Source organism: Sarcophilus harrisii, chromosome 6, assembly GCF_902635505.1.
Source record: "Sarcophilus harrisii chromosome 6, mSarHar1.11, whole genome shotgun sequence".
Classification (NCBI taxonomy): domain Eukaryota; kingdom Metazoa; phylum Chordata; class Mammalia; order Dasyuromorphia; family Dasyuridae; genus Sarcophilus; species Sarcophilus harrisii.
Genome location: NC_045431.1, coordinates 245,836,644 through 245,908,732, shown reverse-complemented (window position 1 = coordinate 245,908,732; position 72,089 = coordinate 245,836,644). Strand labels below are relative to the sequence as shown.

Below are 72,089 nucleotides of genomic sequence, written 5' to 3'. Positions count from 1 at the left end.
TGGATTCTTATAAGTATATAAATAGTTTAATCTGAGTTTGTATTAATAAAGATAAATTACTTTTTAGAGATTTTTAATTTAAATACTATGGTTATATATTCTCTGCTGATGTCAAATATATGTATCTATACAATTTCATCTGTCTATGCATTTGAATCAATTCCATCCCACTCTTCACAATAGTCTCAAGAAGAAACTCCAAGGGTAGGCCCAAGAATAAGTTCAGCAAATCTTACTTATATTCTGACCTGTGTAATTAATATATTATGATGAATAGTGTCTACAGTGTTGATTCTCTGAAACATTCTGAGTACTTTATGAAAACACAAAAAAACCCACTACTTTGGTGGGGAGAATTAACAAAATGTCCCCACTTATGTGGTCAATGAATTGTTTCAATAGAAGCAAATAAAAATGGAATGAAGTTTAGAGTTCAAATGGTACTTTTGGGGAAAAAATAAGGCAGCAAGTTATTAGAATTAAAAATTATCAAGGTGCTTGATTGTGCCTAGTAGAATAGAAGTTCAAACTTTTGAATCTGTGAAGGTTCACTGGGGATAAAATGATATGGATTGTAAGAAGAAAATATAAATTCTTCAGTGAAATTAGATCATTCTTGTCCTGCAGAATAGAAAATATGTTTTTCTAACTGCCTTCTATAAGAGAGCTTAGAAACCATCATTTCCTCAATAAATTTATCTTTCAGCAGTCCTTCTTTCAATGATATTTTTTCTCTTTCTCCGGTGGAAATACAGACTCCAACTTCCATGTGCAGTGTGAAATGTGGCCCTGGATTCAAGAAAACATCTCTTAAAAACCAACCCATCTGCTGCTTTGATTGCACCCCGTGTCCTGAAGAGAAGATTTCCAACCAGACTGGTGGGTTCCTGAAGATAAAGTGTCCTCCCAAAGTACTAGACATTCTATTTGGTTAATCTTAAACTGAAATGACATTTCCTTGGCAAAATAATAATTTCTGAGTTGAAATAACACAGCAATTAATCAGTCCCTTGCATTCCATGTGCTTTGTGGTCATTCCTATAACTATCAAGAGCAAGCCCTGGTTCAAGATGCCAAAAATCTATCTGAGCAGAATCCACCAGGATTTTACTACCATGGGAATTCCTAATACTTCCCTGACCTTGTGGCCTAATTGTAATCTTCCTTGTTCCTGTAGGAAAGCTTAATCTAAAACTTATTTCTAAACTTTCTTGCTCCTAAAAGAAATACTAATAGGACAAAACTTAAAATCTAAAAAAAATATCTAAGCACAGATGCATTTGGTTTGAGAGTAGGAGTTTTGACTCTGGAGTTAATCTTCATGAAAAATTTTAAAAATTATCACCTGGTAACTAAGTCCTGGAGATTTGCGGAGTATTTTTAGAATTTCAGGTTGGAGTCCTGACTCTAGGAAATCAGATCCCCTGCAAAATCAATAAAAATTGGCCATACCTCATCCCAATCCACTGCATGTGAAGGTCATTTTTCAGGCTTGATTTGCTTTGTAATTGGTGTTGCCTCATAAAATGGTATGTTCAAAAGTTTAAAATTTTGCTTTTTTGGTAGCTTATCTTTTCCTTTTCTCTCCATTTAAATCTCTCTCCCTCTCTGTCTGGCTGTCTCTCTCTGTCTCTGTCTCTGTCTCTCTCTTTCTCTGTCTCAATCTGTCTTTGTCTCTGTCTCCTCTGTATCTCTCTCTCTCTCTCTCTCTCTCTCTCTCTCTCTCTCTCTCTGCAGTTACTATTTATGTCTGCCCTTTGGAATTCTTGGACTTTTATTTTCATTTTGCTTATGTCACTATAGTCAATCCAGAAAAATAGACCATTTCTTCTTTTAATTTAATTGTAATTTATTTCTTTAAGGACCTCTTTGTAATTGAAGCAACATAAGGATTTTGAATAGTTCCAAAGATATTTTTATACTGTATGCACTTTTCCAGTTATTTCAAGTAGTATTTCTTTTTCTTTTCATTATGTAAAATTTTAGAGGTTCCAAAAGATTTATTTTATTGTTTGCCTGAATGATTTATTAATTTTCTGTTAGTTCCTTAAATAATTTCCTATTATTTTTTAAATAAAACTTTGTCATTAGAAATAGAAACATTTGGACATCTTTTTTTCTTTCTTTATGTTTTAATTTCTCTCATTTAAATGTTTTTAATTCCCTTTCAGTTCTGTAGTAATTAAGGAGAACATTAGCCATCTGAATTTTATTCCTATATTCACTAGGAAAGATACTGATATACATTTTTTCATAATTTGGTAGTTTTTAAAAGATATTATTGCACTATAAAAATTCTTCTGTACATTTTTGTAGTGTTTTCAGAATAAGCATTTCTTTTCCTTTCTTAAAATTTTTTTCTTTGTTATAATTTTTGTCTTGAATTGATGTCATTTTCACCCCTAAATTTGAACTATTTTTGTATCTCTAATTTAAATAGAAATTGCAGAGAATGAATTGTATGGTACATGAATCAAGGGAAATCACTTGTCAGGAGTTTATTTAAAAATTTTGAATAGATATTAGTAATTTAAAAAGATATCACCTTTGTTTTATGCTTCTTTAATTTGGATTGTGGACTTTATTTGCCTCATAAAATATATCTTATAATATCCTTTCTTAATTCTTGAGGAAAATGATGGTGATATTGTACCATTAAAAAAAAGGTTTATATAATTCTCCAGTGAATCAAATATTTCTCCTCCTTGGGTGGTTCCTTACAATTAATTCAGTGTTTTCTTTTTTTTAATAATAGCTTTTTGTTTTCAAGATATATGCAAAGTTAGTTTTCAATATTCACCTTTGCAAAACCTTATGTTCAGAATTTTTCTCCCTCCCTTCTTCCCACCCCTCCCCTAGACAACAAATAATCTAATAAATGTTAACTATGTGCAGTTAGTTCTATTATACATATTTCCATATTTATCATGCTACACAAGAAAAATCAGATCAAAAGGAAAAAAATGAGAAAAAGGAAAAAATCAAGCAAATAACAACAAAATAGTGAAAATATTATATTCTGATTTACATCCAGTACCCATAGTTTTCTGTCTGGATGCAGATGGCTCTCTCCATCACAAGTCTATTAGAATTAGCCTGAATCACCATGTACATCAGAGTTGATCATCACATTATCTTGGTGTTGTTATGTACAATGTTCTCTTATTCTACTCACTTCATTTAGCATCAGTTCATATAGTTTTCTCCAGATCTTTTTGAAGTCATCCTGCTCATCATTTCTTACAATAATATTCCATAACATTCATTTACTATGACTTCAGCCATTCTCCAGTTGCTCAGGATCCACTCAGTTTCCTGTTCCGTACCAATAGAAAAAGAGTTGTTACAAACTTAATTCCATATTATCAATTGATATTGGATTACTTAAAATCTTGGTCTCCTGGTAGTTTGAGTATTTAATATTTTTAAAGAATATTTCAGAATTCATAGGCTGTCTGAATTTCCCGAAAGAAGGGAATCTTTTATTTTTATTTTTTGAGGCAATTAGGATTGTATGATTTGTCCAGGGTCACACAAGTTAATAAATTTCTGAAATTATATGTGAAATCAGGTCTTTCTGACATTCACGGCTCTTACTATATCAACATGCTATCTCGCTGCCTTAACAAAGGTGTTTTTCCCTTAATATTTCCATAGCAATTACTAAATTTGACACTTCCCTCTTATTGAAAAATGACTCATCTGGAAGCCAATTTGCCATTGCCTTTTGTCAAATTGCCATTTATCAAATAATTCTGAGAATCAATGTTTTACATAATTTTTCACCAATTGTCTCTTTGACTTTCTCTCTTTGGCGCAATCTCATAAATGTAAATAAATTTCAAAGTAAATAATGGTACAATTCATTAACAGTTAAGCAAACAATAAAAGAAATATATATGTAAGTACAATATAAAAGAAACAGACGCCATGAGAGTAATGGTACTAGAAGCTGGAGTAGTAATGCACATATAGCCAATAACAGCATAACACTGAAAACTTGGAGACATGAAGAAGACAAGTTTGAAATCCTCATTTCCTATAGGAGGTAATCTAGGGAAACATTATATTTTCTGCTTTATAAACTTCAAAATTGTTATGGAAAGTACTGTATTTGGGCAAGGTTTGATTTGCATAATCAAAATCATGTTCCACAAGAACCCAGAAGATTTGGAATTATGACTGTACTTTCAAAAAACACATCAAGTCTTTTTAGTCTAATTTTTTAAACTTATTCATGGCCTTCATTCTTGACAAAATTGACGGAAATATTAGTCTGACAGTGTCTCATTTCTGTTCTGAAAATATTGGATTATTCATAAAGGGACCATTTAGGACTCATTGTAGGTGATTTCAAATTGAAATGGATTGTCGAGAGTTTAATTTGTTGTTTAGTAAAGCTATGTTATGGAACAAATACATTCAGCATATTATTTAATCTATATGTGAAGAAATGATACTGACATGTTTCTTTACCTTATTCAGCTTCTAAAATTCTTGTCCTTCTGACTTAGAAGTCCAAAAATGAGATGGAGCTCAATGTAAAATTAATGACACCGTGCTTTATAGGAGATGAAAAACTGATCAGTCTGGGATATACCATGATTTTATTGTTGTTCATAGATACAGAGGAGTGCCTGCAGTGCCCTGAAGATCAGTATCCTACTAAGGAAAGAGATCGTTGCCTCCCCAGGACTGTGACCTTCCTGGCCTACAAGGAACCTCTGGGAATGACTCTGGCCTGTGTTGCCGTCTGCTTCTCCCTTCTCACTGTGCTGGTCCTGGGTATCTTTGTGAAGCACAGGGACACCCCCATAGTCAAAGCCAATAACCACAGTCTCAGCTACACTCTGCTGGTCTCCCTCAGCCTCTGCTTCCTCTGTTCTTTGCTCTTCATTGGCCATCCTACCACAGCCACCTGCCTGTTGCGCCAAACCACATTCGCAGTTGTCTTCACAGTGGCCGTTTCCTCTATTTTGGCTAAAACCATCACAGTGGTTCTGGCCTTCAGGACAACCAAACCAGGGAGCAGGCTCCGCAGGTGGCTGGGATCCACAGCATCTTACTCCCTCATTTTTGCCTGCAGCCTCATCCAAATGTGTCTCTGTGGCATCTGGCTTGGGACATCCCCCCCGTTCCTGGAGATGGACGTCCACTCTGAGCCTGGCTCCATTATCATCCAGTGCAATGAGGGTTCCCTCCTCATCTTCTACTGTGTCCTGGGCTACATGGCCTTGCTGGCCTTGGCGAGCTTCACTGTGGCTTTCCTGGCCAGGAACCTGCCGGACACTTTCAATGAAGCCAAGTTCCTGACCTTCAGCATGCTTGTGTTCTGCAGCGTCTGGATCTCCTTCCTGCCCTCGTACCAGAGTTCCAAGGGCAGGGCCACTGTGGCCTTGGAAGTCTTTGCCATCTTGACCTCCAGTGCCGGGATTCTCACTTGCATATTTGCTCCCAAGTGCTTTGTGATCCTTCTAAGAGCTGAACAAAATACTCTGCAGATACTTAAAAGGAAAGCTACTTTCTGAGAAGCCAGGTCTTCTCATATGCATCAGTCATAGTCAAGGAACTCCTCTGATCCAAAGTCATAATAAAATGTGAAATGTATCTCATTCATTTGCTTCTGTTTTCTCTAATATTCATCTTTGTTTTTTATTTAAATATAATAGTATTTTGCAAGCATTCTATTGCCTGATTTGAGAATAAAGATAAAATGGCATCACTTCTTATTTTGAATTAGTTTATAGATCCAGACCATATGTGATTGACATTTTTAAATATTGTGGAAAACAAATGTGGAATTTAAGTAAATGACTGTTGGTTTCCAAGCCTAAACTTTAATAAGTCCACCCAGCATTCTTAATCCTTGATTTGTTTCTTGGAAAATTAGAACTTTAATTTCCTCCCAGTTTGCTTGAATTATATCGTTAACAAATATTTTTGAGTGAATTGAACATATCTATGATAGAAGATTTATGGGAGAATGGCAATTAATTTGCTGAGTAGAATGGTTTCTAACCAGTAAATATGTACTCGAAATTATTTAGCCTATCACTTTTCCATCAATTACGAAATTGTATAATGTTTATTGGATCTAGAAATCTGTTCCAAAGCCTTATTATTTCCATCAAATACAGCTTGTAACAATAGCTTGGGCATATACATAGTTGATTGTCATGGAATAATAAAAATGAGACAATAATAATGCAGGAGTAATAATATTCTTTTCTTTCTTCAAGAAATTGACTTCAACTAGAATATTTTAATGGTCATATTGTTTATTCATTGCATCATCTATTATTATAACGTATCACCTCTTTTGTTTTTCTGAGATCTTTTAATATATCTCTGGGTTTAGATCCTTCTAAGGAAAATTGATGGCTGAAGTTCTGTGACTTTTTCTCAAAAACAAAACAACACTGTGACTACCAACAACAGAGTATAGGAAGTGGTTTTTATTATAATGCACTAATATTTCTTCAATAAAGAAAAGATTTCCAAAAATTCCCCTGCCCAGATCTCAGTTCTTTCTTTTCTATTTTTTTTAAAATGAATATTCCATTCAAAAGCAATAGGAGATTCCCCAGGTTTATAATGATATTTACAGATCAGCGCTCTTCCAGAAATAATATAACAGAGAAGTAAAAATTTGAAGAGAAGATGCACAAAAATTCAAGAACTGATTCCTGGGTAATTTTAGAAGCTGTGTCTGAACCTACTGTTTCCAACCTGACACTGCAGACATTCTCAGAGCTCCTGCATTTCCTCTCCTCTCATTGCCAAATATGCCACAAACCTATAATTCTTTGACTACAAAATGAAGTACTAGCTCAGAGGAATATATTAAAGACACAATAGACATATTGTGTGTATTACACAATACACAATAAGGACCTCGGTAATCCAGACTTTGATAAACTTAAAGACCCTAGCTTTCAGAATAAAATGCACCATTTGAGAAAATTTGTAGGAAACACTGGAAGGCAGTTTAGCAGAAGTAGCTACAGACCACCATAATATACCAAATATTAAAATACCATTAGAAAAGATAAATTATTTAGATATAAAGGGTGTTCATATACTTAAATTGAAGGAGCATGGAACAATAGACCCATCAGATCTATGGCTAAGGGAAGAATTTGTTACCAAATAAGAGATAAAAATGATCACAGGAAAACTAATGAAAACATTTACTGGAAATTAGAAAGGATTTGCATAAAAATATAATTATAATAGGAGGAAAAGCAACAAAGAGTAATTAATATATATAACATATATTTATGTGTATGTATATTTGCACCAAATGTCTTTGATGAACATTTCATTTCATAAATAAATAGGGAACTTAACCAAATGTAGGAATATACAAAGTATTCTCCCGTTAATAAATTGACAGAAGATATAAATAGGCAAATTTCAGGAAAAATAAATTAAAGTTACTACTATTTACCTGAAAAAATTCTGTAAATTATTATTAATTAGTGAAATAAATATTAAAATAACTCAGAGAAATCATATTCCACATCCCCACCCAACACATACAAACTATATTTTCGTGTGTATGTGTATGTATGTGTGTAGAAATGTATTCAAAAAAAAAGCAAAGGTGATTTTTCCCACCTCCATATAATATTTTTCTTTACTATCTTCAAGAATTAGATCAATTTTCTTTTTTTTTATTTTATTTAATAGCCTTGTATTTACAGGTTATATATATGGGTAACTTTACAGCATTAACAATTGCCAAATCTCTTGTTCCAATTTTTCCTCTTATCCCCCACCCCCTCTCCCAGATGGCAGGATGACCAGTAGATGTTAAATATATTTAAATATAAATTAGATAACAATAAGTAACATTGGACAAACCTTATTTTGCTTGACAAAAGTCAGACTCTGAAATATTGTCAATTAGCTTGGAAGAAATCAAAAATCAGGTGACAAATATGGGGATTGGAATTCAATGTAATGATTTTAGTCATCTCTAGAGTTCTTTCTCTGGCTAGCTGGTTAGTTATTACTCTCCATTGGAAATGTTTGGTTGATCTCGTTTGAGGATGGCCTGGTCCATCAGAACTGGTCATCATATAGTATTGTTGTTGAAGTATTAATGATCTCCTGGTCCTGCTCATTTCACTAGCATCAGTTCGTGTAAGTCTCCAGGCCTTTCTGAAATCATCCTTTGGTCATTTCAGAACAGTAATATTCCATAATTTCTATACCACAATTTGTTAATTCTCCAACTGATGGGCATCACTCGTTTCCAGTTTCTAGCCACTACAAAAGGGCTGCCAACATTCGTGCACATACAGGTCCCTTTCTTCTAGTATCTCTTTGGGATATAAACCCAGTAAGTAACACTGCTGGATCAAAGGAACACAGTTTGATAACTTTTGAGCATAATTCCAAACTACTCTCCAGAATGGTTGGATTCGTTCACAACTCCACCAACAATGCATCAATGTCCCAGTTTTCCTGCATCCCCTCCAACAATCATCATTATTTTTTCCTGTCACCTTAGCCAATCTAACAGGTGTGTAGTGGTATCTTAGAGTTGTCTTAATTTGCATTTCTCTGATTGATAATGACTTGGAGCATCTTTCTTATGACTGAATAGTGTCATTTCTTCATCTGAAATTGTCTGTCCATAGCCTTTGACCATTTTTCAATTGGAGAATGGCTTGATTTTTTATAAATTAGAGTCAATTCTCTATATATTTTGGAAATGAGGCCTTTATCAGAACCTTTGACTGTAAAAATATTTTCCCAATTTATTGCTTCCCTTCTAATCTTGTCTGCATTAGTTTTGTTTGTACAAAAACTTTTCAGTTTGGGATAATCAAAATTTTCTATTTTGTGATCAGTAATGATCTATGTAGTTCTTCTTTGGTCATAAAGTCCTTCCCCTTCCACAGGTCTGAGAGGTAAACTATCCTGTGTTCCTCTAATTTATTAATAATTTAATTCTTTATGCCTAGGTCATGAACCCATTTTGTCCTTATCTTGGTGTACAGTGTTAAGGTGTGGATCAATACCTAGTTTTTGCCATATTAGTTTACAATTTTCCCAGCAATTTTATCAAAGTGGTTCTTTCCAAAAGCTGGGGTCTTTGGGTTTGTCAAAGACTAGGTTGCTATATTTGTTGTTTTATCCAGACCTAACCTATTCCACTGATCACTAATCCTATTCCTTAGTCAAATATTTTTGGTAACTGCTGCTCTATAATATAATTTTAGATCTTTAGCTAAGCCACCTTCATTTGATTTTTTTTTCATTAATTCCTTGAAATTCTTGACCTTTTTGTTTCCATATGAATTTTGTTGTTATTTTCTAGGTCATTAAAATAGTTTTTGAGGTCTGATTGTATGCTAATAAATAGATTAGTTTAGGTAACATTGTCATCTTTATTAATTTGCTCGCTATCCAAGAGCATTTAATATTTTTCCAATTGGTTAGATCAGACTTAATTTGTGTGAAAAGTGGTCTGTAATTTTACTCATAAAGTTTCTGATTTTCCTTGGCAGATAGAGTCCTAAATATTTTTATATTATCAGTAGTTACTTTAAATGGAATTTCTCTTTGTAACTCGACTGTTGGATTTATTGGTGATATATAAGAATGCTGATGACTTATGTGGGTTTATTTTATAACCAAAATTTCTAAAGTTGTGGATTATTTCTAATAACTTTTTATAGAATCTCTGGGTTCTCTAAGTATACCATCATATCGTCACAAAGAGTGATAATTTGGTTTCCTCATTGCTATTCTTATTCCTTTAATCTCTTTCTCAGCTCTTATTGCCAAAGCTAGTGTTTCTAATTACAATATTAAATAGTAACAGTGACAGTGGGCATTGTTTCCTCCAGATCTTATGGGAATGGTTGCGGTTGTCTCCATTACATATGATGCTTACTGATGATTTTAAATGATGCTGATTATTTTAAGGGAAAAGTCATTTGTTTTCATACTCTCAAGTGTTTTAATAGGAATGCATGTTGGTTTTGTCAATTCTTTTCTGCATCATTGAGGATGATCTGGTTTGTGAATTTGGTTATTAATGGCCAATTATTTGATAATTTTCTAATATTGAACCAGCCTGCATTCCTGGTATAAATCCTATTGATCATAGTGTATTATCCTGGGATGATTTTCTGTAGTCTTTTACTAATATCTTATTTAAGATTTGCATCAATATTCATTAGGGATATTGGTCTGTTTTCTTTCTCTGTTTCAACCTGCCTGGTTCGGTATCAGTACCACGTCTGTGTCTAGAGAATTGGTGGTTCTTCATTTCCTATTTTATCAAATAATTTATATAACATTGGATAATTGTTCTTTTAAATGTTTGGTAAATTCACATGTAAATCCATCTGGTCTGGGTTTTTCTTAGGAGTTGTTTAATTGCCTCTTTATTTTTTTCTGAAATGGGACTATTCAAACAATTTACTTCCTCCTCTGTTAGTCTGGGAAGTCTATATTTTTGGTAGTCACCATTTCACTTAGGTTTCAAGTTATTGGCATAAGTTGACAAAATAACTCTTATTATTTCTCTAATTTCCTCTTCATTGGTGGAAAGTTCTCCTTTTCATTTTAAGACTACTAATTTCATTTTCTCCTCTTTTTCTAATCAGATTTCCAAAGGCTTATCTATTTTATTGGCTTTTCATTAGAACTACCTCTTAGTTTTCTAATTGTTCAATAGTTTTTACTTTCAATATTTTAATTTCTCCTTTTAATTTAGAATTTCCAAATTTAGTATTTGATTGGGTGTTTTTAAGGTTTTTTTAGTTTTTTTTAGTTGTAAAGCCCAATTATTAATCTTTCTTTCTTTTTTATTCAAGTAAGCCTCTAGGATATATTCCCTCTTACCGCTTTGGCTGCATCCCACAAATTTTTATAATTGTCTCATATTGTCATTATCTTGAGTGAAAATTATTAATTGTATCTTATTTGCTGCTTACTAATATTCTTTAAGAAGTTGTTTAGTTCCAATACTTTTGGTCTTTACCCTAACATTTTGTTGAATGTAGTTTTTATTGCATCATGATCTGAAAAGAAAGCATTTACTATTTCTGCTTTCTTGCATTTAATTTAGGTCTTTATGTCCTAATATATGGTAATTTTGAAGGGTTCATGAACTGCTGAGAGAAAGTATATTTCCTTTCTATCTCCATTTCAATTTCCTAGATCTAACATACTAATTTTCAATATTCTATTTACTTCTTTTTTCTTTCTTATTTGTTTTTGGTTTGATTTTGTCTAATTCGAGTTGCAAGGTTGAGATCTCCTTAACAATTTGTTGTCTATTCTTCTTGAAATCTAACTTCTCCTTGAGTTGGAGCCACCACTTGTGCCCATTTATTGATATTGCTTCGTGTTTTTCTGCAGAGGATGAGTTTCCTTCTTATCTCTTTTAATTAGATCAATTTTGCTTTCTTGATCGAGATAAGGATGGCTCCCTCTTTTGACTTCACCTGAAGCATAATAGATTTCTCCAGCCTTTTCTTTACTCTATTGTATCTCCCTCTTAAATATTGTTTCTTTAAACAACATATTGCAGGGGTTCATCTGATCAGTCTGCATCTGCTCCTCTTTAGGGAGTTGTCCATTCAATTTACGTTAGAATCTAATCTGTATTTCCTGCCATCCTAATAACCTCAGATTATGCTTTTTTTGCCTCCCCAACCCTTTCCCTTTTGAACTTATGCTGCCCTTATATTACAATGTTTTCTTTGAATCCTCCTCCCACTTTGAATCTTTTCCTGCTTTTTTTCTTTTCCTTTTCCTCTCCCCTTTTTAATGAGGCAGAGGTTTCTCTAAAACAAATGTCAATTATTTTTCTTTAGAACTCTGATCAGGTAAGATTCACACAATGTTCCTCCCCTCTCTCCTCAGTATGATGTTTCCTTTGCCTCTTTGTGGAATGTGGTTTCCTCTTTATCCTCCTTCCACCTTTTCTGCTCATCCCTTTTCCATATCTACTTCCCTTTTTTGTAATATCGTACAATCAATTACATATTTCTTTTGTATATCAACAAATACAATTCTCAAGGTTATTTTACTTTTCTGCATCTCTTGGTTCCATTTTGGAATCAAATTTTTTGTTTAGTTCTGGTTTTCTTCAGAAACAAATGGAATTCATTTGTTTCATTAAATTATCTTCTTCCCTGAAAATTACACTGGGTGATTCTTGGCTGCATCCAAGTTCTTGGCTTTCAAGAATATCATGTTCAGGCCTTCTTTCCTTTATTAGAAACGGCCAGATCTTGGTGATCCTATTGTGGCACTCAGTTTTAAATGGTTTTTTGGCTGCTTGTAATTTTTCTAATCGTGTTCTGAAATTTGTACAATATTCCTTGGGGTTTTTATTTTGGTTTCTTTCAGAGGTGTTCGATGAATTCTTTCAGACCTATTTTATTCTGATTCTATTACATCTGGGCAGTTCTCTTTGATTTTCTTGTAAATAGTATCTAGGCTCTTTTTTTCATCAAGGTTTTCGGAGGTCAATAATCATCAGTTATCTCTCTGATCTATTTTCCAAGTCTGTCGTTTTAATAGATAATTCATGGTTTTCAGTTTGTCATTTTTGTTTTGCTTGACTGATTCTTGCTGTCTCAATGAATCATTAATTTCTATTGTTAGTTCAATTTTAAATTATTTTCTTCTAGCTTTTACTTCTTTCTTATATGTCAATTGGTTTTAAATGTATTGTTTGCTCTGTGGATTTTTCCATTTACTAATTTTTTTAGTTTATTTTTTCTTTTAATTCACAGATCCTACTTCTAATTCTTTATTTTTCAATCATTCTTACTTTCCTGAGATTTTTTTACTTTTCAATTCAATTTTTCCTTGCATTCCTGGGAATTTTATCTTTTCAATTCGTATTTCAAGTTGTTCTCTTTAGCTTCTCTTTCCTTTCCCATTATCTTCTTCTCTTTTGAGACTTTATGGTCTCTTCTATAGGCATCATGTAAGGGCGAATTTTCTGGTGCTGTTTGTATTAGGTCTCTTTGGTTTGCTGACCTGTTCTTTTTCTGCATGAAGCTGTCAAGCGTTCTTTTATCTTTTATTCATGTTTTAAACCTTTGGGTTGCCTCCTAGGCAGGGGTTCACTTCTCTTAGAACAGGAGATGTAACCGTTTCACTCGGTATGAGGGTGCTCTGGTGGGTCTTCCTTCCCCCAGGAGTTGGATTCAGCACTGGCGAGCTATCAAACTGTAGTAGGGCTGGTGGGTTTTGTTCCTGGGCTGAGACAAGGGTTTAATGTCACTGCCCGGCCAGAGCTCTTTGTTGGGGCTGTGGGGATTAGCAGCTGACAGCAAACTACCGATTGCACTGGAACTCTGCCCCAATGACTCTGCCTGATGCAAATCGGCCCTGCAAAAGCTCTATGGCCCCAAGCCGAGCCCACTGTGCAGATTAGAGCCTAACCTGGGCTGTGCCCTCCTGACAAGCAGGTTCGCAACTGCCCCAAGGAAAGCCAGTAGTGAGGTTGGGCTGAGCTTGTGCTGAGATCTGTCCCTCACTTACTTGAGGCTCTTCTTGAACTATTTTCTCAGTCTATGCTGTCTCCCCTATCCGGAACAACCTTTTTGGGGGACTGAATTTTCTTCGGCTGATGAGTTGTTATACTTTTTATCTTTATGAATTATGCAGTCAAGACTATTTTTAAGGCTCGATATAATATTGAAAAAGAGGATAAGAGAAGAGCTTAGAAAGTCGCATGTGCCTTCTCCGCCATCTTGGCCGGATTAAGTGTTTTTTAACAAATTAAAATGATTTTAAAAATTGAATGAAAATGATAGTGGAAAACTGCAGAAGTAAATGTGGCCTACAGAGCAAAGTAATGGAAGGAAAATCTTCAGCTTAGATACAAAGGTCATCAACCTTTTTAAATAGGGCGTTCTGTCCTCAGACATTGGAGGCCGGACTATCAAACAAACTTTGTTTTAGGGTTATAAAGCTTCATAGCCCTAGTGAGGATAAACGTCCTCAGTGCCATCGGCCCATGGGCCATGTTGGAACTGGAAAACAATATGGAAAAATTCTTTGTGAATTAAAATGCAAAAACAAAATAATATCTCAAGTGAGACTAATATATTGAAAAAAGCCTAATAATATAAATTGAAAATATATATTTCAAAACAACTAACCATTAAGACATTGATGAAATAAGGCTTATGCGTTATTAGCATACCAGAAAACTGCAACTAAAATGGGTTCTGGACATTATATTTCAAGGAATTGCAAATAAGCCAAAATTGCGGAAAAAGGAGAGCAGTACGGCAAAGTTCTTCTAGTATTTCCCTTCAGATACCATTAGAATAACTTCTCAAATTAAATTATGGATTAATCTGGTCAATAAAAGCAGTTTGAAATTTCCACCTAGACCAGTTAAGACCCTGGGTTGAGACTGACCAGAAAGGCATCACCAACTGTGGGTCTATGATGCACCTGCGACTGAGCCTGTAGCAGGTATAGGATCTCAGAACTCAGGTCTGTAAGAATATTTTGCCTTTTCTCTTTGTGAAGTGCAATCAAATTTCTGCCCAGGTTTATGTTTCTTTGAAGATTTTTTGAAGATGTTTTCAAATCATATTCTGTGTCTGAAATTTTGTCTTGAATAATCCTTTCAAAATAATTGTTCGTTTTTTCTTTTGCATTTTTTTATTCTTTTTTATCATTCCTTCTTACTGTCTAAGAATCACTTTTGATTTTAAGATGTCTCAAGGAGGTAATTTCTGGGTTGAACTAGCATGTAAAAGATCAGAGAGTCTTTTGGGCATTTCAGATCCCATCAAAACCATGAAGGCTCCAGAGACAGAAAAAAAGCAAGGAGGTTCACAAACTTTTTTTCCTTAAGTTTGGAATTTTTTAAGATGAAGGACACAGGTGCAGAATTGCTGGGCTAGCTGGTCCTTGGAGAAACTCACTCTCAAACTCTGGTCAAAATATTTGTTTGTCTTGTACCAAGGATGGAAAAACCTTTTTCATCTGCAGGGAACTAGATGAATAATATCCAGGAGGCAAAAATGTGAAATAAATATATCCTGCTCATTCAAACTTTTGCCTTTATCCCAAATAGAGGCTCATTTCATGTCTCACATTCTGCTTTTCCAAGGAGAAGAGACTGTACAAAGCTTGAGCATCTATTAAAAAAGATAAATGCTTAGCAACAGAGCATGTGCCTATAGATGCAAGAACTAATATCTTCTGTCACCTTATCCTCCCCCATTTCTTGGCTCTTTAGAGATCTGGGATATTGACAGCTTGGGAAACTGATTTCTCATCCACTCTATTATTTGTATTTCTGATTTTTGCCCAGATTTTTCTTATCACTACCAGAGTCAGAGTCCTTGTCACATAGAAAAGTTTCAAAATCCCACATATCAAAAAAATTTTAATCATTTTCCCAAATTCCTCTTCCTTTTTGAAGTTACAGTTTCAGTAGAAATTTCCTTCAAGATCCTTCTGGATTATGCACTACCAATGCAAGTAGTTCTTTCAACCCTCCTAATTTTGCAATTTAATCCATATTTTAATGACTGTTTGTTGGTGAGGCTGTTTTTCTTTGTTCTCTGAACTTTGGTTAAAGCAAGGATGTGGGTTCAAAAATGTCTAGAAATCTAATATTCAAGAAGTTGATAAAATAAGTGTTAAAATATGTTAATGTACAGTGCAGGAAGCATAGAGAGACTATTCATCCCTACTCTATATGGTATTATAAAGAATCACAGATTCTTCTCCACTGATGACAAACATTCACCTAGTACAAGGAGGGGAGAAACACATTAGGGGAGGACCTACACTCAAAATTGGGAATTAGGTGTCAAAATTATATTTTCTAAGAATGGACATGGCTAAGACCTCATTACTTGTTCTAAATGGGGGAGGAAATATTCACAATTGTGCTCATACATGATGAAATTCTCAAGGTCATTTATGAATGCTTGGATTGGCTGAGATTTGAATAAAGAGTGTTTCTGAATCATAACAACATAAAAAGTGGGGGTGTGATCAAACATTCATTATCTTAGGCATCAGAAAACAGAACAAATTCAGAATACTCCACTTGGTCCAGTTTTATCTAATCTAAAGTTTCAATCCTTATCTTCCCACCAGAGAGCTGTTAGAGAAAAGGAACAACATGTCTTATCTTTACTTAAAAACTTTGATGGTTGTTAGGACCATTTGAGCTAAATGATTCCATATTGGTGTTTTACCAATATCAGAATAATATGACAATACATCAAAAATACCAAACAATAGGGACTTTACAATGTCAAGAGGTGCCATGTATATCAAACTACTGACAAGATCCAATACTTGCACTGAGGTTTTTCATCATTTTATGTCTAGGAAATATAAGGTATAGGACAATTTTTGACATTTGTTATCCCTTGTCATTTTTGTGACATTTTAAATAAAGCCAAACAGACTTTCAAACCACTTTCTATGTTCCACACCCCATCTCATTTTCATGCTCTTTTCAATGCTGTTCCCCATTGTAGGAATGGAATCTCTCCTAAGTTCCTTATCTCAGAATTCCTATTTTCATTGAAAATTCAACTCATGTGATATGAAGATGTTACTGCTCCCCCTGAACCATTGATGACTTTCTCCAAGATTTTATCATCTTTGTCCCAAATATCTGTTTCAGATAGGGACACATTTTCTGTTCTGGCCAAAAGAAGAGAGCTATTTTGTCTTCTCTCTTTTGTCTTTCTATCCTGATGACTAAGGTAGCTATTTCAGCTAGAGTAAAATTAGTACTGAACCTTGAATCTTTTGGTATTACCCATTACATGTCATGACAATCTTTTGAAATATATCTGTTCCATTTAATTTCCAGTGTATAATGTTAAAAATCATTATAAGGCCTTTAGAGGCTATTTTACCAATATAATCATCTATTCCTAGCTAATATGCTTTGCATGGTAATCTCCTCATTGTAATTTGAGAACTAGAAGCCTATCTTTTTATTTTTATTGAATATAATCAGTCTGCATGATCTGTTTAATTCCTTTTCAAAATGAGACATATTCTAATGTCTAAAGTATATCATCATTTCTGTGCATGTTAGTGTTTGTGAATGTGTTTGTGTCTTATTGTGTGTGCTCTTGAAAGAATCTTACAGGATATAGTTCAAGTCTCTGATATTACAATTGTGGACATTGACACTCATGGTGGGTGAAATGAGTGAATTGCTCAGGACAACAATTTTAGTCAATTTTAGGGGCGGGATTTAGGATAGGAATATCTAACTTCATGTCTGACATCCTAACTACTATGAAAATTTGCTGTTTCTTTGCATATAGAGTTTTGGCTTCTTTTATTTAATTTTTCCTTTCACTTTAGGTCAATGTTCAAACAATATCACCATTTCCTTGGTTTTCAATATGCTGTTGATGAGATCAACAATAACCTCAATTTGCTTCCCAACACAACCTTGGGATATCATTAATCAATAACTTCTATCTGGAGAAACTAGCTGTGGAGAGCTCCTTAATATGGCTATCAGGGAGAGGTCCCATTATCCCCAATTATAGCTATGATAAACAGTCCAATTCTGTGGCTATCATTGGAGGGATGTCAGCTACACTTTCCATGGCCGTGACCACCATTCTCAAACTGTATAAAGTTCCACAGGTAAAAGAGTCCAATAAAGTCACTCATTTTCATCCAATATCTTGTTTATATTTAAAGAAGCAAATTCTTTATGATATGTTGTGATGTATCATCAATAAGTCAATAACCAATTATTAAGAAGTCCTCCAACATGTTCTAACAAAGGTGATAAAAAAAAGGAGAAAATTGCCCTTTCCATCTGGGAAATCATTCTGTATGCTAGGTAAGGTGTTGCTCTCATGATTTTGAACCAAGGAAAAATCTAAAGATGACTGTACTTCTAATTTACCTTTTTATACATGTATAGAACTCTTCAAATAGACTTTAGATAGAAGAAAGATTTCTTTTTCCTCACCTCCAAAAATTCCCATGGAGAGGTCTCTCTTCCTTTTCATTTTGAAATTGATTTCTTTAATTTCCCTAAAAGCATGAAGCTCTAGTACTTTTCTCCTTCAGGATGCTCTAACAAAGAGCATCAAATTCTGGGTTTACTAAGACCTTTTAATCAGACAATTCCCTGAGAAATAAACCTAATAGTGATGTTAATGTATCAAATGGTAATGATAGCTTTGTACTATTTTTTGGTGTAATTAAAATTGCTCTTCAAACTGCTTGGGTCATTTCACAATTCCACCAAAAGTCTTAGTATCCCAATTTTTCTTCATCCCCTCTTTTTTTGTCCTTTGTTCCTTCTCTCCTTTTAGACAATTTAGTACCTTTATGATTGTATTTCATAGTTTAGGTAACATTTCTTTAATTAATGCGAGGATACTTGCCTAGCATATTGTAGTTAGAACCATAGCTAACTTATTTAAAATTGTATTTGCTTTCTCACTGCGGATATAAGAGAGAGTATTTTCATAATTTCTCTACTGAAGGAAAAAAATTGCCATGATTGTGGTTCATATTTTATACATTTTAATGCACACCAAACCTGTTATATTATATGTTATAGGATGATAAAGTACTATTGTCCTACCTTCCCACTTTATGATATAAAGCATGTTGGAATTAGACAATATTCTGTCTCTCTTTTTTTGTTAGTTTATTTGTTTTTAATACACATTATTTCTGAATAATGTTGGGAGAGAAAAATCAGAGAAAAGGGTGAAAAAATGGAAGAGATTTAACAATAGAAAAAAGAAGTGAACATAGCATGTGTTGATTTACATTAATCTCCTTAGATGTTTTTTCTGGATGCAGATGGCATTTTATGTCCAAGTCTATTGGTGTATTGTTGTTGTTTTGGTTTTCTGGAGGTCTTTGGGCAACCTTCCTTTCAGAAGAGTAATCACCACAAGAATAGCCAGATGTTAAAGTCCAAAAGTCTTTACTGTCTCCTTCAAAGTCCTAATTTGGTCTCTTGGGGCTCTGCTAGTTTTCTGGAGGGCCTGCAGATGGGACTTGGTCTCAGTGGAAGAAATGCAGGAGGCCAGGCCAGCCACCATGAGGCTGATGAAGATCTAATTGAATTTTGGTCCAGTCCTTGCTGGCTGTTATATACTCCATTATCATAGGTGTGAATCTTGTGGGACTATATTAAGTACTAAATACATGTACTGAACTAGAGAACTACTAAGCACATTGTTAAACTGGATAACAATTGTCTTTATCAATTCCACTGACTTACCACCTCGTAAGAATCCTTGTTTCAAGTTCAGAGTTCTGGCCCATAACATATTGGGACTGCTTTAGATCTCTGAACTGCTGAGAACCAAGCCTTTCAGAGATGATCTTCTCACATTCTTGCTGTTATTGTGAACAATGTATTCCTTGTTCTGCTTGTTTTGCTCAGCATCAGTTCATGTAAATCTTTCCAGGTCTTTCTATAGTCAGCTAGTTCATCATTTTTTATAGAAAAATAATAATCCATTAACTTCCTGTACCAAAGTTTATTCAACCATTTCCCAGTTGATGGGAATCCACTCTTTTTCCAATTCTTTGTTACCACAAACAGACCGGCTGCCAACATTTTTTTGCAGATGTAGGTCCTTTTCCCTCCTTTGTGATTTCTTTCATACAGACCCAGTAATGGTACTGCTGGGTCAAAGGACATGGACAGTTTTATAGCCCATTGGGCATAGTACAGATTACGCTCCAGAATGGTTGGATAAGTTTGCAACTCCACAAATAAAGCATTAATAATCCACTTTTGCCACATCCCTCCAACATTTATCATTATCTTTTCCTATCACCTTAGCCAATCTGAGAGGTGTGAGATGGTACTGTAGAACTGTTTTAATTTTCAATTCTCTTATCAATAGTGACTTAGAGCAATTTTTCATATAATTATAAATGGCTTTAATTTTGTCATCTGAAAATTGTTTTCAAGGGTAGCATTGCCTGCTCTATTCAGGAAAGGGTCTGGTTTCCAAGAGTTTGTCTTCAGAACTAGGACTGGAAATTGCTCTACTGATTTGCTTCTCTACTGAGTCATGACTCAGTTTCTTAATTGCTGATTTGCTGGGATTGTCCTCCTCTCATTGGCTCTCCCAGAGTCTTTCTAATCTGAACTGGATGCTCCTTTCACCCCAGTAAGACTGACCTTTCTTGAAGTTTGTTTAGTCTATCTTGAACTGGAGAGTTGTTTCATTCCATTGGATTCTGTTCAGACACTTTTTTTTTGGTTTTTGAGGAAATGGGAGAGCTTGAACAGCTTCTTTACACCTCCCTCTTGGCTCCTCCATCTGGTACAAAAATAAACACAATATTTTCTGAAACACTTGCCCTTGGGGGTTTCATCTCAAAAAGCCAAGTGTTTGGAAATCTGAATGAGGATATCTGTTATGAGCCAGAACTTGAAACAAGGTGTTAAGTCGGTGGAATCGATAGAGAAAATAATTATCTAATTTAGAATGGTGCTTAACTGTTCTCTAATTCAGTACATGTACTTAGTACTTACTATAATTCTCCAAGATTCATATCTTCGATAAGAGAGCTTATATACTCTAGGAGCCTCAGCCAAGATTCAGTCAGGGAGATTCAGAAGCCAGAGAAGGCAGGTGTGAGCTCAAGCTCTTGGAACCAAGGCCAGACTGAAAGGCTCTCCAGAAAGGTGCCCAAGCCCAGGAAGGGGATAATAAAGGACCTGGACTATAAGAAAGCCAACCAGGCCACAGGAAAGGAGACAAGACTTAGAAAGAGACAATAAAGGATTTGGACTTCAGCCCTTGGCTGTACTCATGTGGTGATTACTGAACTGAAACAAAGGCTGCCTCCAGAGACCCCAAGAAAACCTCAACAGAGAATATTACATTTTGGCACCAGAATGTGGGACCAAAAACTTTCATCTGTGACCCAGAAATTAGAATGAGTACAAAAATAGACAAGGAAACTTTGTTAAGGGCTAAAGTAGTATTTCAACTAAAACGGGACAGATGTTTAGAAAACAGCATTCTTTTCCTCTTCAAGGAAAATGTGTCAAAAGCTTGGTAAGACTGATAAAAAATCAAGGTTTAATTGTAACTTGGGAGCAGATCAGTGAACTTTTAGAAACTGTACAGTACACATCTCCTTAGTTCTCTAAGGAAAAAGAATTGAATCTAGACGAGTGGAAATTACTAGAAGAGCAACTATGTCAATTCTACAATGAATATGTACCTGATTCAATTTCCAAAGAAACACTTTATACATATAATTTAATACAAATGGCTTTAGGAAATTATGTAAGTTATAGAATAAGGAAAAAGAAGAAAGAGCAGGAGTGGGAGGATCCAAATAAACTACCTGAAAAGGATGAAGAATCAGATAAGAATGGATAAGTACAATTCTGAGTGTAGTACTTCACAGCAGAAGCCATTAGGGCAGTCCCCATCCCCTGACCTACTTGCCTCAATTAACTCTTTATGGGTGGAGGTAGAAGGAGGAGGGGGAGAGGCAGTAACACAATCAGCATCACCTATGAACCAGCCTATGACAAGATTACAAAAAGCAAAGGTTAAGGCAAAAAATGAAGGACAGGATGTATCTGATTTAATAAATGCATACCCTGTGATTGAAGAGCTTGACTCTTCAGGTCAACAAAGGAGAAGATACATTTCTTTTGATCTGAAAAAATTAAGGATTTGAAAAATGGTTGCACTCTTTATGGGGCGACATTGTCTTATGTTAAGATGTGACTAGAGAGTTTGGCGTGTGAAATTTTAACCCCCAGTAATTGGAAATCCATAGCAGGGACATGTATAGAACCTGGACAAAACTTGTTGTGGCTTTCAAAGTATCATGAATTATGTAGGATTCAAGCCCAACACAATAAGCAAACTGGAATTAATGCCCAAATCACCTTTGATCAACTAGCAGGTGAAGGTCAGTATGCAGAGAATTCAGCACAGATTAATTACCCCATAGGAGTGTATGAACAAATTGCCACTGCTGCTATAAAAGATTGGGTTCCATCCCAGGGAAAGATCAAGAAGAAACCTTCACAAAAATAGAGCAATGTCCCAATGAACCCTTTGCAGATTTTGTAGGACATTTGCAAACAGCTATCACAAGAACCATTGGAGAAAATGCAGCTATAAGAATTATGATCAGACAACTGGCTAAGGAAAATGCTAATGAGGTTTGTAGAAGAATTATATGGGGACTACACAAAGATGCTCTTTAGAGGAGATATAAGATGCTGTGCCACAGTGGGCACAAGTGCTTATTATACCCAGACTATGATAAAAATGGGAAGACAGGGTCCCACTTGGCAAGGGACTTCTAGAGAAAGTTGTCAGTGTTTTCAGTGTGGAAAAATAGAACATCTCAGAGCCCAATGTAGGCAAAGAGATTGAGTGAGAGGACAGAGTGAGAGAAGACCTGAAACCCTATGTCCAAAATGCCACAAAGGCTTCCACTGGGCCTCAGAATGTAGATTGACCCAGGGAAATGAGAGGCAGGTCCAGCTCCAAAATATCATACAAAACTCAGGTGGGGCATAATGACAACCAAAGTTACACCTTTAGAAGTTCAGGGCTCTGATGTGATCAATCAGCCAAACAGCAATCAGATGGCAGAAAGGGATTATAATTAGGGAGAATTCAGAACTTTTTAACCAAAAAGAAGGGCAGTGTTCAGTGAGAGCAGGTCCAATATAATGAGCAGCTCCAATGTAATTGCTAGGTGATAAGGAGAGATTTAGAAAGTAGTAAATAGAAGGGACTAGATAGGTTAACTGCTTGGAAGAAAGGGTTTGTTTGTATTTATACAGATGGAGAAGGAATCAGATGGGTGCCAATGAGCACCTGGACAGAGACAACAAAAGAAAAAAAACCCAAAACAAAGGAAAGACTTAAGAACAAAAAAATATGCAAGAATCATTGGATTCCCTAAGAGAAGATAAGACTATTGCAGGACTTTGAAACTTGCAGAAATTATTGGATTCCTGGCACATGAAGTAATGGACAATAGATTCCTTTTGGACTATTTCTAGGACTTATGAAGATGTATAATTCCTCTTGTTGATTCATGTTATTTTTTACATCATTACTAGACTATGTGCTTATGTAATTTATGATTCTGCTTCAATATTTGACCCTCTAGGGAATAATCTCAATTGATTTCTGGAACAATTGACATATTTACCATTTACTGTCCCAGGGATGGTCAAAAGTCTTTCCTGACCCATAATTCCAAAGTGTCAATTCTGGAGGGCTCAGAATTTTTTACATTCAATCCTCAAAAGCTGAGTTTTACGAAGTTTAATTGAATTTGGGTCTCCCTTTCCCTATGTCATTGATTTACATTGTTATTTATTTTAACAAATTTCAAATTATTTCAATGGCTGCAGTTGATAATATGGTTTGAGGTTTGTGAATTTCATATTTCCCCTTTTCTCTTGATATTTTCTTCTACATTTCCCTTTATATTCCAGATCAAACATTTCTTCAGATGAATTGAGTTTAAATAGTATTAGGTATTTCAATATTTGGTAATCTCTACACTAACTTTCCTAGTGTGGCCTTTACTTATTTGCTACCACATCAATCAAGCTACCAAAGTTTACTTCATCCACTGGTAATTTCACAGAATAAGTAAATTAATTGAAGTATTCTCTTCACTGAATTATATTGGTTAGTCTAATCTTGAACAATTAAAATTTATCCAGTTACTTAATTCTTTCTGTATTTACGGGAAGAGATTTCTCAGATTCTCAAATGTTTTATACTGTGTATAATGTTATTAACAAAAATTTGTCTTTTTCTGGCTTCCTACATCATTTGGTGATTAACAAACAGAAATGTTCATGATTTCAATAGATTTATCTCCTGTCCTGCCATTTTGCTGAAATGACTCATTATTTCAACTTGTTTATAAGTTGACTTTGTAGAATTTCCTAGGTACAAAATCACATCATCTGCAAAAAGTGATCGACACATTTTGTCCTCTTCTTGAGCCTCAGGAAGACCTTGATTTGTTATACTTAACTCATTGACACAGGGATGGGAAATTGTATGGGCCTACTTCTGAAAGAAGGGCAATTAAGGTTTTCCCAGGCTAATGGGGAGGGAGAAATTTCTGGCCTACACAAGAGATTTGGAACTGGAGAAAGCAGGAGATTATGACAAGGCATATCTTCCACTTGGTATGGGAGTAAGATGACACTCATTTCCTGTCAAGAAAAGCACAAAGGACTGAATTCCAAAGTTTGTAAATGTGTAGAAGACAAGGGAATTGTAGGTTTGTGGCATATTTGGGAATGAGAGGAGAGGAGAGCCAGAAACTCTGAGAATGTCTGGAGTGCCAGGTTGGGGACACTAGGTTCAGACACAGTTTCTAAAATTACCTAGGAATCAGTTCTTGAATTTTTGTCCTTCCTTTGTTCAGATTTTTACTTGTCTTTTATTTTATTTCTGGAAGAGCACTGACTTGTAAATTTCTCTATTATGAATCTCCTATTGCTTTTGAATGGAATATTCATTTTAAAAAAGAAAGAAAAGAAAGAACAGAGATCTGGGCAGGGGAATTTTTGGAAATCTTTTCTTTATTAAAGAAATATTAGTCTGTTCTCAAAAAAAAAAAACACATTCTATAGCCTGTTGTTGGTAGTTGTAGTGATTTCTTTTTAAAAAGAGAATGTTACAAAGTTTCAGCTATCAATTTCCCTTTGAAATATCTAAACCCAGAGAATACATTCAAAGATCTCAAAAAAACTAAAGAGATGAGAGGTTGCAATAATGGAGATGCAATAAATAAATAATATAACCATTTAAATATTCGATTTGAAAGAGTTTCCTTGAAGAAAGAAAAGAATATTGTTACTCCTGCATTATTATTGCCTTATTTTTATTATCCCACAACAATCAATGACTTACATACCCAAGGTATTGTTACAAGATGTATTTGATGGAAATAATAAGGCTTTGGAACAGATTTCTCCATCCAATGATCACTCTACAATTATATAATTGATGGAGAAGTGAGAGGCTAAATGACTTCTAATACATATTCACTGGTTGGAAACCATTCTATTCAGCAAATTAATTAGCATTCTCCCACAAATCTTCTCTCAGGGCTATTTTCAATAAGCTCAATAATTATTATTAATGATATAATTCAAGCAATCTGGGGGAAAATTAAAGTTGTGATATTCCAAGTAACAAATCAATGATTCAGAATGCTGGATGGACTTATTAAAGATTAGAATTGGAAACCATCCAGTCATTTACTTAAATTCTACAATTATTTTCCACCAATATTTAAAAATATCATTCACATATTGTCTGCTCTCTCTAAACTAATTCAAAACAGCAAATGATTCCATTCTACTTCTATTCTTAAATCAGGATGCCTTCAATATGCTATTGTATTCAAATAAAAAACAATGAAGAATATTATAGGAAACAGAGGCAAATGAATCACATGCATTTAACATTTTATTATGATTATCTGATCAAAAGACTTCTTTGACTGAGTCCTGTGAGCTTGAGAATACCTGTCTTCTCAAGAAATAGCTTTCTTTTTAAATATCCCCAGAGTATTTTGGTCTGATCTTAGAAGGATCACAAAGCACTTGGGAACAAAGATGCAAGTGAAAATCCCGGCACTGGAGGTCAAGATGGCAAAGACTTCCAAGGCCACAATGACCTTGCCCTTGGAGCTCTGGTACGAGGGTAGGAAAGAGATCCAGACACTGCAGAACACAAGCATGCTGAAGGTCAGGAACTTGGCTTCATTGAAAGTGTCTGGCAGATTCCTGGCCAGAAAAGCCACAGTGAAACTTGCCAAGGCCAGCAAGGCCATGTAGCCCAGGACACAGTAGAAGATGAGGAGGGAGCCCTCATTGCACTGGATGATAATGGAGTCAGGCTCAGAATGGACGTCCATCTCCAGGAAGCGGGGGGATGTCCCAAGCCAGATGCCACAAAGATACATTTGGATGAGGGTGCAGGTGAAAATGAGAGAGTAAGATGCTGTGGATCCCAACCACCTGCGGAGCCTGCTCCCTGGTTTGGTGGCCCTGAAGGCCAGAACCACTGTGATGGTTTTAGCCAAAATGGAGGAAACGGCCACTGTGAAGACAACTGTGAATGTGGTTTGGCGCAGCAGGCAGGTGCCTGTGGTAGGATGGCCTATGAAGAGCAAGGAGCAAAGGAAGCAGAGGCTGAGGGAGACCAGCAGAGTGTAGCTGAGACTGCGATTATTGGCTTTGACTATGGGGGTGTCCCTGTGCTTCACAAAGATCCCCAGGACCAGCACAGTAAGGAGAAAGAAGCAGATGGCTGCATAGCCCAGAGTCATTCCCAGAGGTTCCTCATAGGCCAGGAAGGTCACAGTCCTGGGGAGGCAACGATCTCTTCCCCTATTGGGATACTGATCTTCAGGGCACTGCAGGCACTCCTCTGCATCTGTAAACAGCAATAAAATCATAGTATATCCCAGACTGATCAATTTTTCGTCTCCTATAAAGTAAAGTGTTATTCATTTCACATTGGGCTCCACCTCATTTTTGGACTCCTTCTAAGGAGGAAAAATATTCTAAAGACTGAATAAAATAAAGATACATTTCAGTTTCTTCATTTCTCCACATATGGATAAAATAATGTGTTGAAAGTATTTATTTCATATTGTAGGTTTACAGAACAAAAATTCAAACTCCCTGCAATCCATTTTAACTTGAAACCACCTACAATGAGTCCAAAAGGATCCTTTTATACATATTCCAAGACTTTAAGAACAGAAATGAAACATTGAAACTATAGAGGAAGGCCAAGAGTTGATTTTTTAAAATTAGGTTAAAAAGAATTTTTGTTGTGTTTCTCTGAATGTAAGGTCATAGCTACAAGCCATTGTCCAATTGGCACATGGTCCAAGAAAATGAACAGAAAAATTTTAGAAGAAGAAATTAAAACCATTTTTAGTCATATGAAAAAATGGTCTAAATCACTATTGATTAGAGAAATCCAAATTAAGACAACTCTGTAGTACCAGGTCCCACCTCACAGATTGGCTGAGATGACAGGAAAAGGTAATGATGAATGTTGGAGGGGAAGTGGGAAAACCAGACACTTAATATATTTTTGGTGGAGTTGTAAACTGATCCAACCATTCTGGAGACCAATTTGGAACTATGAGGAAAAAGCTATCAAACTGTGCATCCAGCAGTGGATCTACTGAGTCTATATCCCAAAGAGATTATAAAAAAGAGAAAAGCATCCACATGTATAAAAATATTTTAACTGTTCTTTTTGTAGTGGCAGGGAACTGGAAACTGAGTTGATGCCCGTCAGTTAGAGACTAGCTGAATAAATTATGATAAATGAATGTAATGGAATATTATTGTTCTATAGGAAATGATCTGCAGGCTGATTTCAGAAAGGCCTGGAGAGATTTACATGATCTGATATAAAGTGAAGTGGGTAGCATCAAGAGAACAATGTACCCTGAACAGATACCATGTGATGATCAACAGTGATGGACTTGGCTCTTTTCAACAATGAGACTTGTGATAGAGACACCCATCTACATTCAAAGAGAGGATTATGGGGACTGAATGTGGATCACAACATAGAATTTCCACCTTTTATTGTCATTGCTTAGTGTCATTGGATTTTTTTTTCTTATTTTTCCCTGTTGGTCTGATTTTCTTGTACAGCATAATAAACATGGAAATATGTTGAGAAGAAGTGCATATGTTTCACCTGCATTGAATTCCTTGCTGTCTAAGGAAGAAGGGAGATGAATGAAGAAGGAGGGACAAAAATTTAGAACACAAGCTATTTTTTCTCAAGGGTGAATGTTTAAAATTATCTTGTATGTATTTTGACAAATGATAAGCTATTATTATAAAAAACAAAGCTTTCATAATAAATAGTACACATTATGTTCTGAAAAATATCTGTAATTAGAAAAAAAAGAAATACTAACTGAAATAATGCGAGAAATAGTCTATTTTGGGGGCTTGACCATAACAATATAAGTAAAATGAGCATAAAAATCCAATTCCAAGGGACTGACATAAGGAGTAAGTGTTATCTAAACCAAATAGAAGAGTTAATAAATGGAGAAAGATAAATTACCAAAAAAATCCCCCAAAGCTTAAGCTTTCAAACATAATATCTTATTGATCAATATCAAGTACAAATCAAATCAGGAAGAAGCCTCATGAGCTTTGTCACTGAGATAGGTTTGAGGATGATCAATTTTTATTCAATTTTTTTGTGATCCAAGTTTCCTTGATTTGAGACTCCATCCTCCAGAAAACAAAACTTTCTAATAATCTCCCTTGAGAACTCTGATCAATCTTATCCAAGGGATATTTTCATGAAGACTAAATCCAGAGGCCCGACTTCTGTTCTTAAACCAAATGCATCTGTGCTTAGAAAGTTTTTAGAATTAAGATTTTTTCCATTAATTTTTCCCCTTAGAAGGAGGAAGTTTAGAACTACGTTTTAGATTAAGCTTTCCTGCAGGAATGGGAAGGTGACAATTAGGCTACAAGGTCAGGGAAGAATCAGGGATTCCCATGGTAGTAAAATCCTGATGGGTTCTGCTTCAACAGATTTTTGGTATCTCGAACTAGGGGATGCAGCTAATTATAAGAATGATCACAAAGCACATTGAAAGAAAAGGACTGAATAAATGCAATGTTATTTCAACTCAAAAATTATTATTTTGCCAAATACAAATCACACCAGTTTAAGATTAATAAATTAGAATGTCTATTACTTTGGGAGAAGGACATTAATCTTTAAGAACCCACCTGTCTGGTTGGAAATTGTCCCTTCAGGACATGGGGTGCAAGCATAGCAACACTTGGGCTGTCTTTCACGAGCTGTCTTTTTGAATCCAGGGCCACACTTCAGATTGCACCTAGAAGTTGAAGTCTATATTATCACCAGAGAAAGAGAGAAAATGTTGTTGAAAGAACAATGTTGATGAAAGATAGATGAATTGAGGAAATTATGATTTCAAAGTTTTCCTATAGAAGACAGGTAGAATGAAGTATTTCCAATTCTGAAGGACAAGAATGGTGTAATTCTCAATGGAAAAGTTGTATCTTCATCTTCCAATTCAGATCATCTTTTCCCCAATGAATCCACACAGATTAACCAGTAGTTACAATCAAGCTCTTTGATAGTTTTTAATTATAATGTCTTGGTGGTTTAGTTTTTTCCAAGTACTATCTTAACTCCAAACTTCGTTGCATTTTAGAATTGGCAATGCTGAAAAGTCTTTGACCACACAAGAGGATATATATTTTATTAATTTCCAACCCCTGAAAGGTTTGTTTTTTTGTGTTTTCATAAATTCAAACATTCTACCCAGAATGTTTCAGGAAATCATAATTTTAGAGAGTATGTACTAAAATAAACTAATTGCACAGTTCAGCTTGAATGAATCGAAGAATAAGATGATTTTACAGGCTAATTTTATTCTCAAGCTGATATTTGAAGTCTCTTTTTGGAACTATTGTAAAGGGTAGGATGGAATTTAGCCAATTATACAGAGATGCAATTATATAGAAATACATGTTTGACATGAGCAGAAGTTATAGCTGCAATATTTACATTAAAAATCTCTAATGCCATTGTGTCTTTAAAGTATAAGAGGGGATGTGGGAAGACTGGGACACTGATGCATTGTTGGTGGAGTTGTGAACGAATCAAACCACTCTGGAGAGCAATCTGGAATTATGCCCAAAAAGTTATCAAACTGTGCATATCCTTTGACCCAGCAGTGCTACTACTGGGCTGATATGCCAAGGAGATACTAAAGAAGGGAAAAGGACCTGTATGTGCCAAAATGTTTGTGGCAGCCTTCTTTGTAGTGGCTAGAAACTGGAAAATGAATGGATGCCCTTGATTTGGAGAATGGTTGGGCAAACTGTGGTATATGAATGTTATAGAATATTATTGTTCTGTAAGACATGACCAGCAGGATGAATACAGAGAGGCTTGGAAACACTTACATGAACTGAAGCTAAGTGAAATGAGCAGAACCAGAAGATCATTATATACTTTAACAACGATACTGTATGAAGATGTATTCTGATGGAAGTAGATGTCTTTGACAAAGAGACCTAATTCAGTTTCAATTGATCAATGATGGACAGAAGCAGCTACACCCAAAGAAAGAACACTGGGAAATGAATATAAACTGTTTGCATTTTTGCCTTTCTTCCCAGGTTATTTTCTTTCTGAATCCAATTCTTCCTGTGCAACAAGAGAACTGGTTCTGCACACATATATGATATCTAGGATATACTGCGACATATTTAACATGTATAGGACTGCTTGCCATTTAGGGGAGGGGATGGAGGGAGGGAGGGGAAAAATCGGAACAGAAGTGAGTGCAAGGGATAATGTTGTAAAAAATTATCCTGGCATGGGTTCTGGCAAAAAAAAGTTATTATAATAAAAAATAAATAAATAAATAAAGTAAAAGGATGCTTTGTAGAATTGTACCCAAGGCAAACACAAACTCAGATTAAATGATTTGTCTATACAAAGCCAGATATTGAGTAATCTTCTCTAAATAAATCCCTTTGGGGGATAATTTTTCTCTACTCTGTACCCTATTATTATTTTTCAAACTTACTCACTTAATGTGAGCAATCTTATCAATCTTATCATATCAAGATTCTCTTAGTATGAACAATTCAGATCATTATTTAACTTATCTAAGAAGAATGCGCAAGTGGGACTGAAAAAAGACAATCATAGAACTCTTTTCATCAAAGCAAAAAAGAAGAGTAAGTTGGTATTAGTACCCTATCACAGACATTTTTATTATCTGTAAGAAACATCCTGGTACCAATGAAGAAACAACCAGTGTCCAGGAAGCCAAAGAGACAAAGTGATAACGTTCATATTCATTGGCCCCTTACCTGATTGAAATCTTCTGGCCAATCTATGTCTTCTTCCTTGAATGTGAATCTCTGGGCAAGAGGTTGCACTTCACCCACTTTGACCATTGTCTCTATCTTGCCAGGGACAAATTTATAATTCAGTATATCATATGTCTCAGCAGCTGGCTTGGTTCCATCCTCACATGACTCATCACTGGCAATATTGACAGAATTCATGGATTTCAGAAAGTGGTGGAGCTGAAAGCAAGGACAGGTGGTTGTTAATATTTAGGGAAAGAAGGATTCATGCCCATGTCCCAAGATTGACTATTAATGGAAAACAGGTTCTGAATTTGGAGCTTCCAAAAATAGTCATTCTCCTTCTTGAGTTTCTCTTAGAGTTCTGAACGCCTTTTCCTCCTTTCACCTTGAAAACTAAGGACAAATGAAAACTAACAAACCCGGTAACCAATTATTTTCTACAGATATTAAAGTTTCTTCAAAAGGTATATCACCTTACTTCAAATATATATATAATCATCAGGGCAGTTCCAATAATCTTGTGATGGAGAGAGCAATCTGCAACCAGAGGAATGTGAGACTGAGTGTAGATCACAATATAGATCATCTTTTCCACTTATTTTTTTTAACTTACATTCTTTCACTTTTTGATCTGATTTTTCTTGTGCAGCATGATAATTGTGAAAATATGCACAGAAGAATTGCAGATGTTTAACATATATGGGCTTTTTTGCTGCCTAGGGGAGTGAATCGGAAGAAAAAATATTTGGAAGACAAGGATTTAGAAGGGTGAATCTTTAATACTATCTATGCATATGTTTTGAAACCAAAAAGCTTTAAAAATCAAAAAATGTAAAAAATAAAATTAATGCAAAAATATCATCTTCCATTCAGCAAATCAATAATTCCTTACAAATATCTCTGATTGTCTTACATTCCAAGAACTTTGTTTAAAAAAAAAGCTCGTCACAAAGAACTCTGTATATCTGATAAGCAAAAGCTTACTATTTCTTCATTAATAAATTTTGAGACCCCCTGAACGTTTTTATTGATAAAATTTACCATATGTCCTAATACATATTGGGTGCTTAAGAAATGCGTAATTATGAACTGATATTCAGGGAAATTTTTATTCCTTGTACAAAACTGTCTTTTATTTTTAAAAAATCTCCCATATAACATTGTAGGTGGAGAATAATTTGGAACTCTGCTCAACAAGTAATTAAACTGTGCATACTCTTTGACCCACTAGGATTTTAACTAGGATTATATCCCAAAGAGATTTTAAAGGGAACCACATGTACAAAAATGTTTGTGGCAGCCCTTTTTGTAGTGGCAAGGAACTGGAAACTGAATAGATGCTCATTAGCTGGATAACGGCTGAATAAGTTATGGTATATGAATGTTATGGAATATTATTGTTCTGTAAGAGATCACCAACAGGATGGTGTCAGAGAGGCTTGGAGACACTTACATGAACTGATGCTAAACGAAATAAACAGAACAAGGACACAGAAACAAGACTGTATAATGATCAAATCTAATGATCTTGGCTCTCTTCAACAATGAGATGATTCAAACCAGTTCCGGTAAAGGGTAAAACTAAGGAGAATTATCCTTGAAAGAAGGTATTGGAAAGGGACCTGTATGTGCACGAATATTTGTGGCAGCCCTTTTTGTAGTGGCTAAAAACTGGAAACTGAATGGATGTCCATCAGTTGGAGAATGGCTGAATAAATTGTGGCATATGAAAATTATGGAATATTACTGTTCTGTAAGAAATGACCAACAGGATGATTTCAGAAAGGCCTGGAGAGACTTACACGAACTGATGCTGAGTGAAATGAGCAGGACCAGGAGATCATTGTATACTTCAACAACAATACTATATGATGACCAGTTCTGATGGACCAGGCCATCCTCAGCAACGAGATCAACCAAATCATTTCTAATGGAGCAGTAATGAACTGAACCAGCTATGCCCAGAAAAAGAACTCTGGGAGATGACTAAAAACCATTACATTGAATTCCCAATCCCTATATTTATGCACACGTGCATTTTTGATTTCCTTCACAAGCTAATTGTATAATATTTCAGAGTCTGATTCTTTTTGTACAGCAAAATAACGTTTTGGTCATGTATACTTATTGTGTATCTAATTTATATTTTAATATATTTAACATCTACTGGTCATCCTGCCATCTAGGGAGGGGGTGGGGGGGTAAGAGGTGAAAAATTGAAACAAGAGGTTTGGCAATTGTTAATGCTGTAAAGTTACCCATTCATATATCCTGTAAATAAAAGGCTATTAAAAAAAAACAAACTGAAAAAAAAAGAAAGAAGGTATTAACTCAGTGGAATTGCTAAGACAATGGTTATCTAGTTTAGCATGGTGCTTAATAGTTCTCTAGTTCAGTACATGTACTTAATACTTAATATAGTTCAAAAAGATTGACACCTACTCTACAAGATTGACACCTACAATAATATAATTATAAGAGAATCTATAAGAACCAACAAGAACTGCAGGAGAGAAACATTACATCTTTGATCAGGCTCCTGGTGGCTCTACTTCATTTCTCCACTGAAAACAAGTCCCATCTGAAGGCCCTCCAGAAAGCTTGTCAGGCCCTAAGTGAAGGAGACATCCTGCGAAGAAGACAACAAAGAGTTCTGGACTTTATCCCTGGCTATTCTCATGATGATTACTCTGCTGAAACAAGACTGGCCCCAAGACCTCCAGAAAGATAACCAGAACATTACAAGTACCAATTGTTTAGTGATGGAGAGAGCCATCTACACCCAGAGAGAAGACTGTGGGAAATGAGTGTAGACCACAATATTGCATTCTCACTCTTTCTGTTACTGTTTGCTTGCATTTTGTTTTCTTTCTCAGGTCTTTTTTCTTCTTGATCCAATTTTTCTTGTGCAGGAAAATAACTGGTCAATATGCATACATATTTTGGATTTAACATATATTTTAACATATTTAACATGTATTGGACTACTTGCCATCTAGGAGATGGGATGGGTGGAAGAAGGAGAAAATTTGGAACAGAAGGTTTTGCAAGGGTCAGTATTAAAAAATTACCCATGTATATATATTGGAAATAAATAGCTTTAATCAAAATGAGGAAAAAGGGGAAAAAATAAAATTATCTAATATAAATCTCAGAAGTGGATAATAAGCTCAATTTAGGAATAAAGGAGAATTTTCTATTCACAGTGATGGAATTCAAGGTTAAAATAAAAGCAAATAGAAATGATAAAGAAACTAAACCTTTGGCAACATCATTCCAGAAAAAAATAGTAAGGAGAATAACTTCAAGGGAACACATTATGAATGAAATTTTAAAATGACAAAGTCTAAGAAAATGAAACAGTATTTCAATGTGAGGAAGATTTGAAATGGAGTTTTCAGTAAAAGTTAGAAATTTATTTGGCACACTCAGGTTGTGGTTTTCATTGGTGAATGGAAAATATTCAAGAAAATTTCCCAGAGCATTACAAAATATAGAATGAGAAGGTTGAAAAACAGAAATTTAATCTACATTGTTGCCACTGAGAAATTTAATGGTAAGACCTGATTATTTTAGGGAAAAGAAAATTAATCTAATTGGACAGAATTCGTAGTACATATTTGTTGTTCAGTCATTGAGTCCTTTCCTACTCTTCATGACCACATGGACAGTAGCCTACATTGCCTTGCTATACTCTACTATATCTCAAAGTCTGTTCAAGTTAATATTAATCGTTTGCATGACACTATCTATCAATCTCAAATTGTACCATTCTTTGTTTCTTTTACTTTCACTCGTTTCCAACGACAGGGTCTTTGCCCATGGGTCTCATCTTCATATTATGTGGCCAGAGGTTTGAATTTCTGCTTCAGGATTTGAACTTCTGCTGAACAGTGGGGATTAATTTAAGTATTGACTGATTTTATCCCCTGGTCGACCAAGAGTCTTTCTAAAGTCTTGTCCAGCTCCACTATTATTCAATAGAATCAGTTCTGCAGCGCCTATCTTTCTTTTAAGTCCAAATCTCACAGACATAAGTTTTACTTAAAAACACACATACAAGAGAGGGAGAGAGTCAGAGCCAGAGCAAGAGAAAGAGAGAGAGACAGATAGAGAGAGAGAGAGAAAAAGCGAGAGGAGAGTTTTAAGTACAAAAATCTTTGTTAGCAAAGTTTAATTCTAATATTCATCACATATATTACTGTGGAAGAGAATCGCTTATGAGAAATGGAGTAGTCACTATAATAAATAAAAGGGTGAGAAAAGCAGTGCTCGGCTATTGAATCAAAAATAACAGGATGATTTCTGTTAGAATCCAAGGAAAACTGTTCAGCATTATCATACAAACATATGCTTTAACCACTGGTGGGAAAAATGACAGTTTGTCACTTTTTTGAAGACCTGTAATGTGTTCTACAAATAACTCCTATACATACAAAACATGTCAAATTTGTCAAAGGAAATGAAAAGACCAGTGTAATTAAGCAAAATAGAATTAGAATAGCAGGCAGATTTGGGTTTTTACTATAAAATGGAGAAGATCTGCATAGAAGAAACTCAACGTCTATAAATTTCATTATGTATGAAATGCAAATAAAATATAAAAAAGGAAATTGGGGGGAAATAGATGAATAAATTTTGACATATGTTTTTGATGGAATATTATTATTCTATGGGAAATAATGAGCTGCATGCGTTCAGAAAAAAATGTTGGAAAATTTTCCATGGACTCAAGCAAAGTGAAATTTACTATATAGAAAGTAATACCAATGTTCTGTGATGACCAGCTATTCTCAGTAGTATAATGATCCATGACTACTCTAAAGAATGTGTGATTTAAAAAAAATCTTTCCATACCCAGAGAAGAAAATGAGTGTGTCATGTGTCTGAATATGGATTGATGTATTCTCTCTCTCTCTCTCTCTCTCTCTCTCTCTCTCTCTCTCTCTCTCTCTCTGTCTCACTTCTGCTCTGTTTCATGTTCTCTTTATCTGTGTGTGTATGTGTCTCTCTCTTGATCCCTCTCAATTTATTTTTGTAAGTTATTTTTTTAATTAAGTTGAGAGATCTCTTTTCTTCACAACATGACATTTATGGAAATGGTTTGCATACTTTCACATATGTTTTCTTAAAAGGAACTGGAATGGGAATAATAGAGGGAATCTGTAACTCAAAAGTTTTAAAAAAAAACACAAAGATTATTATAAATGTAACTGAAGAAACTATTAAATAAATTATTTTAATAGATTGTTACATAAGACTTAAAATAAACAAATCTGAAGTAATTTCATTGTTTCCACCCAGAATTACATGTAATCACAAAGGGGAAAAAATTGAAAAAATATATAAAAGAATAACTCAAGTCATCACTGCATCCCCTCTAGAACAAATCACTAACAACCGAATGTTGTGAGTAGGCTATGCTAACCCCAATTTTTGAAGAGATATGTTACCTTCCAAGGAAGATCTAGGTTTTTTGCAAGTTTTGATGCCTCCTTTACCTCAGAATGGAGCATCTGATGGAGAGCATGCGCCACTAAATACACTGCATTGTAAACATTTGTTATCAGTTCCATAAGGGCCATGTCAATATTCATGTAAAGGGAATCTCTGAAGGAAAGATCTTTTGAGCACAAAGGATAGAAGATTTCTACATCACTTTTTTTGGAAAATCTACAGTTAAAGAGTGACTCCCAGAAAGATTTTAGGAAAATGTCCTCAGGGTTCACACTTGTATTCAGGCTTCTTACAAAATTTGTAAAACCAGGAATCTCCATCTGGGTATGAGAAAATACTATTGTACCATGAAAAGTGGGAAACACTTCAAAATTAGTATCAATGGAAAAATCCCAAGATGTGGTAATCAATAACTTCCCATAAAGTTTATAACTAAACAATTCAGTGGAAAATTCATGAAGGGAATCAGCATCTCCATAGATGAAAATCCCATTTGATGATGATGAAATAATCCTAAAAAATAGGTCAAGATCTTTGCTTTCTCTAAAATTTTGGGGCAATCTATCTGTAAAAGTCACACACAAATCATTCCTGACCATCTCTTCTTTCAGATCATTGAAGAAGCTTTCCCCTCTTGGATTATCAGAAAGAAGCAGTCCTATCCATGTCCAGTCAAAATGCAGCATCAATTGGATGAAGGCCAGGTGAAGAGTAGATTGCTCTTTCCCCATCTGGTATATATAAGGATACTGAGCTTTATCATTCAGTAGAAGATCAAATGAACCATAGCTAATCTAAATGAAACATAAAGAAAACAATGAGTTCAGTGTAGGAATTTGGCCTTCATATTTGTGGCCAACTATTAATGAGTTTCACAGAGCAGATAATTTGCTTGTTAATTTTAATTTATAGTTTTAGATCGCAAAATTATATTGTTTTGGAACGGAAGAATTAGAAGGAAAATCTGAAACTGCACCCAACCAAGAATCCTCTTTCCAATGTCTCCATCAAGTAATTTCTAAGTTTCTGTTTGAAATATTCCTAGGAGGAAAAATTCTCCAAAAAGACTCTTTACCACTTTTAGATAAATTGACCAAAAGATAGAATGTTTTTGATTAACTTTGTAGCTAAATCAGTCTCTTTAGAACATTGACTTTTTGTTCCTGTTTCTTTTCCGTGTATTCAAGTGGAACATTTTTGTGTCTTCTGCATGAAGCTGTTCATTAAGTAGTGAAGCATAGTTACATGTCTTCTCTAACTCATCTTACTTCTCTTTCAGCTCAAATATCAACAATTATTTGACTGAGATTTTCTGTGGCATACATTTCCTTCCTCTCATAATTCTAGGGGAATTTTATTTCTCTGAAAATAAGAATTGTGCCTGAGAGCTTGTTCTAGGAGCAAAAGTTCTCTATAGCAAAATTAAGAAGGAACAGGAAATGTTGAACTCCTCATACTGAAATCGACTGCCAAGACTGGAATTCCACATTACAAGAGTTCTTAGTACTTCTTAGTAAAAACTGAGAAAAGCAATGGTTCACTTCATATCCAATGAGCACCATAATCTCTGATCTCTAAACACAATAACAGCAAAAAATGCACGTGTATGAGACCTTCCATCATGAGATTTGTCCAGGAGGCAGGAGAAAGTTTCATATGTTCTATGTCTTTGTTATACTATTTAGCCCCAGTTTTCTAAGAAGGTCAAAAATAATTAATTTAAATAGCTCTCCAGTAATTGAGCAAGCAAGGATATCTGAAATAGTCTCTCAAAAATGTAATCTTCTCTTCTTGGGGTTTTCTTGGAGTCTCTGGAGGCAGCTCTTGTTTCAGTTTAGTAATCACCACCTGAGTACAGTTAGTACTTAACGTCCAAATCTTTTATTGTCTCTTTCCAAGTCTTGTCTCCTTTCTTGCGGCCTGGTTAGCTTTCTCATGGTCCAGGACTTTTACTATCTCCTTCCTGGGGCTGGGAAGCTTTCTGGAGAGCCTTTCAATCTGGCCTTGGTTCTGAGAGCTTGAGCTCCTGCCTGCCTTCTCTGGCTTCTGAATCTCCCAGAACTCAAACCTGGCTGAGGCTCCTAGCTTATATATGCTCTCTTATCAAAGCTGTGAATCTTGTAGAACTATCGTAAGTACTAAGTATATGGACTGAATTAGAGAACTGTTAAGCACCATGCTAAATAAGATAACTTTTGTGTCTATCAATTCCACTGACTTGGCACCTTGTTTCAAGTACTGGCTCATAACAGATATCCTCATCCAGACTCTCAAACTCTTGACTTTGTGAAATGAAACCCCTAAGGCCAAGTGTTTCAGAAAATATTGTCTTTATTTTTGTACCAGGAGGTGGAGCCAAGATGGAGATGTAAAGAAGCTGCTCAATCTCTCCCAGTTTCCTCAAATACCAAAAAAAGTGTCTGAACAGAATCTGATAGAATGAATTCTCCCATTCAAGACAGACTAAAAAAACTTCAAGTAAGGTCACTCTCACTGGGGTGAAAGGGGCATTCAGCCCAGGTTGGATAGACTGTGGGAAACCCAGGGACAGGAGTGTAATCACAGCAAATCAGTAATTAAGAACCTCAGTTGTGACACAGTGGAGGAGCAAATCAGGAAAACAATTTCCAGTCCAAGATCAGAAGACAAATTCTGGGAAACCAGACCCTTTCCTGAATAGAGCAGGCAATGCTCACCTTGCAAACAATTTTCAGAGTACAAAATTAAAGTCTTTTATAATTATATGAAAAAATGCTCTAAATCACTCTTGATTAGAAAATTGAAAATTAAAACATTTCTGCTGTACTATTTCACACCTCTCAGATTGGCTAAGATGACAGGAAAAGATAATGATAAATGTTGAAGGCTGTGGGAAAACTGGGTTATTCATGCTTTCTTTGTGGAGTTGTAAATTTATCCAACCATTCTTAAGAGTAATCTGTACTATGCCCAATGGCCTGTCAAACTGTGCATGTCCTTTGACCCAGCAGTACCATTTTTAGGCCTATATGAAAGAAATCATTAAGCAAGGAAAGGGACCTACATCTGCAAAAAGATGTTTGTAGCAGGTCTTTTTGTGATAACAAAGAATTGGAAAAAGAGTGGATTCCCATCAACTGGGGGATGGCTGAATAAACTTTGGTACATGAAGGTAATGGAATAATATCATTGCATAAAAATGATGAATAAGCTGATTATAGAAACGCCTAGAAAGATTTATATGAATTGATGCTGAGCAAAACAAGCAGAACAAGGAATGCATTGTTCACAATAACAGCAAGAATGTGAGATCATCTATCAAAGGCTTGGTTCTCAGCAGTTCAGAGATCCAAAGCAATCCCAATACATTATGGGCCAGAACTCTGAACTTGAAACAAGGATTCTTACATGGTGCTAAGTCAGTGGAATTGATAAAAACAATGGTTATCTAGTTTAGCAATGTGCTTAGTAGTTCTCTCGTTCAGTACATGTACTTAGTATTTAATACAGTTCCACAAGATTCACACCTATGATAATGAAGTATATAACAGCCAGCAAGGAATTGACCCAATTCAATTCCATCTTCATCAGCCTCATGATGGCTGGCCTGGCCTCCTGCATTTCTTCCATTGAGACCAAGTCCCGTCTGATGGCCTTCCAGAAAACTAGCAGAGTCCCAAGTGATGGAGATACGACTTCAAAAGAGGCAGTAAACACTTTTGGACTTTTAACACCTGGCTATTCTTGGGGAGATTACTCTCTTGAAAGGAAGGTTGCACAAAGACCTCCAGAAAATTAAAACAGCAACATTACACCAATAGATTTTGGACATAAAATGCCATCTGCCTCCAGAAAAAAAGATCTAAGGAGAGTAAATGCAAATCAACACATTCTATGTTCACTTCTTTTTTCTATTTTTAAATCTTTCCCATGTTTTCCATTTTGCTCTGACTTTTCTTTACCAAAAGAATTAAAAAATAATGTGTGTTAAAAACAAGTAAACTAACAAAAAGAGAGACAGAATATTGCCTAATTCCAACATGCTTCATACCATAAAGTGGGAAGGTAGGACAATAGTACTTTCTCATCCTTTAACATATAATATAACAGGCTTGGATGTGCACTGAAATGTATAAAATACAACCCACAATCATGGCAATTTTTTACTTCAGTAGAGAAATTATGAAAAGGCTCTCCCTTATACCCCTGGTGAGAAAGCAAATACATTTTTAAATAAGTTACCTATGGTTCTAACTACAATCTGCTAGGTAAGTATCATTTTATTGATTAAAGAAATGTAAATTAAACTAAGTATCAAATACTTTCATAAAGCTATTAAATTGGCTGAAAGGAGAGAAGGAACAAAAGAGAGGGAATGTAGAAAAATTGGGATACTTAGGCTTTGGGTGGAATTATGAACTGATTCAACCTGTTTGAAGAGCAATTTTAATTACACCAAAAATAGTACAAAGCTATCTTACGAATTGATACATTAACATCACTATTAGGTTTATTTCCCAAGGAATTGTCTGATTAAAAGGTCTTAGTAAACCCAGAATTGGATGCTCTTTGTAAGTACATACTAATAGACTCACGAATTGGAGCTTCATGCTTTTAGGGAAATTATAGAAATCAATTTCAAAATGAATAGGAAGAGAGACCTCTCCATGGGAATTTTTGGAGGTGAGAAAAAGAAATCTGTCTTCTATCGAAAGTGTTCAGAGTTCTATACTTGTATTAAAAGGTGAATTAGAAGTATAGTCATCTTTAGATTTTTCCTTGGTTCTAAATCATCAGAGCATCACCTCACCAAGCATAGAGAATGATTTCCCAGAGGGAAAGGACCATTTTCTCCTTTTTTGTATCACCTTTTGTCAGAACATGTTTGGAGGACTTCTTAATAATTGGTTATTGACTTGTTGATGCTATATCAAAACAGATTATAAAAATTTGCTGCTTTAAATATAAAGAAGATATTAGATGAAAATGAGTGACTGTATTGGTCTCTCTTACCTGTGGAACTTTATACAGTTTGAGGATGGTGGCCATGGCCATGGAAAGTGTAGCTGACATCCCTCCAATGACAGCCACAGAATTGGACTGTGTATCACAGCTATAATTGGGGATAATGGGACCTCTCCCTGACAGCCATATTAAGGAACTCTCCACAGCTAGTTTCTCCAGATGGAAGTTATTGAGTAGCTGATATCCCAAGGTTGTGTTGGGCAGCAAATCGGGGTTCTTGTTGATCTCCTCAACAGCATATTGAAGAGCAAGGAAATAGTGATATTGTTTGAACATTGACCTAAAGTGAGAGGAAAAATTTAAATAAAAAGAAGGCAAAACTTGATATTCAAAGAAACAGCAAAAATTTTTAGTGGGAAGAGTGTCAGCTATGGAGACAGAAATTCATATCCTAAATCCTGCCTCTAAAATTGACTAAAATTGTGGTCCTGAGCACATCATTTCACCATCATGAGTGTCAGTGTCCACAATTGTAATATGACAGACTTGAACTATATCCTGTAAGATTCTTTTAAGAATACACATTAAGACACAAACACATTCACAAACACACACACACACTCACACACACATGATGATATATTTTAGACATTAGAATAAGGCTCATTTTGAAAAAGAATTGAACAGAACACACAGACTGATTATCTTCAACAAAAATGGAAAGGACTTCTATTTCTCAAATTGCAATGAGGAGATTACCATGCAAAGCATATTAGATAAAAATTGATGATTTATTTGGTAAAATAACTTCTAGATGCCTTATAATGATTTTTAACATTATACCCTGGAAAGTCAATGGAACACATATATTTCAAAAGATTGTCATGACCATGTAATGGGTAATACCAAAAGATTTAAAGTTCAGTACTAATTTTACTCTAGCTGAAGTAGCTACCTTAGTCAAAGGAAGATATTCACAATTGAGATTTTCACAGCATATCCACTGGCCTTGTAGTCCACCTTCTCCCTTATTCAGGCAAGGACATATTGTTCCTCTCTTAGAAGATGGATAATGGAAAACCAGGTAATCAATCAATCAACCTTTATTAAGCACTGCTCTGGGCTAGGTACTGTGCTAAGCAGTAAGGATACAAAAAGCAGGAAAAAAGTCCTGTCTACAAAATGATGATATTTTAATGGGAAAGACAGCTTATAATCAGAGATAGAAACATAGAAAAATTGATAGAGACACAGAAAGAAAAAGAACAACAGAGAGGCACAATAACTGAGGGAGGCAGAAAAAGATACAGACAGCCAGAGACCTATATATTTAAGAGACATTGCCAAGTTGAAACAGATAGACCTTGGGAAAGTCTTGGATACATGTGGGGAGGGATAGGGGAGAATTTAGGGTCATTCCAAGAATGAGGGCTGAAGGGCATCAGAGGATGTTATTGCCTTCTACAGTAATAGGGAATATAGGAGGATGAAGAGGTTAGGAACAAAAGATGATGCTTTACATTTTGGATATACTGAACTTAATATAGCTCCTGGGCATTTAGTTCAAGATATCTGAGAGGTTATTGATGATATGAGTTGTAAGGACAGCAGAGAGTTTAGATCAGGATAGATAAATCTGAAAAACATCCCACATAGAGATCCTAAGTAAATCATGAGCTGATAAGATAATGAAGGGAATGGATTAGACACATTGATAAGGGATATTTATAGCTGCAGTGTGATCTCAAGAGAATCCATCAAAGGAGAAAAAGAAGGAAGACCCAAAAAACAAGAAACAGGAAAAACAAAAAAGGAGAAGAATAAAAGGAGAAAAAACAGTCCCTAAAATCCAGAGAGAATAGAATACCAAGGAGAAGAGATCGATTACCACTGTCAGGAGAAAAGGCAATGATCATAAGGAAGAATAGCGAAAGAAATGATCTCCAACTCAGTGTAGTACATGGAAAGACAGAAACTAGAGTTCCCAAGGAGCCGATGTTAAAATGTTTAAGAATTGATGTCAATGAGCTTACTAGCATTTATGAGGTCCCCTGCTAGAGTTCAGGCATTTGCATGTAATCAGGATAGTAAGATAAAAGAGAGAAGAAAAAAATAGCTCTCTTCTTTGGGCCAGAATAGAAAATGTATCCCTATCTGAAGCAGATATTTGGGCCAAAGATGATAAAATATGACTTGAAGAAAATCATTAATAGCTCAGGGAGAGCAGGAAAATCTTCAAATCAAGTGATTTGAAATTTAAGTGAAAATAGGAATTCTGAGACATGGAGCTTAGGAGAGATTTCATTCCTACAATGGGGGACAGCATTGACAAAAGCATAAAAATGAGAGATGGAGTGTGGAACATAGAAAGTGGTTTGGTGATATCTTTGGCTTTATTTAAACTGTCACAAAAATGTCAATGTGCATGGAATAGAGAGATAAGGTGAAGAACTTACAGAAATGTTTGAATTCTTTTTCTGTATTTTATTTTCATTATTTCTGTTTCCCCTATGAGGTGTATTGTGACGACCACACTAGCATCCCAGACATCCCAGAAACAGCCAGAGTCAGGATAAGCAGAAGTCTTTAGTCTTTATTCTTCGTTTCTAGAAGAAGGATTGAACAGGATGGAAGCAGAATCTCTGCAACTGCCATCTTCCTTGTCTACCTCAAAAAGTGACTCTGGTTCATCTTACTCCACCCCAAGTCCTTCCTACAATCCTCTGTATACATCAATCATTGAGCCAGAACAGTATAGTGGGAAGGACCATTTTCCAAGCACATGCCCATAGAGCATTGTCCAACCAGTAATTCGCCCTAAGTGCTTGAACCGACCTCAGTGCAAGGACTGGAGTTTTCACCCTCTAATCTGTATAATATGTGCAGGCCCATATTTACTTGAATCTTTGGCCAGCTATAAACATATTTATTTAACCTGCACTGATGACAATTTTCAGTATTTGATATTTATCGATATTTAGTTAATTAGCTTGACCACTGTCTGCTTGATTAAGCCTGAAGGCCTAATTTTCTATTTCATAGAAATCAGATAATTTTGGGGAAACAGAAACCTTTGATTCCAATCTCTCCAAATAGCAGCAACCAATTAGATGCCTCCCCCTCCCCTTCTCAAAGCTTTCTTACCTGTGATGTAATCTCTTGTGTAAAAGCTATGTATCTTTACTGCTTCTCTAGCCCTCCTACCACAAGCTTTCTTTTTCTTATCTCGTGATGGGACATCCTCCAGAGGTTTTAATAAACACTTTTTCTGCTTTCTACTGAATGATCTCTTAGAAGTCATTTGGGGTAAGGGTCTTCTACATCCCTCACAAAGGGATAACTAATGTCAAAAATTGCCCTATACCTTATATTTTCTAGACATAAAATGATGAAAAATCTCAGTGCAAGTATTGCATCTTGTCAGTACTTTGATATATATGGCACTTGTTGACATTGTAAAGTTCATATTGTTTGGTATTTTTGATGTATTGTCATATTATTCTGATATTAGTAAAACACCAATATGAAATCATTTAGATCAAATGGTCCTAACACTCATCAAAGTTTTTAAGTAAAGATAAGACATATTGGTTCCTTTTCTTTAGCAGCTCTCTGGTGGGAAGATAAGGCTTGAAGCTTTGGATTAGATAAAACTGAACTGAATGGAGTATTCTGAATCTGTTCTGTTTTCTGATGCCTAAAATAATTATTGTTTTATCACACACACCCCTTTTATGTTGTTATGATTCAGGAAACCCAAATCTTTACCCAAATCTCATCCAAGCCAAGCTTTCATAAATGACCTTGAGAATTTCATCATATATGAGCACAATTGTGAATATTTCCTCCCCTATTTAGAACAAGTAATCAGGTCTTCTCCATGTCCATTCTTAGAGAATATAGTTTAACACCTAAAACCCAATTTTGGGTATAGGTTCTCCCTAATGTGTTTCACCCCTCCTTGTACTGGGTGAGTTTTTGTCATCAGTGGAGATGAATCTGTGATTGTTTATAATGCCATATAGAGTAGGGATCAATAATCTCTCTATGTTTGCTGCACTGCCCATTAAGAACACTTTTAATTTATCAGCTTCTTGAATATTAGATTTCCAGTCATTTTTAAACCCACATCTTTGCTTTAACCAAAGTTTAGAGAATAAAAAAAATACAACTCTACCAATAAACCAATCAATAAGAAATATGGATTACTATTGCATAAATTAGCGTGGGTTGGAAAGTAACCACTTACCTTGGTAGTGCATAACTCCAAATGGGATAACTTTCGAAGAAAAATTTGTTCACTGGAAGTTGTACCTTCACAAAAAGGGAGAGGAATGCAGCAATGATTAGGTCCCCTTCTTTTCTATATGTAGGATTGAAACTTCTTTCTATGTGACAAGGATTTTTGACCATCTGGTACTCAGTTAAGAAAATCTGCAAAATCAAAAATACAAATAATATAGAGGGTGAGAGTCTCAGTTTCCCCAAGCCCATGGTCAATATCCCAGATCTCTAATGAGCCACTAAATGGGGGAGTATAACGTGACAGGAAATACTAGTTCTTGCATCTATAGGCAAATGCTCTGTTGCTAAGCATTTGTCTTTTTTAATAGATGCTCAAGCTTTGTACAGTCTCTCTCCTCCTTGGGAAAGCAGAATGTGAGACACAAAGTGAGCCTCTATTTGGGATAAAGGCAAAAGTTTGAATGAGCAGGACTTATTTATTTCACATTTTTGCCTTCTGGATACTATTTATCTAGTTCCCTGTAGATGAATAAGGAAAAGTGGCTCCTTCTCATCTCTTGGGTGCAAGTCAAACAAATATTTTGACCAGAGTCTGAAAGTGAGTTTCTCCAAGGACCAGCTAGCCCAGCAATTCTGCACCTGTGTCCTTCATCTTAAAAAATTCCCAACTTAAGGAAAAAAAGGTTTGTGAACATTCTTGCTTGTTTTCTGTCTCTGGAGCCTTCCCAGTTTTGATGGAATCTGAAATGCCCAAAAGACTCTCTGATCTTTTTCATGCTAGGTCAACCCAGAAATTCCCTCCATGAGGGTAGATCTTAAAATCAAAAGTGAATTATTAAACAGCAAGAAGAAATGATAAAAAAGAATATTTTCAGAAAGAGCAATTATTTTGAAAGGATTATTCAGGACACAATTTCAGACAGAGTATGATTTGAAAACATCTTCAAGAAAACTTCAATGAAAAATAAACTTGGGCAGAAATTTGATTTCAATTTTACAAAGAGAAAAGGCAAGATCTTCTTACAGACCTGAGCTCTGAGATCATATGCCTGTTACAGGCTCAATCACAGGTTTATATTGGACCCATACTTGTTGATGCTTCTTTCTGGGTCTGTCTTCAAGGGGTCTAACTGGCCTAGGTCTGGGAAAAAACATTAAATTTAAGCTTTTGTTGACCAGGCCAATCCATAATTTAATATGAGGAGTTATTCTAATGATATTTGAGGGGACATACTAGAACAACTTTGCTGTATTGCTGTCTTTGTTTCACCATTTTGGCTGAATTGGAATTCCTTGAAATATAATGTCCAGAAACCATTTTAGTCACAGTTTTCTGGTGTATTAATAATGCTTAAGCCTTCTTTCATCAATGTTTTAAGGGTTAGTTACTTTGAAATATATTTTTTCTAATTTTATACTTATTCGTTTTATTTTTAAATACATTAGTCTCATTGAGCAATTTTTTTCTTTTTTCTTTTAATTTTCAAAGAATTTTTTCATATTTATTATTCAAAAGCTAAAGATCCTTCTTCCAATCCTTTGTTCTGTAGGCCACATTTATTTCTGCATTTTTTCCACTATCATTTTCATTCAATTTTTAAAATCATTTTAATTTCTTAAAAACACTTAATCTAGCATATTTTAAGCTAACTTAATGAAAACCCAGTGTGGATTCAAATTATTTATTAAACATTATATGTACTTCAAAGTTTATATCTATAATAAGAAATTAAGCCAAATACTTAAGAAAATTCCTTATCTGGAAAAGTCTCAAGAATAGAAAAGTAGGCAGGGATTTGAAAATTGATTTGACTCTTAAAGATAGTAAAGAAAAGTATTATATGGAGCTGGGAAAAGTTACCATTTTTTAAATACACAGATACACACACACAGACACACACACACACACACACACACATACCAAAATATAGTTGTATATGTTGGGTGGGGAAGTGGAATATGATACCTCAGAATTATTTTAATAATTTTTCACTAATTAATAATAATTTACAGAATTTTTTCAGGTAACTAGTAATAACTTTAATTTATTTTTCCTGAAAATCGCCTGTTCATATCTTCTGTCAATTTATTAACTGGGGAATACTTTGTATATATTACTACATTTGGTTAAGTTCCCTATTTATTAAATGAGATGTTCTTCAAAGACATTTGATATATATTCATATTCACACATATATATATTATTCTTTGTTGCTTTTCTCCCAATTAGTTACATTTTTATGCAAATCATTTTTAATTTCCTGTAAATTTTTTTCTTTAGGTTTCCTGTGATCCTTTTTATCTCCTATTTGGTCACAAATTCTTGCCTTATCCGTAGGTCTGACTGATGTATTCTTTCATGCTCCTTCAATTTAAGTATATTAATACCCTTTATGTCAAAATCATTTCTCTTTTCTAATGTTACCTTAATATTTGGTGTATTATGTTGATTTATAGCTAGTTCTGCTAAACTGCCTTCCAGTTTTGCCCACAAATTTTCTCATATGGTGAGTTTTATTCTGAAAACTAGGGTCTTGTATGAATTTATCTCCTGTCCTGCCATTTTGCTGAAATGACTCATTATGTCAACTTGTTTTTAAGACGACTTTCTAGAGTTTCCTAGGTACAAAATCATATCATCTGCAAAAAGTGATGACACATTTTGTCCTCTTTTTGATCCTCAGGAAGATTTGTTATACTTAACTCATTGACACGGGTATGGGAAATGGTGTGGGCCTACTTCTGAAAGTAAGACAATTAAGTTTTTCTTAAACTAGAGGGGCAGGAGAATTTTCTGGTCTGCAAAAGTGAATTTGGAATTGGAGAAAGCAGGAGTTTATGAGGAGGCATATCTTCCATTTGGTCTGGAAATAAGATAACACTCATTTGCTGTCAAGAAAAGCATAAAGGACTGAGTTCCAACACTTCTAAATTTGTAGAAGGCAAAGGAATTGTAGGTTTATAGCATACTTTGGAATCAAAGGAGAGGAGACCCAGGAGTTCTGAGAATGTCTGGAGTGTCAGATTGGGGACAATATATTATGATTTCTAGAAGAATTCCCGAGGAACCTGTCCTTGAATTTTTCTCCTTCCTCACTTCTAAGTTTTTCTTCTCTTTTATATTGTTTCTGGAAGAGCGCTGACCTGTAAATATCACTATTATCAACCTAGGGAATCTTTTATTGCTTTTGGATGGAATATACATTTTAAAAAAGAAAGAAAAGAAAGAACAGAGATCTGGGCAGGGGAATTTTTGTAAATCTTTTCTTTATTGAAGAAATATTAGTGCATTTTAATAGAATACCACATCCTATACTCTGTTGTTGGTAGTTGTAGTGGTTTTTTTTTTTTTTTAAGAGAATTTCACAGAATTTCAGCCATCAATTTCCCTTTGAAGTATCTAAACCAGAGATACATTCAAAGATATCAGAAAAAAAAAGAGATAAGTTGCAATAATGGATGATGCAATGAATAAATAATATAACCACTAAAATATTCTAATTGAAGTAGTTTCCTTGAGGAAAGAAAAGAATATTGTTACTCCTGCATTATTATTGTCACATTTTTATTATTCCATGACAATCAACTACTTATATGTCCAAGGTATCGTTACAACAAGTATTTGATAGAAATAATAAGGCTTTGGAACAGATTTCTCGATCCAATGATCACTCTACAATTACATAATTGATGGAAAAGTAAGAGGTTAAATAATTTTGAGTACATATTCACTGGTTAGAAACCATTCCACTCATCAAACTACTTAGCATTCTCCCATAAATCTTCTCTCAGAGGTATGTTCAATTTACTCAAAAATATTTGTTAACGATAATTCAAGCAACCTGGGGGGAAATTAAAGTTCTAATATTCCAAGTAACAAATCAATGATGCAGAATGCTGGATGGACTTATTAAAGATTAAATTGGAAACCAGACAATCATTTACTTAAATTCCACAATTGTTTTCCACAATATTTAAAAATGTCATTCACATATTGTCTGCTATCTGTAAACTAATTCAAAATAGCAAGCAATCTCATTCTACCTCTACTCTTAAAACAGGCAATAGGGATGCTTTTGAAATGCTATTATATTCAAAGAAAAAATAAAATTGAATATTAGAGAAAATAGAGGCAAATGAATCAGATGCATTTAATATTTTATTATGATTATTGGATCAAAAGAGTTCCTTGATTGTGATTGGTGAGCTTGAGAAGACCCGACTTCTCGGGGAGAAGCTTTCTTTTTGAATGTCCCCAGAATATTTTGTTCAGCTCTTAGAAGGATCACAAAGCACTTGGGAGCAAAGATGCAAGTGAGAATCCCAGCACTGGAGGTCAAGATGGCAAAGACTTCCAAGGCCACAATGGCCTTGCCCTTGGAGCTCTGGTACGAGGGCAGGAAGGAGACCCAGACGCTGCAGAACACAAACATGCTGAAGGTCAGGAACTTGGCTTCATTGAAAGTGTCTGGCAGGTTCCTGGCCAGGAAAGCCACGGTGAAGCTCGCCAAGGCCAGCAAGGCCATGTAGCCCAGGACACAGTAGAAGATGAGGAGGGAGCCCTCATTGCACTGGATGATAATGGAGGCAGCCTCAGAGTGCATGTCCATCTCCAGGAAGGGGGGGGATGTCCCAAGCCAGATGCCACAGAGACACATTTGGATGAGGGTGCAGGTGAAAATGAGAGAGTAAGATGCTGTGGATCCCAGCCACCTGCGGAGCCTGCTCCCTGGTTTGGTGGCCCTGAAGGCCAGAACCACAGTGATGGTTTTCGCCAAAATGGAGGAAATGGCCACTGTGAAGACAACTGCAAATGTGGTTTGGCGCAACAGGCAGGTGGCTGTGGTAGGATGGCCAATGAAGAGCAAGGAGCAGAGGAAGCAGAGGCTGAGGGAGACCAGCAGAGTGTAGCTGAGACTGCGGTTATTGGCTTTGACTATGGGGGTGTCCCTGTGCTTCAGAAAGATCCCCAGGACCAGCACTGTGAGAAGGGAGAAGCAGATGGCTGCACAGGCCAGAGTCATTCCCAGAGGTTCCTCATAGGTCAGGAACGTCCTAGTCTTGGGAAGGCAGTGATCTCTCCCCTTATTAGGATATTGATCTTCAGGGCACTGCAGGCACTCCTCTGCATCTATGAACAACAATAAAATCATGCTAATATCCCTGACTGATCAGTTTTTTGTCTTCTATAAAGCACGGTGTCATTCATTTCACATTGAGCTCCATCTCATTTTTGGACTTCTAAGTCAGAAGGACAAGAATTTTAGAGGCTGAATAAAGTAAAGAAACATGTCAGTATCATTTCTCCACATATAGATTAAATAATGTGCTGAATGTATTTGTTCCATAATATAGCTTTACTAAACAAATAATTAAACTCTCCACAATACATTTCAATTTTTTTAATCCATTTCAATTTGAAATCACCTATAATGAGACCTAAATGGTCACTTTATGAATAATCCAATATTTTCAGAACAGAAATGAGAAGTTGTCAGACTAATATTTCTGTAATTTTATCATGAATGAAGGCCATGAATAAGTTTAAAAATTAGATTAAAAAGACTTGATGTGTTTTTTTGAAAGTACAGTCATAATTCCAAATCTTCTGGGTTCTTGTGGAACATGATTTTGATTATGCAAATCAAACCTTGCCCAAATACAGTACTTTCCATAATAATTTTGAAGTTTATAAAGGAGAAAATATGTTTCCCTAGATTACCTCCTATAGGAAATGAGGATTTCAAACTTGTCTTCTTCATGTCTCCAAGTTTTTAATGTTATGCTGTTATTGGCTATTTGTGCATTATTACTCCAGCTTCTAGTACCATTACTCTCACGGCATCTGTTTCTTTTATATTGTACTTACATATATATTTCTTTTATTGTTTGCTTAACTGTTAATGAATTGTACCATTATTTACTTTGAGATTTATTTACATTTATGAGATTGCGCCAAAGAGAGAAAGTCAAAGAGACAATTGGTGAAAAATTATGCAAAACATTGATTCTCAGAATTATTTGATAAATGGCAATTTGACAAAAGGCAATGGCAAATTGGCTTCCAGATGAGTCATTTTTCAATAAGAGGGAAGTGACAAATTTAGTAATTGCTATGGAAATATTAAGGGAAAAATACCTTTGTTAAGGCAGCCAGATAGTATGTTGATATAGTAAGAGCTGTGAATGTCAGAAAGACCTGATTTCACATATAATTTCAGAAACTTATTAACTTGTGTGACCCTGGACAAATCATACAATCCTAATTGCCTCAAAAATAAAAATGAAAGATACCCCTCTTTTGGGAAATTCAGACAGCCTATGAATTCTGAAATATTCTTTAAAAATATTAAATACTCAAACTACCAGGAGACCAAGATTTTAAGTAATCCAATATCAATTGATAATATGGAATTAAGTTTGTAACAACTGTTTTTCTATTGGCAAGGAACAGGAAACTGAGTGGATCCCGAGCAATTGGAGAATGGCTGAAGTCATAGTAAATGAATGTTATGGAATATTACTGTAAGAAATGATGAGCAGGATGACTTCAAAAAGATCAGGAGAAAAGTATATGAACTGATGCTAAATGAAGTGAGTAGAATAAGAGAACAGTGTGCATAACAACACCAAGATAAGGTGATGATCAACTCTGATGTACATGGTGATTCAGGCTAATTCTAGACTTGTGATGGAGAGAGCCATCTGCATCCAGACAGAAAACTATGGGTACTGGATGTAAATCATAATATAATATTTTCACTATTTTGTTGTTATTTGCTTGATTTTTCCTTTTTCTCATTTTTTCCTTTTTGATCTGATTTTTCAAGTGTAGCATGATAAATATGGAAATATGTATAATAGAACTGTACATAGTTAACATTTATTAGATTATTTGTTGCCTAGGGGAGGGGTGGGAAGAAGGGAGGGAGAAAAATTCAGAACATAAGGTTTTGCAAAGGTGAATATTGAAAACTAACTTTGCATATATCTTGAAAACAAAATAATAATTTAATAATAATTAAAAAAAGAAAACACTGAATTAATTGTAAGGAACCACCCAAAGAAGGAGAAATATTTGATTCACTGGAGAATTATATAAACCTTTTTTTAAAAAATGGTACAATATCACCATCATTTTTCTCAAAAATTAAGAAAAGATAAATAAAATAAAATAATAAAAGATGTTATAAGATATATTTTATGAGGCAAATAAAGTCCACAATCCAAATTAAAGAAGCATAAAACAAAGGTGATATCTTTTTAAATTACTAATATCTATTCAAAATTTTTAAATAAACTTCTGCCAAGTAGTTTCCCTTGATTCACCCACCATACAATTCATTCTCTGCAATTTCTATTTAAATTAGAGATACAAAAATAGTTCAAATTTAGGGGGGGAAATGACATCAATTCAAGACAGAAATTATAACAAAGAAAAAAATTTTAAGAAAGGAAAAGAAATGCTTATTCTGAAAACACTACAAAAAGTGTACAGAAGAATTTTTATAGTGCAATAATATCTTTTAAAATCTACCAAATTATGAAAAAATGTATACGAGTATCTTTCCTAGTGAATATAGGAATAAAATTCAGATGGCTAATGTTCTCCTTAATTACTACAGAACTGAAAGGGAATTAAAAACATTTAAATGAGAGAAATTAAAACATAAAGACAGAAAAAAAGATGTCCAAATGTTTCTATTTCAAATGACAAAGTTTTATTTAAAAAATAATAGGAAATTATTTAAGGAACTAACAGAAAATTAATAAATCATTCAGGCAAACAACAAAATAAATCTTTTGGAACCTCTTAAATTTTACATAATGAAAAAAGTTATAAAGAAAAAGAAATACTACTTGAAATAACTGCAAAAGTGCATACAGTATAAAAATATCTTTGGAACTATTCAAAATCCTTATGTTGCTTCAATTACAAAGAGGTCCTCAAAGAAATAAATTACAATTAAATTAAAAGGAGAAATGGTCTATTTTTCTGGATTGACTATAGTGACATAAGCAAAATGAAAATAAAAGTCCAAGAATTCCAAAGGGCAGACATAAAGAGTAACTGCAGAGAGAGAGAGAGAGAGAGAGAGAGAGAGAGAGAGAGAGAGATAAACTTTTAGAGGAGACAGGACAAAGACAGATTGTGACAGAGAAATAGAGAGACAGAAAAGAAAGAGAGAGACAAGCCAGTACAGAGATTTGAGGAGAGATAATCATCAAATGAGAGAAAAGGAAAAAGATAAGCTTTACTCAAACAGCAAAATTTTTAAAAACTCTTGACATATCCTTATTTATGAGGCAACATCCATCTTACAAAGCATTAAATCAAGCCTGAAAATACCTTCAATGATGGATTGGGGTGAGAATGCTCAATAAAAATTTATTGAAAAATTTTAGAAGGAAGATCTTATTTAAACCTAGAAATGTCAGAGACTCTTAACCATATCTGTAAAAACTACCAATTCAAAAAAAATTCCTTTCCAGGACTAGATTAAATCTGTAATTTTAAAAATTTTCAATGAAGGATTAAACTTTAAGAGGCAAACTCCTAAACTCAAAACCAAAAATGCATCTGTTTTAGATAAATTTTTTTAAATAGATTTTTAGTTTTGTCCTATTAGTATTTCTTTTAGGAGCAAGAAAGTTTAGAAATAAGTTTTAGACTTAAACTTTTCCTACAGGAAAAGTTTAAAGAAAGAATTACTTGAAATACGCACAAGGTCAGTGAAGTATTAGGAAATTCCTGGAACTATCAAAATCCTTAGTGATTCATAAAGGGCCTCAGAAGAATAATTAATTGCATCTAAAGGAACATGGCTTCTTCTTGATAGTTATAGGAATGACCACAAATGCAATAAGCAGAATGCAAAGGGACTGATTAATTGCTGTGTTATTTCAACTCAGAAATTATTATTTTGCCAAGGAAATGTCATTTCAGTTTAAGATTAACCAAATAGAATGTCTATTACTTTGGGAGGACACTTTATCTTCAGGAACCCACCAGTCTGGTTGGAAATCTTCTCTTCAGGACACGAAGAAAGCACCAAACAGCAGATGGTTGGTATTTTGAAGAATGTTTTTGAATCCAGGGCCATATTCACACTGCAATCAAGTTGGAGTCTGTATTTCACGGATGGAAGAGAAAAATTTATCATTTGAAAGAAGGACTGCTGCAAAGATCAAATTTATTGAGGAAATAGGTTTCTAAGATTCTCTCAGGACAGGTAAGTTAGAAATTAACATATTTTCTATTACTGCAGAGTCAAGAATGATCTAAACCAATCACTGGTAGAATTTTTAATTTTTCTTTTACAATCCATATATTTTATCCCAGTGAACCTTCACAGAATTCAAAAAAGTTTGAACTTACTATTCCTACGAAAGGCAAATACAATTAGCACAGCGATTTGATAATTCTGTATTAATAACTGTGATCTGCCTTATTTTTTCCCTTAACAGCTCCATTTGAACTCTAGGAATCATTCACCATGATTGTGATTAATTGCTTCTATTGAAACTAAATTATTGACCTACATAAGTGGGGAATTTTTATTTCCAATTACCAAAGTAGATGGGTTTTTTGGTTCATAGAAGTACTCAGAAAGTTTCAGAGAATCAACCACTGTAGACACTATTCATCATAATATATACGAGTACACAAGGCAGAATGATATAGTTTAAGATTTCTTGAACTCTATTCCTTGGGCCTACTCCATTGGAGTTTGTCTGAGACTATTGTGACAGAGAAGGATGGAAATTGATTAAAATGATAGGAAGATGAAATTGTATAGATAATATGATTTAAGTCTAAGAGAATATAAAAACATATTATTTAGAATTAAACAATTTCTAAAAGTAATTTATCTTTATCTAATTTATCCCCAAACCTCAGAGTTAAATTTATTTATATATCTACTATAAGAAATACCTTGATATTGGGTAGTCTTCTGTAAATAGGTCCCTTTAGGGAATAATTTTCGTTGTCCCTAAATATATTTTACTCAGATTTGATCCACTTGTTTTAGTAAATTTCCAAGATTCTCAGTATGAACAATATGACTTTATGTAACTTAGCTGGAAAGAATGTGCAAGGAGGACTGAAAAAAAGAAAATCACACAACTCCTATGTTCAGAGCAAAAGTAATCATAGTGGGAAATAGTTAGTACCATATCATAAACATTTTCAGTGTCTTCTGGGGAACCTTCTGGTATCAATGATGAAACAACCAGTGTCCTGGAAGCTAAAGAGTCAGAGTGATAAACTTCATATTCATTGGCCCCTTACCTGAGGGAAATCTTCTGGCCAATCTATGTCTTGTTCCTTAATGGTGAATCTCTGAGCAAGAGGATACACTTCACCCACTTTGACCAGCGTCTCTACCTGATCAGGGAACGATTTATAATTTAGGATATCATACGCCTCAGCAAATGGCTTGGTTCCGTTCCAACATGACTCATCATTGGAATTAGTGGCACAATTGATATATTTCAGAAAGTGGTGGAGCTAAAGGCAAGGACAGGTAGTTGTTAGTCTTTGGGGAAAGAAGGATTTATTCCCATGTACCAAGATTGACTATCAATGGAAAACAGACTCCAAAAAAATTGTCATTCTCCTTCTTAAGCTCCTCTTAGAGCTCAGAACTCTTACTCCTTGCAAGCTAAGTTCAATGGAAAAATAGCAAAGCTAGTAAACAATTATGTGTTATAAATATTCAACATATTGTAAAGACATCTGACAAGCAAAAGCTTACCAGTTCTCCATTATTAGATTTTGACAACCCCAAAGTGGGCATATTTTTTTTAAAAATCTTAACATTAAAACTTAACATATAACATAATATATGAGAATTAGTGGTGGTTGGAACTATCTAGAAAATGTGATAAAAGATGAATGGTTGAAAGAATTTAATAGATGGATATCTTAAGTTCCTTGTAGAAATAGTCTTAAGAATAAGAGAATATCAATATGAATAATCTTGAAATGGTTGATAAAGTCAACTTAAGAATAAAGTGTAAGACATTAGAAATTGAGTGTCATCCTTTTGGAAAATAGTCCAATTCAAATTATGATCACTGAAGGAGAATGATTTTCATTGGTTGAGAAATATTTTCAAGAAAATTTCCCAGAGAGCTAGAAAATGTAGAATGAGAAGGCTGGAAAACAGAAAATAAATCTGCATTTTTCTCAATGAGAGATTTCTTGGTAAGACTTTAATACTTTAAGACTTTTTTTAAAAAGTGTGAAAAGAAAGAATCTAATTGGCCAGAAATAATAAAACACATTTGTTGTTCAGTCATTGAGTCCTGTCCAACTTTTCTTGATTCCACCAACCATAGCACTCCTTTTTCTGCTATGCTTTACTATCTCTTAAAGTCTGTGCAAATTCATGTTCATGGTTTCACGATAGTATCTATCCATCTTATTCTCTGCCTAATCCTTTTTGTCAAATCATTCATAAGAGAGGAGATTAACATCTTCCTTTTAAAATACTAGAGAAATATAAAGAGATAACATGAGGAAATTAATCTGCACATCTGACAGGAAAAATAAAAATTTTTAAAAGAACCTTTAAGAGAAAAGAACGAAGTATGGTTGGGAATAATTTAGTTTGATCTCTACATGAATATCATAAATAGAGTATAAGCAAATGAAGAAAGGAGGGAAAAGAGTACATTAGTAAATTTAAGCTTCCTGCTTAAATAAAAGAAAATCATTGAAATTAGATCATTAAAAATTGTTTATCAGGCAGTGTTAGGATAGCTGACTAGAAGAATCAATTCAACTGAATTTTCTCAGTTTTTTTTCAATCATTCCTCAAATCAGATTCTGGAGCAGCACAGTCAATAAAATGTCATGATAAGACATTTTCTCATCTCAGAACAACTTATAAGGTTGGAAGAAAATGTCTGTGGCAGCTTCTTGGGGCCTAAATCAGAATGGACAAAAATAAAAAGAGCATTGAAGACAACTGCAAGAGCACCTGCAGTGACTTAAGAACTATTATTCTAAACCCAAATGTCCTCACTTGTATTATGCATTCTACTAAGTCATAATCACTCTCTAGATTACCAGGTTCCCAATAATTTGAACATAGCAACCAGTACCTTCAAGCACAACACATTATTCTTAGGATACAGTGTCTAATAATGGTTCATCTTCATTTAAAAAAATGAATGCATCATTGAAGCAAATATACTCATGTCAAAATATCAGCTATGCTGCTCAGTTATCAATGTTGATAGAAGTTAAAAGAAAGTGATCAATTAGAAATTGATTAGAAATTTAAATTTTCAATGTCAATGAAAGAGACGACTGTAAAGGTCATAATTTGGAATAGATATAATGAATGTCTCCTGCCACATAGACTCAGACACAGAGGAATGTGTAAAAGGAAGCACCCCAACATTTTCAAAAAGATTGCTCTATCAAAGATAAAATAAATGCCTATTATCGCAAGTAATTTCATTATTTTAGGCCAGATTTCAATATAATGCCAAAAGGAAAAAAACCTGGAAAATATATTGAGGAAGAAGTCTTTTATTGAACGTTCAGGTGATTACTTCTTCATCTTTAGAACAGATCACTAATAATATAATGTGATTACCCTGTGCTGAGCCCAATTTGGAATAAAAATGTTACCTTCCAAAAAAAATTTGAGTTTCTTGCCAGGTCTGATGCCTCTTTTGCCTCAGAATGGAGCATTTGATGGAGAGCATGGGCAACTAAATACACTGCATTGTAAACATTAGGAATCAGTTCCATAAGGACCATGTCAATTTTCATAAAGGAAATATCTCTAAAGGAAAAATCTCCTGGACACAAAGGATAGAACATCTGTCCATCTTTTTTATCTGAAAATCTACAATTGAAGACAGCTTCCCAGAAGGCTTTTAGGAAAATGTCCTCAGGATTCACGACTGGATTCATATTTCTTACAAAAGCTGTGAAACCTGGAATTTCCTTCTGGGCATGAGAAAATAGTATTGTACCATGAAAAATGGGAAACCGTTCAAAATTAATATCGATAGAAAAATCCCAAGAAGATGTGGTAACCAACAACTTTCCATAAGGTATATACGTGTTCAATACAATAGAAAGTTCTTGAAGGGAATCAGAATCTCCATAGATGAAAATCACATTTGATGATGATGCAATGACACTAGAAACAAGATAAAAACTTTCTTTTACTCTAATATTTTGAGGCACTCTTTCCTTAATAGCCACACAGAGCCCATTCTTGGCCATCTCTTCTTTCAGATCAATGAAGAACGTTTCCCCTTTTGTGTTAGCCGAAAGGAGCAGTCCCACCCAAGTCCACTCAAAATGCAGCATCAATTGGATGAATGCCAGGTGAAGAGTAGCTTCCTTGCTGCCCAGCTGATAGACATATGGATACTGAACCTTATCATTCAGGAGAGGATCAAATGGGCCATAGCTAATCTAAATAAAATAAGAAGAAGATAGAAATGATGATTTAAACTCATTCAGAGTAAAAATTTGTCCTTCATATTTGTATGTCAAGCAAGTATATTACTTTCAGAAAGTAGATAATGAATAAATGCTTGCAAATTTTAATTTATAGTTTTTGGTGACAAAATTACACTATTGGCCCTCTTCAACAATGAAATGAACCAAATCAGTTCCAATAGAGCAGTAACGAATTGAACCAGCTTCACCCAGCGAAAGAACTCTGGAGATGACTATGAACCACTACATAGAATTCCCCATCCCTCTATTTTTGTCCTCCTGCATTTTTGATTTCCTTCACAGGCTAATTGTACACCATTTCAAAGTCCGCTTCTTTTTGTACAGCCAAATAACTTTATGGACATGTATACATATGTTGTATTTGACTTATACTTTAATATGTTTAACATGTATTGGTCAACCTGCCATCTGGGGGAGAAGGTGGGGAGTAAGACTGGAAAAGTTGAAACAAAAGGATTTGCAACTGTCAATGCTGAAAAATTACCCATGCATATATCTTGTCAATTAAAAGCTATATAATAAAAAATTAAATAAAAAATTACACTATTAAATGATGGAATAATTGAAAGAAAATGCTAAAACTGTATCTGATGAATCCGTTCTCCAGTGGCTCCACCAAGCATTTCCTAAGTCACTGCTTAAAATATTTCCAGGAGAAAAAAACTCAGTTCCCCCCAAAAGTCCATTACTCTTTTAGGCAATTTGATCAAAGGGAAAAATGTTTTTTTTCTTAATTTTGTAACTAAATCAATCTCTTTGGAATACTGATTTACTGATTGTATTTCTTTACTGTTGATTCAAGTGGAACATTTTAGTGTCTCTGGAAAGAAGCTGTTTCTTAAATAAGTAGCATAGTTGCATGGCCTCTCTCACTCATATCACATCCTTTTCAGCTCTAATATCAATCTTTCCTTTACCCAGACTTTCTATAGCACACATTTCCCTCCTCTTGTGAATCCAAGCATAATTTTATTTCCTTGATGATAATATTTATGACATCAGGCTCTAGGGGAAAAAGTTCTCCATGTCAAACCCACTGAGAAATGGGAGATGGAGAATTTCTCCTCCTGAAATCTACTGGCAAGATTGTCATTAAAATATTTACCCAAACACATCCCTAAGAACTCTCTGACATAAGCAATGGCTCACTCCTCTATACCTGAGGAGCACTCACATTTTTATCTCTAACAACAAAACATAATGCACCTGTGTGAGACCTTCCATCATCAGATTTGTCCAGAAGATGAGAAATTTTCATATGTACAGTTTCTTTGTTATATCATTAAGCCCCAATTTTCTGAGAAGGACATAAAGTAATTAGTACAGATATCTGATTTTAATCAGGTCCCCAGTAATCCAATCAGCAAGACTATCCCAAACAAGATTCAAAAACAGATGTCCTTGTGAGAAGAAACTCTTAAGGCCATGTGTGTCAAAGAGTATCGTCTAACTCCCATAAAATGGGAAGATGATGTAACATAACATCGCTTTATTCTTGGCCATGTGATTTAAAAATATTTAAAATATGACTCATAATAATGACAATTTTTTTCTTCAGAAGAGTAATTATGAAATGGCTCTCTCTTCTAATCCCAGTTAGAAAGCAAATCTATTTTTCAATAATTAAGGCATGGTTCTACTTGCCATATGCTAAGTATCTTCTCATTGAGTAAAGAAACTGAAATTAACTTATCTATGAAATAGCATTTTATAACTAACAAATTGACTAGCAGAAGAGAAGGGGCAAAGTACAAATGTTGGAGGAAATGCAGAAAATTGAGATGCTTATAGATTATTATAGACTATTTGTGTATTATGAATTGATTCAATGATTTTGAAGAGCAATTTAAAATTGCACTAAAAAGATATAAAATGGCCTGAACAACTTTTAAAGCAATACCACTATTAGATTTATATACCAAGGTTATGAGGGTAAAAGGAAATAATTCTACATCTTATAAAATATTTTTATTAAGTCTCCTAGGGATGGAAAAGAATTATCAATGGCCATCAACAGGAAAATCTTAAAGGAGTTGTATATAATTGTGATGTAGTACTACGGTGCTATGGTGTGAAATACATGGAAAATCTCAGATCAAATTATTTAGAGTGAAATGAGCAAAACCAAGACAATATCAAACGCAAACTCTGAAACATGATTCAAATACTATTCCTCAATGACTTAACTATTCTGAAAAATATAAACTTTGAAATTACCTATGAAGGGCTTATGGAGGAAAATTCTATTGACCTCCAGAGAAAGAACTGATATATGGCAATAAGTCAAACATCATTTGAGCATTATTCTAGTGGGTCCAATGTAGCATCTGGTACTCTATTCAATCATAAGTAAGCTTAATATCTCTTTGAAATAAAATAATAACAAATAAAAAGCATCAAATTAGAGGCAAAATTATCTTACATTCAAAATGAAAACTATGAACACTATATCATGGTAATGCTTGATACTTTCTTTTTCAAAACTGGAAAAAAGAATGAGGATGGCAAAGTAAGGTAAGAATTTGCCTGAAGACTCACAAATTCCTCTAAAAAACAACTATAGAACAATGAATCAAGGTTAATTCAGGAGTGGCAAAACAAACAAAACCATGGAGTCAAATAATTATCCAGTACAAAACTACTTAGAAAGTGATCAAGAACAAGTTTAACCCATATTGTTGAAATATTAGCTCTTTAGGGGAGAGGGATGTGGGGAGGAATGGGGAAGAATTGGAAACATGAGGTTTTGCAAGAGTGAATGTTGAAATCTATTTATGCATTTTTAATAAACTTTATTTATTTATTTTAAATTTAATAGCCTTAAAATAAACAGAATATCAGGGTAACTTTTACATGTAAAAAGGAGCACAAACTCGTGTTCCAATTTTTCAAGCCTCATACTCCCACACCCAATCCTAGTAAAATGGAGGACTGACCAGTAGAGTTGAAATATTTTGAAATATAAATTAGATACACAATAAGTATACAATGACTAAAATTTATTTTGCTGACAAAACGAATCAGACTCTGAAATATTGTACAAATTAAGCTCTGAAGGAAATCATAAAAAATGACAGATAGAAGCATAAGATATAGGGATTGAAATTCAATGTAAATGGTTTTAGTTATCTCCAAAGATTCTTAAAGTCCGGAAGCTGGTCAAAGTTCATTAATGCTCCATTGGAAATATTTGGTTGAATCTCATTGCTGAGGATGGAAACCTGGATCCATCAGAACTGGTCATCATATAGATAACCTTGTCTGAAGTATAAGTGATGACCTAACGTCCTGCAAATTCACTCAGCATCGCTCGGGGTAAAGAAATATAACTCCAGGCCTATCTGAAATCATCTCTTTTGGTATTACATACTACAGAAACTATTGTAATATTCCAAAATATTCAAAATACTGAAGATAAAGTCAGATTTCAGCCATTCCAACTGAAAAATTAGGAAGGTGCCATTCAGTTTCCAGCTAAATTTTAAAGCATACAAAAGTTGGACTGTCATAAATATCAGTGCAATAAGGTCCCTGTCCGACATAGTTCATTTAGTATCTGCTTTGGATATAATCCCAGTAGTAACACTTCTGGATCAAAGGGAAATGCATTAGTATTGATAATTTGAGCATCAGTTCACACAACTACCTCCAAAAAGTTGAATTGGATTCAGTTCAGCAACTCACCAAACAATGCATATTATGCCCAGTTTTCCTCATCCTCCAACAATCAAATTATTTTTTCCTGTCATCTTAGCCAATCTGACAGGTGTGTAGTGGTATCTTAGAGTTGTCTTAATTTCTATGCATGTATTTTGAAAAATAAACTGTTATTATAAAACTTAAAACAAAAATAAACAAGAAACATATTTGGTACCATGGTAAAAGAGGAGCATACAAAAGCTGCAGTGGTTTCCAGGCAAGGTAGGAAGAAGGCCTCAAACCCTAAGATTCATTAACAATGAGGTCCTGAACTCCAGTTCAAGAAGCTTGAGACAATTCTTCTCTACCTCAAAAGCAGAACTCAATATTAAGATAAATATAAAAATATAAAAGACTGCCAAATGAATACACGCATATGAAAGTAAAACAAAAATTTTAAGCCTACTACAGAAAGTTTCTATGATTACAAATAAAATTAGAACAGTAACTCAGAAGACAACAGCAATGGCAAAATAGATAGATTTGAAATCTCAAAAAAATATGGATTTGTTTCACACTGAAAAAGAATTCATTGTAGAAAGTCCAGCAGAAAGAGGTACAAAAAGAAATTCAATTCAAAATAACAGTCAATAGTAGAAAATATTTGGAAATCTATCTGCCAGGGGAAACTCAGGAACTATACAAACACAACCACAAAACCCTTTCCATGCAAATAAAGTGAGACCTAATCAGTTGGAAAAATATCACATGCTCACGGGCAGGTAAAGCAAATATAATAAAAATCTCAACACTACCTAAATTAATCTACTATTTAATGTTGTACCAATCAAACTACCAAGAAATTATTTGAAAGATTAGAAAAAGTAGTAACAAAATTCATCTGGAAGAATAAAAGGTCAAGACTTTCAAGGGCATTAATGAAAAAAATTCTAATGAAGGTGGCCTAGCAGTGCCAGACCTAAAACTACATTATAAAGCAGTAATCATCAAAACGATTTGGAACTGTCTATGAAATAGATCAGTGGAATAGGTTAGGATCACAGGACAGAATAGGCAATAATTGTAGCAATCTGGTATTTGAAAACCCAAAGATCCCAGCTTTTGGGATAAGAACTGGGAAAATTGGAAATTAGTATGGAAGAAATTAGGGCTCAACCCACACCTAACACCATATACCAAGAAAAGTTTGAAATGGATTCATGACTTAGGCATAAAGAATGATATTATAAGCAAATTAAAGGAACATAGGATAGTTTACCTCTCCAGTTTATGGAAGAGGAAGGAAACTGTGTCCACAGAAGGATGGAACTCACAAATAAGCACCAGATGGATAATTTTGATTATATTAAGTTTAAATTTTCTATAAAAACAAAACAATGCTGACAGGATCAGAAGCAATAAATCAGGAAATCATTTTTACATTTAAGGGTTCTGATAAAGGATTCATTTCTAAAATCTATGGAGAATTGGCTCAAATTTATAAGAATTCAAGCCATTCTCCAATTGATAAATGGTCAAAGGATATAAACAGACAATTTTCAGATGAAGAAATTAAAATCATTTCTAATCATATGAGAAGATGCTCTAAATTATTGTTGATTAGAGAAATGCAAATTTAGACAACTCTGAGACACACCTCTCAGAATGGCTAAGATGACAGGAAAAGACAAGGAATGTAGGAGGGGATGTGAGAAAACTGGGACGCTAATACATTGTTGGTGGAGTTATGAATGGATCCAGCCATTCTAGAGAGCACTTTAAAACTATGTTCAAAAAGTTATTATACTGTGCACACTCTTTGACCCAGCAGTGTCTCTATTGGGCCTATATCCCAAAGAGACAAAAAGGGAGCAACGTGAAAAAAATGTTTGTGGCAGCCCTTTTCGTGGTGGCAAGAAACTGTAATCTGAGTGGATTCCCATCAATTGAAGAATGGCTAAGTAATTTATGATATATGAATAATTTGGAATATTCTTGTTCTTTAAGAAATGATCAGATGGAGTGTTTTATAGAGGCCTAGAGAGACTTACATGAACTGGTGCTAAGTGAAATGAGCAGACCCAAGAGATCGTTCGTTGTACATGACAACATCAATATTATACAATGATCAATTATGATGAATGTGACTCTTTCCAACAATGAGATGATTGAGCCCAGTTCCAATGATCTTGTGATGATGAGAGTCATCTACACCCAGAGAGAGTATTGTAGGAACTGAATGTTTATCACAATATAACATACTCACTCTTTTTGTTGTTTGCTTGCATTTTGTTTTCTTACTCATTTCCTTTTTTTATTTGATCTCTCATGCAGCAAGAGAATTGTATAAATATGTTTATACATATTGGATTTAAACTATATCTTAACATGTTTAATGTATATTGAATTGTTTGCAATCTGGGGAGAGGGTGGGGGGAAGGAGAAGAAAATCTGAAACAACAGGTTATGCAAGGGTCATGTTGTCTAATTATCCATGCGTATGTTTTGAAAATAAAAAGCTTATTAAAAAATAGAATTCATTGTAGAACTCAAAAATGATATTAAAAATCAAATAAGACTGAAGGAGGGGGGAAGAAGGATTAAATGAGAGAAAAAAAATTAAGAAAACCATGAATAAAGAAGAAAGAACTTAGCAAAGTAAATGTAAAAAAATGGCCTAACATTTACAAAAATTCACCAAATAAAACAGCTCTTAAAAAGTAGAATTTGCAAAAATGGAAAATGAAGTACAAAAATTAACTGAAGTAAATACTTTTTTAGTAATTAAAAATGATTAAATGAAAGTCAATGACTTCATAAGACATCAAGAAAAATGAAATGAATGCAAAAACAAATGAAAATAAAAGAAAATTAAAATCATGACATTGTAAAATAACTGGCCTCTAACAACACAGTTTCAAGAGAGATAATTTTAAAATATTGGATTATGTGACAGTCATAACAAAAAAATTGAGCCTGTGCATATTATTTCAAGAAATTATCAACAAAACTGAGCTGAATCATAAAAACAGAAGGCAAAATACAACTGGAAAGATTCCAAAAATCACCATCTAAAAAGTATACCAAAGGAAAAAACGCAAAGCATATTATTGCAAGATTCTAAAATACTTAGGTCAAAAAGAAGATTACTTTAATGTGTGAAAATTCCAAGAGACATAATTTCTTAGTAATCAATAATTAGTTTTATTAACTGTGTCTAGCAGATAATTAATAAATGGTTAAAAATCAGTATTTTCATTGTCATTGAGATATTTAATAAAAAGGTGGTGATGTGGCTTTCTCTTGTAAACCAAAGATAATTCATATAAGTCACTTATATGCACTTGAAAGAGTGAGTGTTCTCTCTTCAGGTGAAAATCAACTCATTAACTAAGAATTAATGAGACAATGAATATTATACTGAGAGGTGGGTTTATTCTAATAAGCAAAAAAAAGTGAAAGAAACAAATTGAATGTTACAGAGTTGCAGTTTGTAATAACATTGATTTAAGTAGCTTTGGTCTCAATAGATTGAAGACATTCACCCAGTGGAAGTGAGTATAATACTTCAGATGAAAAATGGAACTTCAATGAAATTAAAACAACATTCAAGTATTCTTGAAAAAAAAAAGAGACTAGAGCTAAACTCAGAACTGAAAATTTGATTTTCAAATAAAGTATAGAAAGAAGCAAAAAAGGAAAACAGGAAAGAGAAACCACAACTAGGTTAAACTGAATACCATCCCAAGTATGAACATGTTTCTTGTACTCTTAAGAATTTTATCTCAATTAAGGAAGCTAAAAGTATACATAGAGAAAAGAATCAGATGCTTAGCTGATGATGATGGACTAATTTCCAAAAATATTATGTAAATTAGTGGAAAAGAGGATCATACTGCAAATAGAGGGAAGGGAGAGGTAGAACATAATAAATGATCTTATAGGAAGAGGTACAAAAGACCTATTACAGTGGAGACAAAATAGGAGAAAAGACAGGCAGTATTTTAAAATTAATCTCTTTGTAATTGATTCAATAAACCAATTCAAACAATAAATATCATACATATTCAGCTGGGCACAAAAATCTATCTTACGTTATGATTAAGTAGACTAATAAGTGGATCAGAGTAAAAGAGAGGAGCTGATAAGAGGTAGAATATATCAAAAGAAATGGTGGTCAGAAACAAAACAGACTTTTGATGAAGACATAGGGAAAAGTACAAACAGTGAAAAAATATTCTAGAGGGAAATACACAGTAATCAAAAATATGAATATTAATTCAGTGAACTCATAAAACAGAAATGCATAACAGAAGGCATACAAAACAGAATGATGATTCCAAAAGACTTGGGATGAAAAATGGCATCTGCATCTCAATAAAGAACTACTGAGACTGAATGTGGATCAAGACATATTGTTTTCACTTTTTTGTTTGTTTATTCTTTTCATTCTCATGTTTGTTTTTTCCTTTTTGGTCTGATTACATATCATAGAAAAAACTTTGAACAAACCATCATTAATTTAAAACTTTAATTCACTAAGGAAAAAAATTACCTACCAAGAAAGATTTACAAATGAATTTTATCAAATATTTGAAAATCAGTTAATTCTAATACTTTATAAACTCTTTTGGAAAATAGGCAAAGAAGCATCAATGAGTATTCTGTAAAATATTCTGTGCAATGGATAATTTCTGAAATCCTGATAAATGTAATCATAATTTCTGCTCAGGTAAGGATTGGTTGGTACACAAACAAGAAAATGGCATCTTGAATTTCCCTAAACAAACTTCTGTATCTCTTAGTGGCCTCCAAATTGGAATCACATTAGGCTCATGTTCTGTTCTGTTGTAAGTACCAATAGAAAACAAATATTTAGCAACTGGTAAAAATTTATTTTTTGGAAAAGACTTGAAATGAATATATAAACTGTTGATGTTATGAAGGGATACATTCCATATTTGAAAAATTAGGCAGAAATTCAGGAAAGAAGCAAATTTTCATCCTAAATTGGAAGTTTTCTCTAAACATAGAAGTGGATGCTCATTATGAGCACAGACTGATGAAGACAAGCACTAGAGCTTCACCTTATCAGGGAAAATACAAAAATCAATTTCAAAATGCAAAGGAAAAGACCCCTTTCCCTGGGAATTTTATGATGTGAAGAAAGAGAAACCTTCCTTCCATCCAAAGTCTTCAGAATTCTATACAAATATAAAGGGATGAAGTAGAAGTATAGTGAACTTTAGGTTGTTATTTGGTTCAAAATTATGAGGCTTAAATAATAGAGCATCACCTCACCTAGAGGACAGAGTGAGTTCCCTGATGGAAAGGACTATTTCCACCATTTTGGTATCACCTGTTATCAGAACATGATGGAAGACTCCTTAATAATTGTTTATTGACTCATGGATGTTACATCAATGCAGATTATAAAGAATCTGCTGCTTTAAATACAAAGAACACATTGGATAAAGGCAAGTGATAGTATTGTTCTCCCTTACCTGGGGAACTTTATACAGTTCAAGAATGGTGGCCATGGCCATGGACAGCATAGTAGACATCCCTCCAATGACAGCCACATTATTGGATTGTCTATCACATCTATAGTTGGGGATAACTGGACCTCTCCCTGATAGCCATATTAAGGCGCTCTCCACAGCTAGTTTCTCCAGATGGAAGTTATTGAGTAACTGGTATCCCAAAGTTATGTTGGGCAGCAAATCGGGGTTCTTATTGATCTCATCCACAGCATATTGGAGAGCAAGGAAATGGTGATATTGTTTGAACATTGACCTAAAGTGACAGGGAAATGTTTTTTTTTAAAAAAAAGCAAAACTCTATGAGAAACAGCAAGTTTTCACACTGTGGAAAAAATGTCAGACATTTCAGGAACTCCTATCTTAAATCTTGCCCCTAAAATTTGCAAACTCTGTGGTGCTGGGAATACCATTTCATCCCACGAGTTCCAGTGTCCCCAATTGTAAAATAAAACTATGTAAATTCCTTTCAAGAACACACATAAACACACACACGCAAATGATGCTATACTTTAGGCATTAGAATATGTCTAGTTTAAAATAAAACTGAATATACCATGCAGACAGATTTTCTATCTCACACAAACAGAAAAATGGGTTTCTAATAGTCAACTTGCAATGACAAGATCTTTTTAATGATCCCCTCGACCATGCATAAATAAGTAGCTTCTATAAATAAAATACCTTCTAAATGCATTGTCATGATTTTTAAGATTATACCTTGGGAAGAAAATGGAACACAGGTATTTCAAAAGATTGTGATTGCAAGGTAATGGGTAACACTGAAAGATTCCCAGGCTGCAGTACTGATTTTACTCTGATTGAAACAGCTACCTGAGCTAAAGCAGGAAGATGCACAAAATTTAGAATTCCTTGTTCATGCAGTCCATCCTTCTGCTTTATTCGATTAAGGACATACTGTTCCTCTCTTAGAAGCTGAATAGCTGAGAATCAGGTTATCAATCAATCAAAACTTACTAACTACCTGCTTTGGTGTAGGTACTGTGCTAAGCAGTAAGAATACAAAAAAATAGCAAAAGAAAATGCTGTCTTCAAAATGATTGCATTTTAAAGGGAAAGACTGTTTGTAATCAGAGACAGAAAGATAGAGAGACAGATAGAGACAGAGAGAAACAGAGATACAGAGAGACAGTGACAGAGGGAGTCAGAAAAAGAGTAGATAACCAGAGAGTGATATATTTAAGAGACATTGCCAAGCTGAAAAAGATAGATTTGGGGAACAGCATGTATATGTGGGGTGAGGGATAAGGAAGAATTTAGGAGCACTCTGATGTTGTGAACTAAAGGGCATCAGAGGATGGTATTGCCCTCTAAAGCAATAGGGTAAGTAGGAAGTAAGTAGGGCAAAAGATAAAGATTTCTCCACTGGGCACTTAGTCTAAGATATCTGAGAGACCATTGATGATATGACCTGTGAAGTGAGCAGAAAGTTTGGATCAGGATAGGTAAATGTGAGACATCATAACATAAAGATGCTAAGTAAATCATGGGTGCTGATAAGATAACCAGGAAGTAGTAATGGGTTAGATTACAGATCCCTGAGGGATAGCTATAGTCACACAGTATGATTTCAGGAGGATCCAGCAAAGGAGACACAGAAGGTGAACCAAGAAAAGGAGGAGCAGAAAAGGAGAAAAATAGTCCCTAAAACCTAGAGAAAACAGAATACCAAGGAGGAGAGACTGATCATCACTGTCAGCAGAGAAAGCAATGAGAATAAGGAAGAGAAGTTACAAAAATGGTCTCCAACTCACAATGTAGTATGAAAAGACAGAAATTGAAGTTCCCATGGAGCAGAAGTTGAAATGTTTAAGAAGTGATATCGAGGAGCTTACATGCATTTCTGAGTCCCTTACTAGAGGTCAGGCATTTGCAAGTCATGGGGATAGAAAGACGAATGAGGAAAAAAACCTCAAACAGGATACATTTTGGTCAGAACAGAAAATGTGCCCATACATAAAGCAGTACATTAGGGACAAAGTTTATCAAATATGACTTGGAGGAAGTCAGCAACAGCTCAAGGGGAGCAGAAAAGTCTTTAGACCAAGTGAGTTGAATTTTAAATGAAAATAGAATTCTGAGATATGGAATTGAGGAGAGATTGCATTCCTAGAATGGGGGACAGCATTGTCCGAAGTATGAAAATGAGATGGGTATGGAACATTGAGAGTGGTAGGGAGGTCTTTGGGACTTTATTTAAAAGGTCACAAAATGATGAGATACCACATGTAGATATTTACATGGTGATCAAGGTATAAAGAGTTTAAAAGCTTTTGAAGTTTTCAGTTAGAGAGGAATCAGAGAGTGATTCACAGATCAGGAAGTGTCAGACCAAACACTGTACATTATGAAAATCCTTTGTGCAAATATGAGGAGATTTGTAAAAATCTAAAGAGATACATGGCAGAAGAGCCATTGGGGCCATTTAAGTGCTCCACAGAAGAAGTGACCACTTCTTGTAAAAAGTGTAAAAAGTGGGGAGGGGGAAGAGAAATGAGTGTAAGAAGTTTTAGATTGATAGAAATTATGAGTGTACAAATCATTGGATATATATCTCTTCATTCATTCATACAAATACATATTTATGTGTGTATACATGTGTAAGTTTCTATATGAAACCTATACATGTGTGTATATGTACATGAATCCACATATATGTTATGTATGTTCATATTTACACTGTCTTTTATGTACATCACTGTTCAAAGGTAGGGATCAAAATAAAGAAAAAAGTAACTACTCACTTTGGTTCTGCAAAAGTCCAGAAGGGAGACTCTTTGAAGAAATTATCTCCCATAAAATCTGTACCTTCACAAAAAGCGAGAAGAATCCGGCAATGATTAGGTCTCCTTCTTTTCTATATGTGGGGTTGTAAATTCTTTCTATGTGGCAAGGTGTCTTCATCATCTGGTACTCAGAAAGGAAAATCTGCAAAATCAGAAATAAAAATAATATAGAGGATGAGAGTCCCACTTTCCCTAAGCCCATATCCCAAATCTCTAAAGAGCCAAGGAGTAGGGGAGTATAAGGTGACTGGAGATCATAGTTCTTGCATCTATGATTTTTCTTTCCTAATAGATGTTCCAGCTTTGGACAGTCTCTCTCATTTGGGAAAGCAGAATGTGAGACATGAAGTGGGCCTCTGTTTAGGGCAAAGGCAAAAGCTTGAATGAGTAGAGCATATTTATCTGATTTTTTTGCCTCCTGGATATTATTCTCCTTGTTCCCTGTGGATGGATAAGGAAAAGTGGTCCATCTTCATCTCTTGGGTGCAAATCAGACAAATATGTTGATCAGAGTCTGAGAGTGAGGGTCTCTGGGGACTCTCAATCCCAGAAACTCTGCACCTGCATCTTTCATCTTAAAAACTTCAAAAACTTAACCAAGAAAAAAGAAGTTTGGGAACTTCTGTTCCTGCCTTCAGTCCCTAGAGCCTTCATAGCTTCCATTTTGAAATGCCTCCATCCCTCTCTGATCTTTCTCAAGCTAGATTTTAGGGGTCTTTCAGAGGAGTACTTCCATTCTCACCAAGCTCAATCTCTGCAATGGCCCCAAATTACCAAATGTTGCATCAGTCAGGGAACAGTGTGACCTGACTAAGGCAGAAAGTGAGAATGACAGTAACAAGGTCTAGGCCCTCATTCCCAGACTGAGATGAATTTTATAATTTTCTAGCCTTGATATCAATGACCACAATGTTTTGACCATTTCAAGTACACACTAAACCAGTGATGAGTGAATGAATAAAAATAGACAAAATGGAATACTCAATAATCTTTTTAAGTTGATCATTCATATCCCTTAC

At 34.6% G+C, this 72,089-nt stretch overlaps 3 protein-coding genes across 3 annotated transcripts in view; 1 reads left to right on the top strand and 2 right to left on the bottom strand.

The window, feature by feature from the left end:
• LOC100928845 (vomeronasal type-2 receptor 116-like) overlaps nt 1-5,528 on the top strand; it is a 10,295-nt gene extending 4,767 nt beyond the window's left edge. The window contains exons 4-5 of the mRNA XM_031943665.1: nt 756-879; nt 4,624-5,528. Of these exons, the coding sequence (XP_031799525.1) occupies nt 756-879; nt 4,624-5,528 (1,029 nt within the window). The remainder of the gene's footprint in view (nt 1-755; nt 880-4,623) is intronic.
• Nucleotides 5,529-25,551: 20,023 nt separating this feature from the next.
• Nucleotides 25,552-45,835, bottom strand: LOC100928584 (vomeronasal type-2 receptor 26-like). Its single transcript, XM_031941408.1, has 6 exons — nt 45,591-45,835; nt 41,390-41,681; nt 36,394-37,191; nt 30,938-31,156; nt 28,811-28,934; nt 25,552-26,456 (listed from the first exon to the last, which is right to left on the bottom strand). The coding sequence occupies exons 1-6, from the start codon at nt 45,833-45,835 to the stop codon at nt 25,552-25,554; spliced, it is 2,583 nt and encodes an 860-aa protein (XP_031797268.1).
• Nucleotides 45,836-49,737: 3,902 nt separating this feature from the next.
• LOC116420100 (vomeronasal type-2 receptor 26-like) lies at nt 49,738-71,272 on the bottom strand. Its single transcript, XM_031943664.1, is given in 7 exon segments — nt 49,738-50,717; nt 54,597-54,658; nt 54,660-54,715; nt 55,881-56,099; nt 58,236-59,036; nt 68,228-68,519; nt 71,025-71,272. Coding segments are annotated over 7 exon segments (2,658 nt in total).
• Nucleotides 71,273-72,089: the final 817 nt, after the last annotated feature.

What these genes read in the sequence shown, in the direction of transcription:
- LOC100928584 (XM_031941408.1), bottom strand. Translation starts at nt 45,835, where the DNA reads ATGGGCTTGGGGAAACTGAGACTCTCACCCTCTATATTATTTGTATTT. An exon ending in TGGAGTTATGCACTACCAAG is followed by an intron (nt 41,682 to 45,590) that starts GTAAGTGGTTAC and finishes CTCTCACTTTAG; the next exon opens with GTCAATGTTCAAACAATATC. An exon ending in GGCCAGAAGATTTCAATCAG is followed by an intron (nt 28,935 to 30,937) that starts GTAAGGGGCCAA and finishes GTGATAATATAG; the next exon opens with ACTTCAACTTCTAGGTGCAA.